Source organism: Onychomys torridus, chromosome 9, assembly GCF_903995425.1.
Source record: "Onychomys torridus chromosome 9, mOncTor1.1, whole genome shotgun sequence".
NCBI classification, from domain to species: domain Eukaryota; kingdom Metazoa; phylum Chordata; class Mammalia; order Rodentia; family Cricetidae; genus Onychomys; species Onychomys torridus.
In genome coordinates, this window is record NC_050451.1 from 51,927,322 (window position 1) to 51,998,859 (window position 71,538).

A 71,538-nucleotide genomic window follows, 5' to 3' on the forward strand; every position below is an offset into this window, starting at 1 on the left:
TACATAGTTGAAGTCTAGTTAAACAAATCCTGTAGTATTTATTAAGTGCCAACTATGTACCCAAGCAGGGCCATGCTGTGATGCCTGGCTGTCTGGATTTTGACAGCAAAGGGCCCCTGGAGGGTTTTCATCAGGATTTGGTGCGAGAAGAGTAACCTTTCACAGTCAAGACCCTGAAGAAGCCAAAGATAGCATGTTAGCAGGGCTGGAGAATAGAGCTGGACACAGAAGATGAGAGTATTATCTAGTTAGCAGGGATGTGGGTGGTACAGACAGGCTAAAGAAGCCTCACTCTTCAGATGGTACAGAATTCTTTTTGTTTTGTTTTTGAGACAGGGTCTTGCATATGAGGCCGGCCTCAAACTCATTACATAGCCTAGGATGACCCTGAACTTCTGACTTTGAACCTCTGATCTTGCCACCTCCACTCCCAAGTGCTGGGGTTACAGGTCTGCTCCTTGACACCCTGTTTTATACAGTGTTGGGAGTGAACTCAGGGCTCCCTGAATGTTACATGGCAATCTACTTGCTGAGCTGCATGCCCAGCCCTGAGAACTCTGCTCTTTGAAGGAACCAAAGGGCCCAGGAGCAGAAAGAATGGATGGACACTGGAATACAAGCCTTGGGAGAGGAGGGACTTTTCACACTAGTGACTGGGTTCAGCTGCTGGTATAAATGATGCTGTCGCTACTGTGGTAGTCACTGGAGAGACTGATATCTCACTCTCCTAGTCTCTTTTTCTCCTAAGTCACTGAAGTGGGGGAAAAAAAGAGGAGGGGCTCCAAACTACGGAAAGTTCCAAGAATATAAAACCCAGGCAACTGATTGTTACTGCAGAGGGAATTCCTGAAGAGCTAAGAGATACAGTGAGCTCTCCAATTACAACCTGCTTCCAAGCATAAAGCTTAATGTTTCCAAATACTGCGCTTGCTCCAGAATGACTGAGCTTTACCACTGAGCATGACCAGCCAAATAACTCAACGCGCTTCACCCCAGTGCCAAACATTGGCCGCATTTGTGGCTTCTTGTCTCTGCTGACTTGAGTTAGGAATCCTTCCAGCCTCAGGAGGACCAGCACTTCCCTTCTGTTTTCTGTGTAGCTGGACAACCTGATGAAGGAGGAAGTGCCAATGTAATACAAATAAAACATCAACAAGTGCTGATAAGTAGACAGAATGGCTAGAGAGAGGGCCACAGCTGAGGATGCAGTGTAGTGGTCCAGAATTTGGCCAGCATGCATAGGGCCCTGACTCCAGATGGAAAGACAATAAAAAAAAAATAGATAATTTCTAGGGAGTGGTAAAAGGAGGATGAATAGGATTCAAGCACACTGTACATGTCTGAAAATATTGTTATGCTGACAATAATTTTTTAAAAGTCCTATAAAAGGCAGTGTACAAAGAAATGAAGGGTAACAAAAATGGTGAGAAGCAGGGAAAAAGCATAAAAGTCTATAATTAATCAGTTTGTTTAGATAAGACATTGTCTTGATTAGCAACTCTGGAAAGTATGATAATGTACCACTCAGAAAAAGGAACTGTCATTAAAAATCAGAATTCAGTTGGGGAAAAAACAAAGAATTTGTAGTTAGAGTGTGAAGCTGGAGCTGAAGAAACTCCCAGAAAAACAGATCAAAGAAGAAAAGATTGAAGTACCAAGCCAAGCTTCTAATATCCTGGCTAGTCGAATGTCTAGAAAGGGAGCGGAGAAGCCATGGGCAGAGGCAGAAGCTAGCTAAGAAATAATAAACGTTTCTCACGGTTGAAGGGCATGTGTTTCTGTCTGGGATGAGGAAGGAGAAAGACAGGCTTTTAATGACGACAATGTGGATGCTCCCAACAAGAAGGATGGGAGACAGAGAGGTGCCAGGCTTCGCTTGGAGACACAGGCTAGGGAGCGACAACAGATTCAGTCCTGTGGACACACAAAGCAAAGAATTTCCAGCCTAGGATTCAGTACCTCAGCAAATAAAGAACCCCTTCCCTAGGGAGACACTGACGCTGTTCCAGAGCAGGAGAGTAAACGAAAATGAGGACAAAGAGGCAAGACACAGGCTCCCAGGAATATTTTTATGCTCAGAACAATCAGTGATATTTAGTTCACACACTGCAATTGTATTGAACAGATGTGGGGAGGAGGTGCAAGGGTTGAGTAAGGTTACTAACGTCTCACTTGCCGACTGTTGTCTGAAGTTTGTAGTTAGTCAGGGAAGGCACAATAGCTTGACTTACAATTCGGAAATGGAGCCTCGGGACTGGAGCAGCAGCTAGGAGCTAACACTGGTCTCCAGGGCACAGAGCCTGAGAGGAAGGGGTGGAGAGGGAGGTGAGAGGTAACAGGTAACCCATTATTTCTCTTCTGTTGTTAAATATTCTTTTATTATTGGCATAAAACACAACAACCATGTTTGTAATGTACTTTGATCAAAAACTTAAAATTCTGTGGAAACTGTTCTTGGGGATATAGTTCGGTTGGTAGAGTGCTTGCCTAGCACGCATGAGACGCTGGGCTTGATCCTCAGCTTTGCAAAACAAACAAACAAACAAACAAACAAACAAACAACAAACCACGTAGCACAAAGAACCAAGTACACCCATGCACGTGTCTTGAGAAGAGCATAGAAGTGGAGGGTCAAATTCCATTTCTGCCTGAGCCCAGAGTCTGTCTGCTTTGCTACAGAGCCAGGATGAAGGCTTGTGGGCACATCAGCAGGCTTCTGGGGAGGGATACACCAGGCACCAGGCAGCTCTAGTCTCCCACAGTTTGCAAGACTTGGTTCTGTGGCGCGTGTGGCCTCTCTGCTTTCTGGATCCCCTCCACCCTCCTCCTGTCCCCTCCCCCCCAGGCCTCACAAAGTCTCCTTGGCTCTGGAATCCCTGTCGCCCTGGGACTCAGCTGACACCCGACAGACAATGGTATTTCCCATCAGCCTGAGTATCAGGAGCCGGGCCTTATCCAGCGCTGTTTTCTATTAGTCTAACACCCCATTGTCCACCCCTTATCACTGAAATGTTGATGTCATGCCTGGCTTGGAAGTGGTTTCTGCACCGAGGCTGCGACAGCTTCACTTTAATTGAGGGAGGGGGAGGGGTGGAGGAGCCCATTTATCAGAATTCTCATGAGAATTCACCCTGTTCCTCCTAACAGCCTGGCCACTGTGGGCACCACAATGGGGTGGGCTCCTTGCCCCACCCCACCCCCGCCTGGGTAGGTCTCCTGGACCTCCATGGACTGGCATCCCTTAGAGCTGAGATGCTGAGGAATTCAGAAAGGACTTTGGAGCTTTTTGTGTATGTGTGTGTGTGGGGGGGGTGTCTTTGGGACTTAGCCCACCTATATGGTCTTGGTAGAAGGTGAGCCCTGGCCCACCCTGGGGTTCCCTTGTTTTTCATGTTCTGAAGCCCCTGAAGGGTCCACCAGGGCCAGGCTTGGCAGGAGCCAGATAAACACTCTGGGGCAAGCCTTTTGGCCCGGACTGAGCATCCACACCCGATCCCTAGAGTGGTCAGCTTCTAAGGAAAGCTTTGGAAGCATATGTGTACTCCCAGCGGCTGGTCCTCTTGTGATTGAATTTATTCATATATAGACAGCCTCTGTGTGTGTGTGTGTGTGTGTGTGTGTGTGTGTGTGTGTGTGTGTGTGTTTGACAGAGAAGCCCACTGGGGCTGAGTGGACCCTGTGAAGTTTCCCCAGAGGCATTCCTGAGATCCAGCAGGATTACTGAGGCAAGCAAGCATGGCAAGTCAGCAGCGTCTGAGGGCAGGTGAGCCGTGGAGATGACAAGGAGGGACAATTAAGGACTCAACTAGGTGTCTGGTCTTTCGGGTGTGCTCAGTAAATAGAAGCTATGAATAGTTGAGCTCTTGGAGGTTTTGTTCCAAAGCCTGGTGTGGGGAGCTAGTGAGCAGGACAGAATGGAAGGGAGGTTGAGGCCACTGTCCTGGCATCCCTTTTTGGACAACTGGGGCAGAGAGGAACCCCGTGGGCTGGGTTGAGCTACATTTGGAAAGGGAATCACTGGGCCTCAAGTGCTTGCCTTATCTTTCCAAAGAAAAAACAGGCATGCTGCCAGGCAGATCCAACCTACAGACCACTGGCCAAATGCAAGCCAAGGACAGCTGTGGCCTAACACAAAATGGTAAAGTGACTTCAGACATCATCAGGTTTGTTCTTGTGACTTGGTTGTGATGTTCTCCAGACTGAGCTTTGTAGATTCAACACTGTGTCCCAAAGTTGAAAGTTTGGACACGTGTGCAAAGCGTTTAGAGGTGATCACTGCCTCTAGAGTCAAGGTTTGTGTAGAACAAGTACATCCAAATGCTCCGGGCAAAGTGTCATCAGCAAGCTCCAATTTCCATCTCATTTGGTATTTGCTTATTTTGTAGCACAGGCTGCTCTCAAATGCACACACCCTTACTGCCTCAGCCTCCCAGGCTCTGGGATTACAGGCGAGTGCCACCACTGCCCGCTTTAAAAGCTCCATGTTAAGGTGAGTTTTACCTGTGCAGTGTGGCACCAGCAGGTGAGTCCTGCTACACACACGCATGTCAGCATGCTCCCCAAGAACCTGAGAGGTTTGGGGAAAGGTTGGACCACACAGGATCCAGTGAATTTCTTGGGTCCCCAGGTGTCTAGCTTCTCCCACTATGGCACAGCAGAGTTGAAGTTGATTCCCCAGAGCTAAACCAGCAAGTTCCAAGGACCAGGCATGTACATGGGAATCCTGTCTTCCAAGGTTCTTGGCAGGCTCTAGAAGGCCTTCCAGGAAAAGCACTGTGCCAGCTTGGTAGCCAAGCCCCTGTCTATTGCTGGAACTAAAACCTAGGTCTTTTAAGTCCAAATCCAGGCCTTTTTCCATGACATCAAGAGGCAGAAGATAAATCTCTTGGCTTTGTCTCTTAAACACACATTCCTGGGATGAAAGGAGGCTTAGAATAAGGGCGGGACTGCGTGCTCCACCACAGAGGCTACTTCCTCCCCAGGGTCCTCCAGGTGCTCGGGGAAACACCCACTGTCCTTGGGTTCTTGGCTCAGAGACCATCCAAGGTTTGAGAAGTCCAGGATGGGAAACCCACCATTTCAGTGCCAGATGCCATGGACTCACCCTCTCTTCCTGATGATACCACTCTCCTGGAAGCTCCAGAGACTCAGAATGTTGGCAGAAACTGGTGGCAAACACACCAGTGCCATGTGATGAAAGACGTCCCTTCTGTCTCCTGACTCCACCCTCCCATACTGGACACTGAACCCAGGGCACTCTACCATTAAGTCTATTTATTTGTTTGTTTGTTTGTTTATCTTATTTGGATGGGATCTCATGTAGACCAGACTGGCTTCAAATTTACTGTGCAGCTGGGGACCATCTTTAACTACTAATCATCCTGCCTCCACTTCCCAAGAACTTGGATTATAGGCATGCACCACATCTCCCCAGTTTATATGGTGTTGGGGATTGAACCCAGGGTGTTGTGAATACTAGGCAAGCACTCTACCAACCTAGCTACATCCCCAGTCTTGATTCTCCAAGGACTTTGCCTCCTTTTCTTTCTCCCTCCCTCTCTTCTTTCTGTCCTCTCTCTCTCTCTCTCTCTCTCTGTGTGTGTGTGTGTGTGTGTGTGTGTGTGTGTGATTGTGTGTGCATATATGTATGTATGTGTGTCTGTGTATATATACATGTGTGTATGTGTGAGAAAGTGTGTATCTGTATGTGTGTGTTTGTGAGACTGTATGTGTGTGTGTGAGACTGTATGTGTGTGTGAGACTGTGTGTGTGTGTGTGTGTGTGTGTGTGTGTGTGTGTGTGTGTGTAAGAGAGAGGGAAACAGAGAGAGAGGGAGAGAGAGACTATATGTGTGTGTCACGGGGATTGAACCCAGGGGATTGAACCCAGGGCCCTTTTGCACACTAGGCAAACTCTTTACCCCTAAGCTTTACCCTCAGCCCTTTATTTTTTTTTTTTTTTCACTTTGAAACAAGGTCTCAATAAGTTGCTCAGGTTGGCCTTGAACTCCTCCACCCTTCTTTCCTGGCCTTCCCAGTAGCTGGGCTCATGAATCTATGTGCCACCATGCCTGTCTGGAGCTGGTGTGTTTTAGGGACAGCTTTAAAAAAATTCTCTTGCCTGAAGTTCTGCATCCTCCTTCATGGACAGAGTAAACCTGTGTTAATGACCCCTCTATTTATCCTACTTAAAAAACAGTGTGTGTGTGGGTAAGCCTACAAAGTCCGCAACACTTTAACTTGGTGTCTTCAGAGAGTGCCAGGTGCCCAGGGAGAAAGGGCCTGTAACAAGTGAAAGGGTCCAGAAGCAGGAGAGACAGGGCTTCCGGATTGGGAACTTCCTGTGGTTTTGTTTGTTTTAGGAAGGAGTGTGCAATTTCCTTTCCTGTTGAGTCTAAGGTTTGGGGTGAATCTTACTGGTTGGTTCTTTGGGTTCAGGTGACATTTCCAAGGTGTCCCCTCTGCTCACCCATGTTTCTTAAAGCCTCTCCTACCCCAGTGACTAATTTCTGGGATGGTAGAGGGTTTAGCTGGATTTCTTGGAAAATTCTTACAGACGTTAAAGTCCTTTCTCCCCATTCCGGGAACAAACAGCCTTGTTTAGAGAGTTATCAGAGCCCCACGTGGCCTTTGAAACCCTGCCTCAGCATACAATGCCTGGGATGATCCCTTTCCCCTCGCCTCCACACAATGCCTGGAGGCATCCCTTTCTCCTCCGGTCTTGTCTTTTGTCTTTTACCTTGCCTCTCCTTGAGATTTGCAATTCTACACTTAGAATAATAGCTCACTTCGGAAGTCTGGTGACCTGTGGGGGGTGGGGGGAGGACCACACCCCTGACTTAGTACCCTCTCCTCATTCTTCTTCCCTACAAATCTCTTGATTGTGCTTGCCAGGCTTTGTAATTATTATTTGTTAGTTCCCCCCCCCCCCTTGTCAGATTTCAAACTCTGTGGGCAAGGAAGGCCTGTCAACCTTGTTCCCACCACATTCCCACATCTCCAGGGGGAGGCAAGCATGTGGTATGTGTGAAGTTTGGGGAGGTGAAAGCAGAGACCTATCACACAAAGGCCTGGGTTTCAGGGGAGTGTGGACAGCTCCATGAGAAGCTGTTTACATCCCAACAGGGAGGCCCTGGGACTGAGAAAGCAGTACACTGTCACAGCCTCCTGTGACTCCCGGAACCAGCTAAGAGACAGTGGAGCACATTGAGAAGGAAACAGAACACCAAGGCTCCTGAAGGGAGCCAAGCTGCCAGGTTCATAGATGGAGAAGGACCCTTACTCATGAGCACTCTTCTGAAAGTGCTCAGGTTGCCTCATTTACAGGCCTCACTCAGCGCCCAGCCCAGCCTGGCTCTTTAGGAAGCTGTGTAGGTGAGGGGGATCAGTCTCTCTACATGGTGACCAGTCAGAACCCATGCACAGGGTGGTTAGGCCCTGCAGAGAGGCAGCCTGGGGCTGTTGGTCGAGAAACACTGAGGAGCATCACCTGTGTGGAGGCAGAGCCATCTCAGCCTCAGGCCAGAGCTGCTGAGGCCAGTGTCCCAAGCAGGTGATGCCCAAGCCTGAGGGGGCCGAGATCCCCACACAGGAGGAAGTGGCTTCCAGAGACAAAGGGATTGAAAATCCAGTGGGGAAGCCATGCTTCTAACAATTCAAGCTCCACAGCAGTTTCCCTCAGGGAATGAGGGATGGGTTAAGCATTTGATGGAGAGAGGGGGATGCCTGGGCCTGAGCAAGCTCTGTCCGTGGACCTCTCATGCCATCTGGCAGCCAAATAGACCAACGTCAGCGTCACACTGAGGCCATTTTGAGACCTTTCCCTTCCTTCCCGCCTTCCTCATCCCTTGGCTGCTCCTCCCTGGCTCCGGGGTCTGTCTTTATCTTGTCCCCTGTTTCCACTGCTATCAGCCATTATCTAGGTGATGCCGCCGGACCGGCAGAGCAGGAAGCCAGCCCGAGCGTCCTCTCGCCATCCTCCACCCTCTTCCTCCTCCCGAGACAAAAGCCAAAGCAGCCGCGCGTTAACAGATGCGCGTTTCCCTTGACTCTTTTGACTCTCATTTCCCACTCTCATTTTTCCGCAGGCTCCAACTTTCCAACAGCCAGGCTGTCCTTAGGAGCCACCACGTCCCCGGAGGCACGAAGGCCCACAACTGTCACTTCCTCCCGGAGCCTGTCTGCAGAGGACCCAGCACAGCCCTCCAGAGCCAAAGCCGCCTGGTCCCTCTTATCCACAGTGAAATCAGCTGGACCCAGAAAACAGCTCTGCACATCCGGTTGTTGGAGCCTGTCTGGGCTGGACACAGCTCTGGCCTTCCTCAGGTCTCCCCGTGGTTTTTCCTCTCTGTGGTCTGGCTGGGGCTCCAGTGAGTGTTGCAGGAGGGGCGTTTTGGTCAAAGGGCACCAAGCCTCGTTTATTATTCCAGCCTTCCCCTGGGCATTTACCATGCCTGTCTTCCACTGCTACCCGAGACTTGGAGATGAGGAAAACAGACGCAAACAGCACATGGTCTTCGGAGAGCAGGGAGGAAGGCTGAATGACTCACAGTGCCCTAAAGACTGGTTCAAGGGACCCAGAGCAAGGAGAGGGTGAAAACCAAGCGCCTAGAGCAGGCACAGGGTGAGATGGGTGCTCCCAAGGAGAACTCATGGCTCCCAACACCCTCTGTGCCAGGTGCAGTGCCAAGGGCTTGGCACACTTGTCTCATTTAGTCCTTAAGCAAACCTGCAGGCCAGATGTGACTGCCACCCCCAGACTGCACACTGAGTCTGAGGTCTAGAGGAGTCAGGGCATGCTAGTTAGACTGGGACTAAGAGCTAGAGGTGAGCTCCAGGGCTGGGCAGCTGAGATGCCATCTCACGCATTGGCCCTCCGTTTGCTTCAGGTCCTGGTCTCTTTTGCCTGCTGAGCGACAGCAAGCTCCGATCCATCTCTGGCTCAAGACACTAGGTCATACAGGGTCTCAGTTCCCCTCTTCTGTAAACGGGGCTGAGAGACTCTTCCTCAGGTTCATGGAGAGTTTTCTGGAAACAAGGCGGTAGGTTGCTCCGCAGTGTCTGATCTAGGATGGTTCCTTAATTACTGTCCCCAGGGGCCTCTGCAGGAGAGTGTGGAGGAGGCCACTGTCTGAACGGTGCACCTTCTGCAGCTCTCCCTCTCCCTGGCTCTACCTCTCCCTTCTCCTCTCCAGCCTCCATAGGGCTCCAACAACCCTCTCACTTCAGTCAGCTGGAGCTGAGTCCCTCCCCAGGAGATCACCCTACTGCGGGTTTTCCTTTTTATTAAAACCATAAGAATATCCAAGTAGTGAACAACTTACCAATCATTTTAACCACTTTAAATAAAGGGTACAGCTCAGGGGCACTGAGAGCAGCCATAGCAGCCATAATTGTCACTGTCACCAGGCTTCCTAGTCTTCCCAGACCCCAATTTTGTCCCCACTAAGCACCGTCTCCCCAGCCACCCCATGCTGGCAACCTCTACCTCTCTGTCTGTCTCTACCTGTCTGACCATTCTTGACACCTTATGTCAGTGGATGATATCTTTGTTGATCTTTTGTAACTGGTTTGATTTCTGGAACTTGGTGTGCTTAAGGTTCATTGATGGTTTGATTTCTGAAACATGGTGTACTCAAGGTTCATTGATGTGGCACACATCACCGTGTCTTTCCTTTTTGAGACTATATAACATCCCTTTTGTGGAATTCACCCATCATAGAGTAACAGGAGTCATTTTCACCCTTTCTTTTTTTGATAAGTAATCATGATATATGAACATGAGCATATGTGCATTTTATCTGTTGGATTTTTTGATTCCTCATGTACATATAACCACTGTGCACCAAAATGCTTACAATGTATAATTGATGGATAAAGTGGAAATTCTGTGTAATTTGTGTGTGTGTGTGTGTGTGTGTGTGTGTGTGTGTGTACCCATGTGTGTGCAGGTTGATTTTGGGTGTCTTCCTCCACTTTGTTAGTTTGTTTATATTTGATACAAGGTCTTACTGTATCTCTGCCTGACCTGGAACTCACTATGTAGACCAAGCTAGCTTCAATTTTACTGAGTTCCTTCTGCTTTCTGCCTGATGGTTGGTTGGGATTAAAGGTTTGTGCCATGGGAGAGATGGTCTCACCCCTCACCATGGGTGTGGGAGAGCTGGCTTTGTCCCTCACCTGAGGGAGTGGTCCCAGTGGCCCTGACACTTTGTTCTTCATGGATGAATGTGTTCAAGTATTGGGGAGTCCTTCCTATCCTGACTCAAAGCCACACTGTGCTCTTCACTGACAGGCCTGGCTTTGTCCTGGAATCACCCCAAGACTATTACCTTGTCTTTGGCCCACAGGGACCCATAGACGCAGTATTCTGGTCTTTCTTTATGCTCATTGGCTCCTGACCTGTCTTGAAGATGGGGACTGACAGATCCGTGAAGTCTGCCCCTGACACACCCTTTATCTCCTATGGGCACAGGCAACCAACATGGCTGGGAGTTGCCATCCTTCTCCCAGGGAGGGTAAGTTATTGGCGGCAGACTCTGGCTCCTTGAGGAGTTAAATCATCCCTTGACTCAGCAGACAGAGCCCTTTGGCCCATGGGAGAGCATTATTCATCCCGGCACCCCCGGGACCAGGCTCTGTGTCATGGAGAGTGCAGCTCCCATTCTCTCTTTGCTCAGAAACTCATAAATCATGCTTATTAGCACTTGAGCTCTTCACACAGACATGAGTAGCTCACCAGTACTAGGTCTCCTAAGTGCTTCTGGGGGGAAGGAAGCAATGCCTTGGGGGCCCAGGGAACCTGCCCTTCATCCCCAGATGCTGTAACTCTATTTAAGTTCCCTTGGGTGCCAGCCAAGACTCCCATTGCTGGTTCATGCAAGACATAAGATGGCATGTCTGGTATCCCCAGAACAGGTATGGCTAAGGAAGAGGGATCAGGGCACTCAAATGAGGGTCGTCTCACCAATTCTACTTATGGTGACCACTTCCTTTGGTACTTCTCTGACAAGTGTTGTGAACCTATGCCCTAAGGTCATGGGGTTCTGTCTTGCTCCTTATCTTCTTCATCTGTAAAATGAAGGAATTCTCTTGCAATCACCAAGGCTCCACCCAGCTCCATCCACCTTTGGCTTGGCAGTAAAGTGCTCTAAGTAAATGGTCCACAATTCCAATTCCAGCTAGCACTGAGGTTCACATGGCCAGTTTACCTGGACCAATATGGACCATACTACAATATCTGAAAACAGAAAAAGGTCTGGAGAGTGAGGAACAGCTGGTCTGAAGAACTGACCTGTAGTGCTTTATCACAGAGGCACAGCCCACACACTGATAGGTAAGAGCACTTGCCCAACCCTATGAGGATATGTGGTGTCTATGTGGTGTCCAGGGAAGATGCTCCTTGGTTCTTGATGGAAGATAGAGTGTGGCATGGTACACTCATCTCTGCAGGGAGACTGAAGCCAGGGCTGCCTCTAGCATCCCTCACACGCATGTGGAACAGCTTTGATGAGGCAGTTATGGATGCGTGTTCAGTGTTTACCAAGGCTCCCAACCAAGGCTGAAGATTAGCTTCTCCACGGCTTGTGGTTGGCTGGTCCTTGAATGGCAGCAGTGAGCCTCCTAATTCAGTAAGGAATGGCATAGCACAAATCTATCCCAACCACTTGGTCAATAAGGCTTCTCAGTGGGCCTGGAAATGTCAGCTGACTGGGGAGGAAGTTCTGGATTAGGAGGCAGAGTACTTGTCTTTGTTACGTTTTCATTGCTGTGAAGAGACACCATGACCATGGCAACTCATATAAATAAAAACATTTAATTGAAGTGGCTTGCTTATAGTTTCAGAGGTTCAGTCCATTGTCATTAGGACAGAGAGCATGGCAACACGCAGGCAGATGTGGTGCTAGAGCTGAGAATCCTATATCTTGATTCAGAGGCAACAGGATGTCAACTATCACATTAAGTGAAACTTGAAAAAAAGAGACCTCAAAGCCTGCTCCTGCAGTGACACACTTCCTCCTACAAGACCATACTTGCTCCAAGAAAGCCACACCTACTCCAAGAAGGCCACACCTTCTCCAAGAAGGCCACACCTGCTCCAAGAAGGCCACACCTTCTCCAAGAAGGCCACACCTACTCCAAGAAGGCCACACCTACTCCAAGAAGGCCACACCCACTCCAAGAAGGCCACACCTACTCCAAGAAGGCCACGCCTCCAAATGGTGTCACTCCCTTTGGGGGCCATGTTCTTTCAAACCACCACAGGATGTGAGTGCTCCCTCCTCTCCCCAGCCATGCCTCTCACTAGCTGAGTGACCAAGCAGACTGTGACAGGTGTGCTGTCCATCTCTGTTCAGCCACCTCACCTTGAGGTCACGTGTCACCCCACTGCATCTCATGTCTGACCAGTCACCAAACTCAGCCTTGGGTCCATGAAGCCAATGGGAGGGCAGTGCTCTTCATGGTTTATGCATCGGCTGAATGCATGGAATGAGAAGATCTTACTGGGATGGCTATGTGACCAATGTCTATAGTTGCCACAAATTCCTCCTCTACAGGAGAAAGATTGCCAGGGCCGGAGTACAATGGACCAACACGCAAAGGGCAGAAGAGCCAAGGGATGGCTACAGGAGAAAGCCATGGGGGTTTTCTCTGCATCTCAGGATCTGGCATTGCCTGAGGTCCCAAACATATTCACTCTCACTCACTCTGACTGCTTTGGGTTTTGACCACTCAGGGAGCTGTGACCCAGAAGACCACTTTGCTGAGAGGGTCCCCTGAAAACAAAGATAACAGTATAGGTGAGGTCATCTTGTACCCATGAGGATGGAGAAATCGTGGTCCAGATCACTTCAAAAGCTTCCCATGAGGCCTGGAAGCTGGACTTTCTTCCTTTTGCAATCTTGATGCTCTCCGACAGGAGCAAGATAGGAGTTAGTAATCTTTGAGCATCTGCTCTTTGCTACAAGCTGCAGGCAAGCTTTCTGGTTTATCATTCTCACGACTCCTTGAAAGAGATGTCACCTCTCCATTTTGCAGGTGAGGAAACTGAGGCATGGGCAGGTTCCCCTAACTGGTTCCAGGTCAGAGTCAACAAAGTGAGTGTTAGAGATGGGGTTAGAATCTAGACCTAGATCTCATGATGGCACCCTAGAAGTGGCTTTAGGCACAGATAGTCTCAACAGGATCTTCTCTCTGTCTCTCTGGGGTGTGTGTGTGTGTGTGTGTGTGTGTGTGTGTGTGTGTGCGCGCGCACACGTGTGCGCGCGCTTGTGCATGTGGAGGCAAGAGGCATGCCGATATCTCCCTCAGTTGCTCTCCACTTCATTTTAGTTATCTTATATGTATAGATTTTTTTCCTGCTTGTGTCTATATGCACCCTGTGCATGTCTGGTGCCTGAGGAGTCCTGAAGAGGGCCACATGGGTGCTGAGAACTGACCCTGTGTCCTCTGCAAGAGCAACAAGTACTCTTAACCATTGAGCCATCCATCTGTTCCGTCTTTTCCTTGTTTGTTTCTTGAGATTGACCAGAACGCCTGGCCAGTGGTCTCTGGGGGTCACCCTGTCTCCCCCTTTTCACCCAAGCATTGAGATTTCAGGCACGTGCTGACACACCCGGCTTTTACACGGGTGCTAGTTATCTGAGCCCTGGTCTTCATGCTTGTGAGGTACTTTACTGACTGAGTCATCTCTGCATCATGTTTGTGCCGACAAGGAGTGAGCTCACTGGAGACGTGCTCTTTGATGTACTGGAAGCCAGAGAACCCAAGTAGACTGCATCATCACCAAGATCCTCTAGGGCAACGTGGCCCCCACTCTCTGCAAATGCTGTTCTTTTTTGCTCCATGAAGCATTTTCGGCAACTAAGCTTTTCGTCCACTGACCTTTAAAACTTCAACTCTAGCATTCATGTCTCTCTGCTCCCTGACTGTGGATATAACAAGACCAGTTACTTCATGATTCTGCTGCCATGACTGCCCTACCATGAATGGACAGTGGTACATTCAAACTGGGAGCCAGAGTAAGCCCTCCACCCTATGGCTGCCATTTTCATGTACTCTGTTCTGGCAGTGAAGAGAGTAACTAAGCCACCTGCCCTGACTTACATCTACATCCAGCCTGCTTTACTTTGACTCACAGCATCTATGACTCTGAGCAAGAAAGAGGACTCTTGTCTGTGCTGTGGAGAACTGGGCTGTGTGTTGACTGGTGGCCCTCAAGGAGATTGGCCTTTGTAGAAAGCCAGAGATTAGAGTCTTTAGATGGGATTATGTTGGATTTCCCACATGGATCGTGTCTGGTCACGTGGGTCCTCGTAATGGGATGGGAGAGGAGCAGACACTAGACATGCCGTGCTAAGTCAAGAGATGCTGGAGGCAGACACAAGACAAGAAACACCTGGAAGTTGGAAGAAGGCAGGAAGTGTCTGTCTGGAGCCTGCGTAGGGAACACTTCCCCGCTGACACCTCGTTTTCAGGCCTCTGCCTCCAGAACTGCTAGGAACAAATGCCTACTGTTTGAGGCGACAATTTGTTGTTATTCATTATGATCGTCATGGGGAACAAATACCACTCTGCATTGGCCACAGTCACTGTTGGGACAAACTCTGTGAAACCTGAGCCACGTTAGAGTTAGGACTAGCTAGGGCTGTCTGTGCATCAGCAGCCTCTCGCTGGACCTGTCTGTGGTGTTTACAGAAGTCAGACAACTAAGGAAGGAGGAGAGGACACAGAGTGTCCCTGGCTGCTCTGCACATACCCCAGGAGGGCAAGACTGTGACATCTCCCTTGATGTTCCTGGAATGAAGAGAGGTCACTTGGTCCAGTGAGGACACCAATGCCCATCCACATTGACTGCAAAATAAGAGAAAAACAAAGCAAAACAACAACAACAAAAAACCCAAACAAAACAACAACAACAAAATGAACTTCAAGATGACCTATCATTTTCAATGTGGAGGGGAAGCTGCTGTGGTTTGACTGCTCTGCCCCCCTGAATCTCGTGTTGACCTTTAGCCTTACACTGAAGCATCAAGGTGATGGACATTTAGCCTGATGTAGTGACAAGACAGTCTTTGGGAGCTTTATGATAGGTGAGGTCACTAGAGTAGCACAGGGCCCCATGGTTGAGGCCTGGCAGTTCTGTATGAGGGACAGAGACCCGAAGCAAGACACACCATCCCCTCTTCTGTCTCTTATTGGGTAATTCACCAAGTCTCTATAGCCCCTGAAAGCAAAAGGGCCATCACCAGACTTCATCTCTTGACCTTGGACATCTAGGACTATGAGCTAAAATATACCTTCCTCCATTTTTTTATAACGTGGCTCAGTCTACAGTATTCTCTCATTAGCCATAAAGAATGGACAGATACCAAACCCCAATTCCCCATTTTTTCAAAGCAATCCTTTATGTATCCCAGGCTGACCTCAAACTTGCTATGAAGGAGCAAAGGACCTTGGACATCTGATCCTCTTGCCTTTACCTCCCCAGTGCTGGGATTACAGGTGCATACCACCACTCCTGTTTTAAGTAGTATTGAAGATTGAATCTACAGCTTCATGTATGTTAGGCAAGTACTCTAGCAACTGAACTACATTCCTGGTCCTTAGCACCCAATTTCTGTAAGCAAATAGCTATATGAACCATATTCTGTCCTTACTTTAGATGTATATAAAGTATATATACATCTGTGTATAAATTCACACTCTATCTTAAATTCATACACATCACACAAATACATAGAAAGAGGTCTAGTAGGACCCCTCAGCTGATGGCATTGTGGAGATGGGGAAGTAGTCAAAGGTTATTTTCACTTCATCTATTTCTTTGAATTAGTGTGTGTGTGTGTGTGTGTGTGTGTGTGTGTGTGTGCGCGCGCACGTGTGCACATATGCACAATGACTTATCCATTCACTTTATTTAAGTAACAAAAGATAAAGGGCTGAGGAGATGGCTCAGTGGGAAAGAGCACTTGCTGTGTAAATAAGAAGGCCTGAGTTCAAAGCCCCACATCCGGGTAAAAGCTGAGCATGGCCATAACAGCCTGTAACCTCAGCGTTGGTGGAGCAGAAACAGAAACAGGTAGAGTCCAGGAAGTTACTGGTCAGCCAGTAACTGAATTGGCAGCCTTCAGGTTCGATGAGAGACCATTATCTCAAAAAAAAAAAAGGTAGAGAGCAATAGAGGAAGACACTTGACATCCTCTTCTACACACGCGCGCGCACACACACACACACACACACACACACACACACCCCATAACCACCACCACCAACAACAACAAGAAAAAGATGAGAATATACTGAGTTGTGGCTGGATGATGGCTGTGACTTTACCCCAAGGATGGGCAGGGAGTGGGGCAGGACTTGCCTTTTTCTATCTGATGCTCTAGGCTCACATATGTTGCTTCTGCTGCTTTGCATCCTCATGCTGATGCAAAACCAAATCCTAGAATTCAGTGTTCAGAAGAAAAACTAGAACCCAGTGTTCCAAACATGAAGTGCAGTTCTAATGAAGTGATGCAGGAAAACTAATCTTTTATAGCAACCCTTGAAGGCAGTCTGTGGGACTGACCCCTTCCCATCCCATTCTCACTCACCCTTCAGGCCACTCAACTAGCTTCAGTGGCAGTTTGGGGATGGGTGCTGAGCCAGGGTGGAAGTCCTAGGAGTTTGGGGATCGGTGCTGAGCCAGGGTGGAAGTCCTAGGAGTTTGGGGATGGACGCTGAGGCCAGGGTAGAAGTCCCAGGAATTTGAGGATGGACGCTGAGGCCAGGGTAGAAGTCCCAGGAATTTGAGGATGGACGCTGAGGCCAGGGTAGAAGTCCCAGGAGTTTGGGGATGGTCACTGAGGCCAGGGTGGAAGAAGACCTCAAAGGAAATGGATGTTATGGAGCACATACAGCCCTGTTCCATTCCTTACCCTGGTGCTTGAGAAAGGGAGGCAGACTCTTGTCTCTCCAATGGACAGTAGCCCACAAGGATGCCTGAGCCTAGAGAAAGACCATGGGAAAGGACTCAGGATTGTCACATGGGGGTGAACTGTAACACAGATTGCTAAACAGTCTTATCAAAAAACCAAATAACTCAGAGCCAGATATTGGGGTGAAAGCTAAATGATCAGAGAAACAGAACAAGCCAGCCATGTTCTTACCTCTATAAAATCCTCAGTCTAAAGAGCGAATGTTCCTGTTTCCTCACGCCTTATATACCTCTCTCTCTCTGCCCTGACATCACTTCTTGGGATTAAAGGCGTGTGTGTGCTTCCCAGTACTGGGATTAAAGGTGTGTGCCACCATTGTCTGGCCTCTATGTCTAATCTAGTGGCCGGCTCTGTCTTCTCATCCCCAGATAAGTTTACTAGGGTACACAATATATCCCCACAGTGAACCCTGAATAAATGGGTTCTCTCATACTTCTCTGATCCTGACTTGGCCGTGAGCTGCTTGGTGGACTCACCTTTGATCCACTCTGTCTCCTTTCCTTAGGAACCAGAAGCTGAGGGAAGAGAACTGACACCCAGGGCCTGACCTGGGGAGGTTTAGGGTGGGGGCAGGGTGAGAAGTGCTGGGATGGGCCACAGGGACTGAGTGAGACTTGCCCTAGATTTCTTTGGGACCCTTCCTTCCTTCCTTCCTTCCCTCCTTCCGATTCTATAGTTCAGGCTAGTCTGGGACTCATGACCCCCCTGCCTCAACCATCTCGATGCCCAGTATGTCTCCATACCCAGTTCCCGGGCTGATTTTCTGTTGCTGCACAGTAAAGGGTCACAGCCTTGGCAGCTCAAACAATAGACATTTATTTTCTCACAGTTCTGCAGACTGGGTGCTTGTGATCAAGGCTGTGGCTAGCTCCTCCAGGACCTCGCTGTTTGGTGTGCCATCCTCCCCCATGTTCTCACACAGTGTCCCTCTGTGTATGCCTGTGCCCTGATCTCTTTGTATAAGGACACCAGCCATACTGGATGAGAGCCCAGCCTAATGATTTTACCCCTTCGAAGATCCCCTGTCCAAATCCAGTGATGTTCAGGACTCTGACCTGAATTGGGAGGGCACAAAGCCCATGCATGTCAGTCAAACTGATTGTAGAGCTCAGAGAAGGCTAGGAGTTAGAAGGTGGTGAATAATCTCGGGGGTCCACTGCAGCAACACATGGGTGTGAAATCTCTGGGATGCACAGATGCGCACTAGGATGCTAGGGTGTGAGAGGAACTTGTGCTTGGGAAGTAGTTTGAGGTCCCAAGATGAGGGAACTAAAGAAATGTGTTTATTTCCATGAGGCTGCTGAAGCCTACTCCTGGCCTGTATCTCTGTTTTCTGGCCTTGACCCCCACCGTTGCTGAGCTCACGGTCTCCAGCTCCCATTTCTTGCCCACTGTCACATTGGCCCGGTCCAGCCCACACAGCATGCTACATCTTCAAGGTCGAGGGCTGCAGGACAAGGGGAGGCCCAGGATGGAATCAGGCTAAATTCACGCCCTTGAGCTGCCTTCTCAAGGGCACTGGGATGTCTCAGGCAGCAGCTGCAACTGCCCTGGGGGAGCCAGAAAGTTCTCGTTTGTTGTGTGTGGAAGGGGTTGGTGATGAGAAACAGCCCATTCTGGGAAAGGGCTTGTGAGCTCCTGTTCCCCTGGTGCTCAGCCGGTCTGTGACCCTGGGAAGGCACAAGGACATTTGCAGGGCCAAGGCAGCTGGCAACATTCTATAGATGCTTGTTTCTTGACAATGGCATTGCTATTTTGGAAGTATTCTGCAGGGGGGTGGTTAACATACAGGGTATCCCTCTACACAGTGCTAATGCCCCTGAAGACATTACCCACTCTATCTGCACAGTAAGGATGGGGTATGTGACTGTCATACCTTCCTTATGTATGAAAAACACCTGAGGCTTAAAGGGAACAGCTGGCTCCAGGTAGCTAAGCTGGGTTAGGGAGCACTGATCTCTGGCCTCCGAGTGAGCGCTCTGTGCTCGAAGTTTAACAGATCCCTTCCAAGCCTGGAAAGGGCAGCTGAGGCCTAGAGGAGAGAGGCAGGCCAAGGCCATGGCCCCAGGTCGGGGCAGACTTGCTTCTGGTTGCTTCTCCTGACCTCAGACCTAGGCATACTTTCCTCCACACCCCTGTGATTAGTGGGCTGAGCGACAGGTAAGGCCACTGTCTCCCCTCATTTTGCTAATGGTCCACTGCTCCAGGCTGGTGCCCCAGGTGGATGAGCACTTGGCTTGGGAATGGGACCACCAGTCTCTGACCTGAACTAGATTCTGTCGTCAGCAGCAGCCCTGGGACTCTAAGTATGGGAGGAGCTGGTCTCTCAGACCATCTGCTGGGGCTCCATCAGGAAGAAGGCTAGTGTCGTGGACAAAGAGCAGACCATAGGATTTAGATAGGTCCAAGTCAGGGGTGTAGGGCGGATGCCGAGTGCAGGAGCTATGCCTAGCTGCAGGGTGAGTCCCCTAAGCCTCCATCCCTCTACCTGGGAGGTGAAAGTAATGATGCCTGCTTGGTGAGACTACTCAGAGGATGACAATGATCCAAGTGTGTCAATCATCCAGCCCTGTCCCTGGCACACAGTAGATGCTCATAATCATTGTGGTAGGCATGGTGTGCTCAGTGCCTGGCCAAGGCAAGAGCTGCGCAACTCTGTCTCTGAGAGAGCTGGTGCCTCTATACAAGCCCTCAGGCTGGTGCCCTTGCCCTGTGCTCCCATGCTCTATACATGTCCTCTGAGGTCAAAGGCTGTGGGTGTGTGGGTTAGCTGTACCGCTTGGTTAAACCATCCTTCTAGCAGGGATGAAGGGACCAGGCTGACTGTGAATCCAGTGCCAAGGTGGTCAGTCACTATTGAGCATGCATGCATGCTATAAGCAAGCAAGGAGTGTCCAATCTACTCACCCTGCTGGGTTTCTGAGAGCCCATTGTCTACACTGTGTCCCTGCTCTATAGGGGGCTACCTGCCATCTCTGTGGGTGGTCGGGGCAGCTGATGGATCTCTGAACTCCTTTCAGCCCCACCATTATGGGACCCATGACTGAGCCTGCACTGAGCTGCACATCACCCACAGGAAGGAAGCGGGTTCCTGCAGGGCCCAGGCTGCCAGCCTAGGAAGCTGATTTAGTAGTTGTTGATCAGTAGAGGGGTGGTCAGTAGAGGGGTGGTCAGTAGAGGGGTGGTCAGTAGGGGACTGCTGCAATAGCTTAGGTCCAAGGAGCTGGGGATCTGTGAACCCCGAGTCATCTCAGAGGGAGAGGCGTTCGGTATGAAGTTGGGTGTTGGGGAGGATCAGTAATGCCTGCCCAGCCTATCTGGAGGCCACATATGAAGCTTAGCACAGGAAACTAAAGGAAGCTCTGTGTGTGTTGGGGGGGGGGCAGGGGGAAGGAGTCTAAAAGCCTCTGTTATTGTTAATTTGAGACACAGTTTCAAGTAGACCAGGCTTACCTTGAACTTAGTATGTAGCCAAGGATGGCCCTGAACTCCTTCCCTTCCTGCCCCTCCAGCCCCTCCTTCCTCTCCTGCCCCTCCCTCCTTCTCCTGCCCCTCCTGCCCCAGTGCCGGGTTTACGGATGTGCACCCCCATGGCTAGGATCTACTGTTTTAAGGATATTTCTATGTCTGTTATCTTCAACTTAAACACATGCCCAGAAGAGGGAACGATTTCTTTCCTCCTATTTACCTCAGCCATTCCCTGGGTCATCAGTGCCCGGCATGCAGCAGACATTCATGAAATATTCACAGAATCAATGGAACAATTATAGCCTCACAGAGTAAAGAGGGCAGGACACATAGAAAGGGGGAAATTGGACTGGGTTTTGAAGGATGAGAAGGAGTTCATCAGGGGGCCATAGTAGGAGCAAAGGGATGTTCTCCCATTTAGATCTCAAATAAACTTTTTGTTGATGATGATTGTGAGATCTTTAAATCAGCTAAACTTTGAGGTGGAAATATGAGCCGTAGGGAAGTTAGAATAATGTCTTGAGGAGGGTGTGCCAGGAAAGGCATTGCTGAACACTAATAACACGCCACCCATGTCTCCTGTCCCCACCTGCTATCCTCCTCTGTAGGCAGTCCTCCCCAGAAACGGGACTCTTTCTGCAGAAGGACTTTGCTGGTGGACAGGATTCCTGCAAAGACTTTCTTGGAGAGGGGCCTCCCTGGAGTTGGCCTACCCGAGAGATGGGTGTGCACGTGACCGTCTGTCCCCCCCAGCCCTCTGCTTCCAAGGAGCCTGCTCTCTTCTAGGCAGGATGTCTCTCTTTTCTGAAAGGCAAAGGTGGGGGATGGTCATCTTCACCATAATTTCACATCTTTTTGCTAGAACTCCAAGGCCCAAAGGCCAGAGCTTAAAATAAGCTCCAAGGATTTCTATATTAAAAAATTTAGGGCTGGAGAGGTGGCTCAGAGGTTAAGAGCACTGACTGCTCTTCCAGAGGTCCTGAGTTCAATGCCCAGCAACCACATGGTGGCTCACAACCATCTGTAATGAGATCTGGTGCCCTCTTCTGTATACATAATAAATAAATAAATCTTTAAAAAAAAAAAAAAAAACAACTGAGCAACATTCCTAACCCAATAAATTATTGAAAAAAAAAAAAAAGGAAAAAAATTTAAACAGTCTTTGGGAGCCAGAGATATGGCTTAGGCTGTAATGTGCAGAGTTTGAACCTCAAAACCCATGGTTAGGGTCTGGTGAGATAGCTCAGAGGTTAAGAGCACTGACTGCTCTTCCAGAGGTCCTGAGTTCAATTCCCAGCAACCACATGGTGGCTCACAACCATCTGTAATGAAATCTGCCACCCTCTTCTGTATACATAATAAATAAATAAATCTTTTAAAAAAAGAAAAGAAAGGGGGAAAAAACATGGTTAAAAAAGCCAGGTGCAATGGTGTATTACTGTCATCTTCATGCTGGGGAGGCCAAGAGGGGTATCCATCCATAGGCTACTCTACTGAACTGGAGAGCTGCTGAGCTCAGTGAGGGACCCTGTTTCAAAAAGTAAGGTGGATGGTGACTGGGGAGGACACCTGCCTCCCTCCTCTGCCCCATCCTTGTGTGCCAGTGGTCTTATTTTCTCCCTATCTTCTCTGCCTCCTCCTTGTCCTCCTAGGCTGAGCAAGGTCCCCAGAACACTAGTGGACTGGTAGGGAGGGAGAGGAGCAGCCAGGCCATCACCACCGACTCTGGAAGGTTCCCAGGCCTGGAGGAGTGAAGGTGTTCCCAGTCCATTTCCCTGGAAGGGAAGGTCCAAATGCAGAGTGGAGGCGGAGAGGGCAGAGGAGGCGAGCAAGATAAGCGTCAGTCATTTGTCATTTTAATTGGCTCAAATGCTCTGTGGAGAGCTGGGCCCTATCCTGACTCCACTCTGGATGGTGTCCAGGCTCAGACTGTGGGCTGCATAGTGTGGGATGCGGGGAGTCTAGGACTGTGGTGCCCAGGAGGGGCACTAAGGAGGACGGGGTCAGGGCTGGGATGGGAGGCACATGAGTAGTCAGAGGCAGGCTGGCTGCCCCGGCATCTCAGAAATTCAAGACAGTGATGCAGTGACTGAAACAGACATGTTGTAAAGAATTCATGGCATCTGAAGGGCCTTCCTAGTTCTCCTGACTCACTCCACTGCTGAGGAGGACCCTGTCAACCAGCCTGTCAACCAGCCTGTCAACCAGCCTGTCAACCAGCCTGTCAACCAGCTGAGCAAGTTCTGGGTACAGCAGAGACAGGGCAAAGAGGTCGCTGAAACTTAGATCCCTCTTCCAGGCAGTGACCAGGAATGGAAAGGGACTCTCAGACATAGACATGGACAGTGACCTCACATCTATCCTGTTGTGTTTATGTGTGTCCCCCCCCACCCTGTACCTGGTGGATAGGACAGCTCTCCCTTCCCAAACTGCAGGTGAGACCACCACAGCCCCTTAAGGATGCTTGATGTGGTCAAGGACTGTGACCTGGCAGCTGACGCATGCCAGTCTTGTGGTCTGTGACAGGATCCGGCCCCACAGGGCTGGACACTCCACAGGAGGACATTCAGGCTGGCTAAGAATGGTGATTCCCAATGTTGGCTCTGCACATGGCTTCAAAAGGGACCGTTGGATTCATGCAAATCCCCACTCAGCACCATCCTGGCCAGGCTGTGGAAGGAGAAGGATGCTGCAAGTATAAGGATACAGGGTGGAGTTCCTTAGCAGGTCTTGTCCAGAAAGTGAGCCACGAGGGTAGGGAAGAAAATTGGGTGTGTGTGTGACCCCAATGAGTGTTGAAGTTTTCAGACAGTAGGAAAGTAAGAAAAGCTGGGCTTCATCATAGGGGCATTACAGCCTACGTCCACCAGGTGGCAGTAGTGTGGCTTGGGAAAGGCATCTTTCTAATGCATGGGAAGGCGATCTAAGATTTGTGATGGCCTGAGCAGAGTGGAATAGACAATACCTGAAGTCACCCCACCATTTGATAGGTGTAGAGCAAGACCTGTCACGAACTAGCAGTGACTCCACACAAGAGCCCTGGAGACGGGCTGTGCTTGTTCTGCTTAGCCAGGAAGACAAGCCGAGAACCCAATACTCTGGGCCAACGGGTATTAGCCCAACACAGAAAGAACTCAGAGCTGCCAATGTGTCAAAGATGTGAGGATGTGAGGAACCCATCAGCAGAAACATCCAGGAGGGGGCAGGTGAGGATTTCCCCGAGACAACGTGCAGAAATGCAAGACGGGGGGCGAGCTAGATGGCCTCGCAAGCCCTTCCAGACCCCATAGGAACAAGAGATGCTACCGGGTTAATGGAGGAAGAAAGCATATTGTCGGGATGTGTCCACCTGGCACCACACACCTGTCCCAGTGACACCCAGGATGAGAGCCTGACAGGCAATGGAGGGAGCTGAACAGACGGGTCAGGGCTGTGGGATCAGAACTGCTGCTTGCTCTCCTAATCAGCTCATGGGACCTTTGTCCACCTCACTGATGGGATCCCAGACTCAGGTGCCATTTGATCATTTGGGTTCACTCGAAGGAGCTCCATCCCCAAATGCTGGCTCCTACCAGTCCCATATAGACTTCAGCAAGGACAGCAGTCCTCTTTCCCTCTCATGGTCCCTCCAAAGATGAAGCAAGATGGGAGAAGATGTATAGGTTTACAACCATGTGGAGAACTCTCCCTAAGGTGGCTATGCCTCCACAGGCCCTAAAAGTATCTGTCCCCAGCCAGCCCCCAACTCCAGAAACCATAGACAGTAACTATATGGGACCCTACCTTGACAAGCATCAGCCACTGTTGACCATAATCTTAATGGGGGAAGGCGGTGCCAGAGGGATGAGCCACATCCCACAGCTATAAACCACTAACAAGGAGTAATGGCAGGGAGACCCCTCAAAGCCAGCCTCCCTGACTCACTTCTGTGTAGAGTCCCCTAAAGCCCCGGCCCTAATGGCCAGGGATGGCAGCTCATTATTCTTATCTTCTGCAGGCCGAAGCACCTCTGCCCAGACATTCCAAGTGCCTCGTTCTGGATGTCTCAGTAGTCCTCTCATTTGTGTGTGTAGACAAGGAGATCAAAGGCCCCGGGGATGCATGAAGTATGTCAGGGCTGGGGCTCTCCATCCATTAGAGTTGACAAATGCCTCGTTCAGCCGATGGGCCGCAGATAGCCACCCTGCCAGAGGAGAGAGCTGTGAGGAAGGAGGTGGAGGCGGTGGCCACAAGGCCAAAGGGACAGGAGAGGGGTTAGAGTAGCAGGAGTGGAGGGAAGACCAGAGTTAGGGCTCCCCAACCTGCACCGGCACCCTCATTCTTTTCTGTGTGAGTATGTATGTGTGCATGCAGGTACGTGCGTGTGTGTGTGTGTGTGTGTGTGTGTGTGTGTGTGTGTGTGTGTAGGCTGGAGGACAACCTTGGACAATCTTGCTGTTATTTCTCATCTACTTTTAAAATTTAGTTAACCAATTAATTAACTGATTAATAAATTAATTATTTTTATTATTTTTTTTTGAGATAAGGTTTCTCTGTGTATTAACCTTGGCTGCCCTGGAATTTACCTTGTAGCCCAGGCTGGCCTCGAACTCACAGAGATCCGCCTGTCTCTGCCTCCCGAGTGCTGGGATTGAAGGCGTGCACCACCGTGTCCAGCAAGGCTATTTTACCTGCATGTATGTCTGTGTACCACTTGTGTGCCTGGTGCCCGAGGAGGCCACAAGAGGACCTCAGATCACCCAAGAATGGAATGTCCCTGGTGATAGGACAGCTTTCCCTTCCCAAACTACAGGTGGCTTTTAAAAGCACACGAGGCTGGACACTATTCGTAATAGCCGTGATACTGTGAAGGCCCCTGCCGGGTGAGTGGCTGAAGATGTGACACTCATACACTGGAAGGCTATGCAGTCATAAAAAGCATGGACTCCCTACCTTAGCAGAAACATGGCTTGAAGCAGAGGACTCCGTGTTTAGTGAAACTAGCCAGGCACAGAGAAACAGACACAACACCTACTCGCTCACTCTCTTGTAGTCTAAAATCCTTGATCTTGCAGTAGTCAGAGTAGAGCAGAGGTCCCAGGTGTTCTGGTTCTAGAACTTGCCCAGGCTGGGCAAGCGCTCTACCCTTGAGCTCCATTCCCAGTCTCCTCTTGTTACTTTTTGTGTTCAGTTGGCCTTGAACACTCACTCACTGTATAATCCTTTTACTCTTTCTAACGCAGCCTTCTGAGTAGCGAGGACTGTAGATCGGCACTAAGCCCAGCTTGCTTGTGTCTGGAAGACGGGCTCTGCCAACTTCTGGAGCATTAACGTCTGGCCCGCTTGCCGCCTTCCTTTGCCTGGCCACCGTCGACACAAATCTCTTAATCCCAGTTCTGTTAGCTAATGTTTCTGACCCCAAGCATGGGCCTTTCTTCTGTGGGATATCCTTCTCTGGCACTGGCTGCTTAGCTTATCTGTCTGGTAGGGAGCTCAGCCCTGGCCAGGAGACTTGCAAGGGGTCCCTACCACAGACCCAAGAAGTAGATAAATCCTCCATTTAGATGTCAGGGAAATTACCTCACTTCCACCACACCAGACGCCTGTGACTAGCTCTCACCATACTCATTTCTGGTGCCCACAGACTAAGTCTCCTTCCCCTAGAAGATGTACTCATTCCTAAGCATGAATAACAACCATCTGTGAACCCTGGGGAAATTCAAGGGGTCTGAGAGGTTGACATGAGCAGCTTCTTAAATATAGTTCATGAACTACCATCCCATATGATGGCAGAGCCTGGACAAAGATTTTTATAGAAAAAATTGGGGTTGGGTGGTGGCGCACGCCTTTAATCCCAGCACTCAGGAGGCAGACGCAGTCGGAGTTCAAGGCTAGCCTGGGCTACAGAGTGAGTTCCAGAACAGGCTCCAAAGCTACACAGAGAAACCCTGTATCGAAAAACAAACAAACAAAACAAAACAAAAAAGAAAGAAAGAAAGAGAAAGAAAAAAATTGGGGAAATTCTGGGTAAGAAGAATTTTTACATCTTATAATATGCTGACCTGTAGTCCTGAGAGGCAAATACAATTTGAAACATTTCCCAGACTTTCCTGATCATTACTTGCTTTTCCCAATGAGCTGGTCACCTAAGGGATTCTAGGGCACACAGTTTGGAAACTGGTGATTCAAACCCTCCATTCACGGCACCCTTGCTGGGAGACACAGAGAATGTTCTTGGGATGATGCCACTAAGGATTTAGTATTACAGCTTTTGTCATTTGCTTAATAACTGTGATACTATGTAATACATTTATATTCTGCTCCCTCTTTTCTGGACAGAAGGTTTCCCTACATATCCCAGGTTTGCCTCAAACCCCATCCTCCTGCCTCTGCCTCCCCAGAACTGAGTTTACAGAAGCGCACCATTACACTACATCTAGCTTTAATATTGCCATCATGTCCTTTGAGAACCCATTATCCATCACCTTGGAGCAGAGTGAAAACTCACTGGACATTCAATGAGATGGCAGAATGCAGGCCAATGGGGCTCTCTTCACTTTTGGTGAGGCTGTCCTCTTAATCAGGGCCTCCTCCCTTCTTGTTTATGTGCATAACTTGTGAGTTTTTTTTCCTCTGTCCTTTTGCGGTCAAACTCCTGGCTTTCAGTGAGATTCAGCCATCTTGAACCTGCTTTATTCTTAGAAATACAACCATAGAGAGTGGTTCCAGTATGCTGGCTCACACAGATGCCCAGTGGGGCCATCCTCACTTCCCAGGGCCTCACAGAGATCATGGATTCTAAGATGTGGTCAGAGACGTTAACTCTGGCCTTCAGAAGAGGACACAGATTCTCAACACATTCTGTGTAGTCGTTTTCTTTTCTTTTCTTTTTCTTTTTTTCCTCTTTCCTCTTTTGCTCTTTGGGGGGCCCGCCACCCAGCTCCCAAATACATACACACGGAGTCTTATTCTTTCTTATAAATGCCCAGCCTTAGCTTTGGCTTGTTTCTATACAGCTTTTCTTAATTTTGTCTCTGGACTTTTACCTTTCTCTATTTCTGAATATCTCTTCTTTCCTTCCTGTTCTGTGTCTGGCTGTGTAGCTGTGTGGTTGGCCCTTTCTTCTCTCACTCCTTGATCTCTCTTCCCAGATTTCTCCCATTTATTCTCTCTGTCTGCCAGCCCTAACCATTCTTTCTCCTGCCTTGCTATTGGCCACGAAACTCTTTAAGAATCTGGTGTTTTAGACAGGCAAAGTAACACAGCTTCACAGAGTTAAACAAATGCAACATAAAAGAATGCAACACATCTTTGTATCATTAAACAAATGTTCCACAGTATAAACAAATGCAACACATCTTTAATATTCTACAACAATTCTGTCTGGGCCGATAGCAGCTCTAAGGTGACTGAGCCCAATTTTAGCCCTGACTCTCATCCAGTACCTTTATTCTTGGCCCTCAGCCCCAGCCCTGGGTGTCCTATCTGTCTCCTTCATACATTGCTTAGGGGGAAGAATTCTTCATTGGACTTTAAGAACGCAAACACAGAGGGCCTTCTGAGTTTGTTCCTAGGGGAAGGAAGATGCACGAACCCTTTTTGAGGGGTTTGCTTTCCAGACTAGGAACTTACCTTAGTTTTGTTTACATTTTACTTTATTGTGACAAAATACACTCAATATCAAAGTTACCATCTGAATGGTTTTAAAGTGCTCGGCCGGGTGCCAAGAGCACATTCGCTGAGGGCAACCATCAGCTACTCCTAGGGCTACTTCCACACTGAAGCTGGGCACCCCACCGACACTCACCCTGCACCCCCCCCCCCCACTCCTCCAGACCCAGCCACAATTCTGTTTTCTATGTCTACGCATGTCACTGCCCAGGACCCTGGGAGGCGGGTAGGGTGGAGTGCAGGCCACTCACTCAGCAGAGAAAGAGAAGGTTGGGAAGCCGTTAGTGTGAGCTGTTAGAGTGAATTATGCTTCTCCACAGCACCACCCTCCCTTCCCCTCATCACTGGTCTCAGATGATCCTGGGCTGAGTACCATGCCTTCTGTGCGTCTGGAGACGGCCCCGGTGAGTCTGATTCCAGGCTAAACTGGGGAATGCTGACTGGACCCTTTACTGCCAATGAAAACAGCAACCCCCACTACTCTCCACCCTCAAAACCCTCCAAAAAAGAACGGAATCAGGGGCTTACAAGGCATTTTTTGATCCTTCGGCTACTGCAGAGGATGTGGTATACTCCTCAGCACACTCAGACCAGGGCCCAGGGGCCCAGAGCAGTGAGTTCCTGTCTCAGGTCCTTTTGGCCAATATGTGGCCATCACCACATGTGGGTCTTGTCCAGAGTCTCATCATGGTGGACAGAATGTCTACGGACCCTCTATGGGTGTTGAACTAATGTGGGTGTCTTCGGGAAGCAATTAGGCCTTGAGTGTGGAACCCTCATAAATGGGGTTAATTCCCTTATAAAAGGGGTCTAGAGAGCACTCTAGTCCTCTTCCCAACATGTGAGGACACAGAATATGCCCAGGAGAGGACCCTGGACAGACTCCAGGATACTGGCATCCTGACATCCACAGTTTGACGTGATAAGCTTTGGTTGCATGGAAGCCACCCTGTGGGACTTGTTATAACAACCGCAAGGGCTGAGGTGTCAAAGGACTTTTTCAAGATGTCAGCAAGCAAGTGCTAGCACAATAGTTCGGATTCCCAGAAACCCAAGTAATGTCAGGTGGGCATGGTAGTCCACCTGCAACACCAGCCTCAGAAGTGGAGGCAGAGGATCCTCAGAGATCTCTAGCTAGCAAAAGCAGCTGTACCAGGGAGCTCAGGCCTTGACTGAGAGGTTCCCACCTTATTGAAAAGGGTAGAAAGCAGTCCAGGATGGCTCCTGACATCAACCTTGGGTCTCCACATGCACATGTATACAAGTGCAAGAGAGCATGCACATGCACACCCCAAGATGTAAGAATGGGACTGGGTTAACCCAGCCTTAAATGACCTATCAGCTTCCATGTTCTCTTCCCCAGCCGATGCTCTATAAGCTGCCTCTCTGGTCCATCTTGGAAAAGGGCGTCTGGAGAGGCAGAATTCACAGAGTGTCCACATTCCAAGGCCCTGTGATGGACACTGTGCTTCCTAGTGCCCACAGTTACTCAAGCTAGGCAGGAAGGAGGTATGATTCTCTGCTGGCAGAATAATAGGCGAAGGTTCACAGCAGTCCTGTGGAGTCCATAGGGAATATGGGAAATGCTATGAGAAAACAGAAAAGCTTATGGGGACAGGGTTTGGGAGAGGAAACGTTGAATGTCTCTAATGCACCACACACACAGGTTCCTGTGGGCATGTTCGTTTCCTAGCAGACCTGGTTCCTGGGGCATGCATCTCCATGCTAGGATGCTGCAGACAGGCTTGAGGCTCCCAGCTGAGTGCTTCTGGGTCCATGCAAATAGCTGTGGATGCTTAGTGTTTACACAGTCTCCTGTGAGATGAGAGACCCGAGCCTCTCAGCAGCAGGGAGAGTGGACAGCTGCCAGCCCCAATTGACCCTATGTGACCCAGAGCTATCACAGGGAGACAGTCCTGCAGTGGCCTAGGACCACCCATGGTGCAGCCAGCACAGGGGGGGGGGGGGGGGGGGGGGGTGGGTTTGGGGAGAGCAAAGAAGGAAACAGCAAGAATATTCCTCAAGCCTTGGCTTGGAGTGCTGGCTCCATGGTAGGCGCAAAGTAGCAGGAATCTTAGAATGTCTTATTAATAAAATCAAACCTGAGGTAGGTATTGGGGTGAACGCTGGAAGATCAGAGAAGCAGAACAAGCCACAGCTTCCTCACCTCACCAATTCCCCAGCTGATCTTGTTTTCTCAGACTGCAAGCTTCTGTGTCCTCATCCCATTGGCTCTCAGCTGAACTGCGGCTTGAAAGACTGAACGCTAAACCAGCCAAATGCTTCTAGTTTCTGGTCTTCACGCCTTATATATCTTTTCTGGTTTCTGCCATCACTCCCTGGGATTAAAGGCTCACTTTCTGGAATTAAAGGTGTGAGTCACCATGCCTGGCTATTTCCAATGTGACCTTGAACTCACAGAGATCCGCTGGGCTCTGCCTCCCGAGTGCTGGGATTAAAGGCATGTACTACCACTGCCTAACCTCTATGTTTAATATTGTGGCCGTCCTGTTCTCTGACCCCAGTTATGCTTATTAGCGTGCACAATATTTCGGGGAACACAATACCACCACAGGTGCAAAACACACAGCTGATGCTTTCATGCTCTAGTAGACCCTAACTCACATCTCCTGAGCCCTTCCATACACCATTCCATTCCCCTGGAGGAAGCACTATTAGGATCCACATTGTACAGCTAAGGAAACCAAGGCACCTGCCTGAAGTCACCAACCCCCTGGAAGCAGCAGAAGCAGGATTTCCAGGCAAGTGTGTCTACCTCACACCTCTCTCCACTGGCCCCTGACAAAGCCCATAGGAATTTCTGTTAGGACTTTATACCCAAGCTTTGGCCAAGAACCTTTGGCTAACACGAGTACTTTCAGAGAGAAGTGGGGAGGCTGAGCATCCTTGGGGTTGGTGGACAGAGTGCCATGAACTCTCCACAGACCCGCTCTCTAGACAAAGGAACACAGCCGGGCGTTCTAGCACTCACCCAGCCTCCGGTGGGTGATAGCCTCTTAAGATAGAGCCATTGTTTCAGGAAGATTGGTCTCAGCTGCAATGAAACTCCAGAAATGAAGTCACAGCATCATTAAGGTGATCAAGGTCATCTCCTGCAGCCCCTGCCGAAGTGCTTACGTCTGGCCTTTGTGTTGATGATGTCTCAGACTATAGAGAAGAGCCCAGCACAGGTTTCTGGGCTCTTTGTCTCAATCAAGTTAGATTAAACCACTCAATGTTGATACACTCAGTTATTAGCACAGTCAAAGCTAGAGATCAAGCTCAGGACCACAAACATGCAAGATCAATGCTCTTCCACTGAGCAGCACCCCCAAGTCCTTCAATTCCTTTTAATAACACCCATGGCAGTTCCATATGGTCTAGCCCAACCTTTGAGAACATCATAGGAACCTAAGAGAATCTGATGGAAAATCCCAACTGGAACCCTCATATCACACTGACCTGAGTCCCTCCCCACCCAGCTGACTCAGCTCTTGGCAGAATGATTTCCCCAGCAGTGGTACTGGGGGAATAAGACCCCCCAGTCTGTCACTCTACCTTACCAACCGAGCTGGAGAGGAAAAGATACAAAACCGGAAATCAAAGTCATGTCAGCCTGGCAGTTAATACACACACTCCCTGCCTCAGTTTCCTCTTCAGAGCCCTCTCAAGGGGGTGTAAGTCAGAATGGCATGTGTAAGGTCTCCAGTTTCAGACAGGCCCTTAGCCAGTGGCTGCTAGGTAGGGCTGGGGTGAGGTGGAAAGGGACTATGTTCAGCCTAGGCAGAGCTGCTGGCAAGATCCCTGGGTGGAAGCTGACAATTCATTCCAGCTTTTCTCCCCAACCACGGTGCCAGAGGAGAGCCAGCAGACACTCACAGCCACTGATGACCATAGTTGTGTGGACTGTGGCCTCTCTATATCCATTTTCTTGGTCTGTTCTATCCTTTCTACCAGCCTGCCTGGAGATTATGACTGTAGGCTTCATAAACATGGTCAGATTTGTTGGTGGGAGACCCTGGGTAAAGGAGATGGTTGCCCTGCCCTCTGCTCTGGTCCTATCCCTCTAAGATAGATCCTTGTCACCCACACATCCCTCCTTTAGACCTGTTCCTTATGCCATGCATACCCTGACCTCTTCATGACATATTTTTCTCTCCCATGACACACCCACCCTTCCACATTTATGGCCTCCAAATAAATCCACCCCTTCATGGTACCTCACTTCCCATAACCCATCCACACTTGTGATACGCCCCTCCTCAGTAGCATGCCCACCTTACCCTCTGACTCTTCTTGGGCACTGGCTGGGGTCCCTGTATTGTCAGCTGCTCAGGAACTGATTTAGAAAAGATATAGCCATCATCACTGGCGTCTGAGAGAATGAAGGTGGTAGTAGATTTCCCCAATTAGCCTTTCCAAGCCTCCATCATGTTCTCCCACAGTGAGGAACACAGAGTAGGAGCTTTCTGAGAGGTAGTCCCTGCCTCAGGAGATAAGAGGAGTAAAACAGTCTGCAAAGTAAGAACCAAAAGTGTTTGGATGACAGCTAGAAAGCCCAGAGCTTGAATGTCCACAGATGTGACCAGGGGACCTTGTAGTCCTCCAGCACTGAGGCTCTAAGCATCTATGCTGAGGTCTGGGATGTCATCTTCCCTGCAGAGATGGCGGCAGAACTCAGAGGGAGCTGTGATTCCAAAACCAAGTGGGGACAAACTAAATCTCCAAGACTCAGGTGCCGTCTGCATACAGAGAATCGGGCTGTTTGGACTCTTTTGGTTTCTTCCATGGATTTTTTTCCCCAGATCCTCGACCTCTGCACACTTCTCTGAGAGGCTGCCCCACAGGGTCCTCCTCCTAGAAGCCACACTAGCCCTTGGGGTTGGGGTTGGGTAGAACCTGAACTCACACTCTAGACTATGCTGTCAAACAGGAGATCTTAAAAGTAGGGCTGTACTCTTGCTTTCCAGGAGATAAAATGCCTGGAGAAGGGCTAGCAGCCTTGCCAGGGGCTGGCTTTCAAGGAGTAGGCAGCTCCTGGACATCTTTGGCAGGTCTCTGGAAGCTTTATAAATTCTCACCACAGAGTGAAAACCTTCTCTGGCTGCTGACTCTTTTACACCAACTTGGCACATCCTATTTCCCCAAGAACACTAAGCGACTAAGAAACTCCACCTTGGCTTGTCAGAATTACAGAGCTGGAAGAGACATGCACGATGATGCATTCCTTTCCATTTTAATACGAGGAAGCAGAGGTGCAGAGATTAGCTGATGATAGGAAGGTGATGATGAAGGTGATGGTGGTGATAATGGTGGGGGTGAGGGTGATAATGATGGCCTCAGTGGTGATAATGGTGATGGTAGTGATGGTGATGATAACGGGGATGACAGTGATGATAATGGCGGAGATGAAGGGCTAGAGATGCTCAATTCCCGACACTATGATCTCTGAGTATGAGAATTCCTGGGGTCCTGTGAGCTAGCTGGAACACACGGGACACTTTCCTTATTCCCATGGGGGCTTTTACTTCACTTGTCTTTTGGTGGGGACCATGAGACTGGCAGGTGGCCTGGCTTAGTTCCGAGAAACCTGGGTACCGGGAGGCCCTGCCAGAGCCTCATCCCGTAAAGCGCTCTCTGCCCCTCCCACTGCCTCCGAACTCAGGAGAAACATTTGCAGTTGGCTTGTTAATGACAGGTGGGTGAGTTCCACTTCCTGAGACCAACTTCCCTTCCAAGGAAAGGGAGACAGAGTACGTCACCAGTGAGAGGCACAAGAGGGGACCCAGGGCTGGCATTGCTGGGGTCCACTGGGACTGAACAGAAGTCCTGGTCTGCCCATGTGTACACAGCCACAGCTGGTCCTGATGCTGCCACATGTTTTCTGGTCACCCAGTCCCTTGCTGTCTCTGAGCATTTCTTCATCTGTGGAAGAGGAACTCTGGGACTTACCCCATAGGACTATTTCAAGATGTCCCTGCCTCATTCACGGATGGTACACAGTAAGGACACATTTAATGGCTGGCGCATAGGAAAGGAGAGAGACTAAAAGACAAGTGTCTTTGAGATGTGCGAGGTCTGGTGGGTCCCTCCACACACAGGGACACTGACCTCAGCCACCACACCCCTTTGCCTGGGGCTGGTGGCAGCTTCTCGGGCCTTCCACTACATCCCCCTTTCCTGGAGGAATGAAAGAGCTGATAACCCAGAAAGAGCAGATGCAGCGGGAAATGGGCTGGTGTGGGGTGGAGCTGGGCTGGTACACAAGGCCTGGTATTGAGCTCCAGGGTGCGACCCAACCCCCTGTGGGGGTCACATCATCCATTCTCTGCCACCAGGCAAGATTGTACAGATCCATCCATCATTGCCCACAGGCCTGGCCTTTCCCTTCTCCAAACCCATTAGTGCATCCACAGGGTAAAGAACTCTGGGATGTAGGAGGGAGCGAGCTGACAGTACTCTCTCTCTCCCGGGGTAGCCACCCACAAGCTTCCCAGAGGTCAGGAGATTCTCTTGGGTGGGTATCATGTGGTCATCACATAAACCTGCGGCTAACAAGGATATAATTTGTGTGTATAATCAGAGCAGGTATGATTTCTGCTTCCCATCCTGTGGTTCACGCCTTCCTGTCTCCACATGTTGAAGAGCCCACTCACGAGAAAGCAGTCATTTAACAGTCCTGTTGCCTTTCCATGTCTGAACATTAAGGCACCGTAGGCAAGTCCCGCTTGGAGAAATGCTTCGCTGGGGGGTAGCTTTCCAGACGCGCAACAACACCACAAATGTGTGTGTGTGTGTGTGTGTGTGTGTGTGTGTGTGTGTGTGTGTGTTTCTGAGCCTGATCTCAGAGCACTCCCGTCAACCTTATGACAGTGACGGCTTCCTACATCCTTTGCAGTGTGTAATGGAGGCACACATGCCACCTTGCTGTCTCTTGGCAGATGGCAGTGCACCGGTGTTGAGCTTGCCTTATCCCGTATGCTGGAGCACCGAGCACTTTTTCCGTTTCCAGGCTATTAGGGGCTCTCCCAGGCACCGCTCCATTCTTATCACCTTCTTGTCTCCAGGGTGTTTAGGAACAGGAAGCCCCCCCCCCCAACCCCCCACTCTTGGGTTTTCTTTGCAGTAATCCTTTGTTATACAGGCACTGCAAATATTTTCTTCCCCGATGACACATACTTTAACTTTGATCAGAGGTCACTCAGAGAGTCTCAGCAGGACTCATGGCCAGGGCAATCTGCTCCAGGCTGTTTGACTCCCAGTTTCCCCTGGTAAAACTCAACCTGTAAAATCTTAACAGCCACCTTTCAGTATTACAGCATGCCTTGGTCCCGAGGATCACAGAGTCACTGTCATACCCAGCCCCTATTTGGCCTCTGCTTAGAAAATGCGTATGCCAGAGGGAAGCTGAACTTGGGATTGCCTTGTAGAAGGCCACATGGCAAGCAGGCTGGAGCCTGGACTGGTCTTCCCAGATTTGCAAGCAGTGAGATTCTTCTCTGTCTCAGCTCTTCCTGAACTCCAGCCTGGAATGAGCCCTGCTCCAATGGGCTATTCAGATTCCATGTGTCACTATCTATGGGCTGTAGAAATAAAGTAGAATATTGGCTCCCCCACTGTTCAACCGTACAGCGCAAACACAAGGGAGCCCTTCCTGTGCCATAGGCTGGGACACCGTGAGAGACAGACATTGCATAGCTCACCCAAGGGCAGAGCCTGGCCAGTGACACCTTCTGCTGCTCCCGACTTACTTATTCAGACACATCCAAGCACTGTGTGGTATGTGGGAGTGGAGGGTGGGGGTGGGGTTACTGTGCAACACTGGGGCCAGCAATATGCTGAGGAACCTCATCAGCTGTCACGTGGAAACCTGGGAGATGGGTGAGAAACAGCATAATAAAATGAACAATGCCAATAGGCTTACAGTATTCCACAGTCACCCCCTGTCTGGGGTCTCTGGGTTGGCTGGATGGTTTTGCGTGCAGCATGCAGCCCGTGCACACACCTACCTGTGCCTTGCCATTCTCACCTCCAGAACAGGATTATATGTCATCTCCTGCTCTCTGGGGAGCAGAGGGCACAGAGTCCAGCTGGATCTCTGAGAGACCAGGCCCTAGAGGTTCATGGGAAAAGGCCATTTACAGTCCAGGGCAATGACCAGGAGGCTAATTTTAACTGCGAGAGCAGTCTGACCTTGGTGCTGGCAAGGGCTTCAACAGAGATGGCCCTAGATGGTACCCTGGACCTTCCAGAAGGCAGCAGTCTGAGATAATGCACTCCCCTGGCTCTCCTCCCTCCTCCCTCCCTGTCAGCTGCTGGGCAGCATTCCCTCCACCTCATCAGTCCTCAGGAATCTTCCTCCAGCCCCGAGACTAGCTCCTGTCAGCCTCCCTCAGCCTGTGCTGCCCACACAGACCTGGTGGTCCAGGGGCCAAGGTGCAAGGTGGACATGAGGGAGAGCAGGCTGGGGGTTTGGGGGAGCTAGAATCTGGCAGGCTAGATCCCCAGGTGACTCCAGGGAAGGTGTTACATGGCCTGGTTTTTTTTTTTTTTTTCCTTTCAAGTGTGTCCAAAGGAGGGGAATGTGCATGTATTTATGATGTCCTGCTGTATGCAGAACCCTGGGCCCAGAGCTTCCCAAACATCACACAGATTCTCTGCGAGATGGAGAAGAGAAGTAACTGACCAGGGTCCCAGAGTCCAGCTGAGGCAGAGCCAAGGGGTGACTCCTTTATAGCTGCTTCTTGCATGGCTTGACCCACACACGGCTAGAGAGGGAGCCACAGTAAGGTGAGGGCTGAGTTCAGGCCCTGGGAATTCTGAGAACCCAGGTTCTTTCGGTGTTATCTGGTTCTACTTCTCCCAGGACACTAGCTGAAGAAGAAGGCTCTGCAGAGTCGGGGAGAGGCTCGGCCCACCCGTCGGGGCCCTAGCAAAGAAGACTGGCAGGAACCTCACCTTCAGATCTTGGTTTGTCCATCCCAAAGTGAGAGGGAATGGCAGCCGACCCCTGAGGGCTGAGAAGCGACCTGAGAACATGTGTGAAGCCTAGACACAGTAACACACAGGTGACACTGTTGGCCCAGGGAATGTCTTAACATCCTTGTTTGGGAACACAGTATCCTTGCTTCATGGAGGGGCGAAGACAGAAGCTCTCCTTGGGGGGGATCCTGTCTTGTTCCTGGATGCTTCTCTTCAGGGTTAAGTGTGACCTCAGAAAGTAATAAAGTCACCACCTTCCATGACTGCCAGATATGTGCCTCGTGCACCTACAAATTTAACTCAACAGTGTGCTGGACACTCTCCAGTGATGTCAGGCAGAGTTGTGATTCTATGGATCCTGGGATGGTGACCTCGTGAAGAGGGACTCTTCAGCACAGTGACAGCTGGGACACCATCCAGCAGCTGAGTCCGCCAGGCTAGAGGCCTCAGCAGTGCTTGCTTCCTGTCATTTTCCATGACCCCCTCAGTTCCCTTGCTGACCTGGAGTTTGCTTAACCTCTGTAAAAATATTTCCCAAGACCTCATTAGTCCTGGGGTATGTCCCCTGCTCCCCATTTGTCACTCGAATGTTATCCTCGGTGCCTATGGCTGAGTCCTACAGTACTAGGCATTTGGCTGGTGCTGAGAGTCAAGGTCCCGACCCCACTTCCTAGGGGTACAGTGGTGAATCATAGTCTGGGTGTCTTTCTGTATGCTGTCTGGATAAGTGAAGATGTCAAAGGCCAGACAGACAGCACAGGAAGGCCCTACAGATGGCAGTGCTGGCCCAAATGCAGCTCGTTTGTAGGATGATTGCTCTAAAGACACTAGCCTGTGCTCAAAAAGTGTCTCGTGGCTGGCTAGGGAACAGGACTTCTCAGAGAGCAGCCAGTCTGGTTGGGAGAGTTCATAAGAGTATATTTCATCACGTATTTCCACCTCCTGAAGATCCCAGAGCAAGCCACCATCCGGTGCCAAGAAGATGAGGTAACTGGCCGAACAGATCTCACCATGCCACCCCAGGTCCTCGGAAAACACTTCATTTGGCCTCAGTTTACCGCCTGTGAGAAGTGCTGGGATAGACGAGAGGTTTCCAGAAAGCATTTCTGACTGTGTTCCGATATCTTCTACAAGGCAACCACGGAAGACCCACAAGCCAAGGACTGCCTGGGATTGGAGGAAGCTCAACTTCTCTCTTGATCCAGCATCCTGTGGGCATCCTAACCATGGCACGGTCACATTCTCTCTCCAAAGATGGTTGCCTCTCACCAGCTGTGTGGTAAGTTAAGTTAGGCTCCCTGTGCCTGCTTCCTCTTCTGTAGCGTGAGGACCTCCCCGGGTTTCAGAAACTGGCACTTCATACTCAATGTTGCTTATAGAGGCCCCGTTTGCATGGTCTGAAGATTCTACACGGTGTGGGGCGTCAGCCTTTCTTTAGTGGTGCTCCAGACTCAGCTGGGTTGAGGCCTATGCCCATGAGCCTGTGGGAGGTCTGGGTGTCCCGCTGGTTTCCTGCTCTGCCTTCTGCACTGTGTCTCTCTGTCTCTTTATCTCTTTGAGACAAAGCCTCAGAACAAGACACACGTCTTGACTGATAGTGACAGTTCTGAGTGGGGATGTGAGCATGCGTGCATCAGATCTACCTGGGGACATCTGGTGAGAGACATCTGGAGGTTCATGAATGGATCCCAGGACAGTGTGGGGCCAGCCCATCAAGCAAGGTCTGAAGAAGTCTAGTCAGGACTTGCACAGTTGGGCCTCCCAGCCAGGCCCACAGCACTCCCATGTCTGGTGACTGGTGTCCAGTGGGACAGAAGAGTGCAGAGGCCCCAGGCACCGGGAGACTACCAGGAGCGTATGATATACTCTACAACATCAAAACACCTCTGGACTGAGGCTTCCAGGGACCAAAACTAAGACAACTTGGGTTATTACAAGCAACGTGGGACTGCCCCCTTGGGCCATTAGCACAAGTCCTGTAAAGACAAACCGAACCAAAAAGACAGAAAGATGTGGCCATGAAGATGTGGAGGAACTGGAACCTGGGACATAGATGTTGAAAGAAATTGATGTGACAATATATTGGCTTCTCAGAATCAAGCCTCAAATGGCTATTTACTCCAGCAGTGGGTCCAGAGGACACACTTGTTCACAGTTGGGTTATCACGAAATGTCTACCAGCAGACAAGGGGATGAAGATAAAGTGTTATGACTGCTAGCTGGAACAGTACTCAGCCTCATAGAGGAGTGGGATTCTGACACATTCTGACCTTGGATTTGCAGTCGGCAGAACAGTGAGAAATGAATGCCTGGGTGCAGCCACTGGGCCACAGGAGCCCTGGCGAGCCCCACTGTATCTTCAGAGTGTTCTTGAGTTCTTCAAACAGCCCCTTGACAAAGGTGTGTCCCCACCATCGACACTCAAGGAACTGCAGGCTTGGAGGAAGGAGGAACCGGGTCACTTCCTCAGTCACACCCCTGGAAAGTGCCACCCATGCCCCCAGGCTCTGGATAGATGTAAAAGCAAGCCAGAGGAAGTTCAGTGGCAGAGGGTGAAGCCCGGAAGGGGATTGCATGTCCAAGAAGGAGATCCCAGAAAGTGATGGCATGCAGTCACCCTGGGGGGCCTGCAAATCAGAGCTCCCAGGCTGCTCTGTGACTACGATGCTCATATGAGCAGGCATTCCTGCAATTTCCTCTAAGACAGGCTCTGAAATAGGTGCTGCACACAGGTGAACTGTCACCTCAAAACCTCACAGCGCACCTGGTGTGTTCCCAATTCACAGATGAGGAAACTGAGGCTCAGAAGTGTGACACACTGAACCATATACCCTGTGAGAGAAAGTGTTTGGACTGTATCTTATCCCAGACATCCATTGTCTCTCATTTTGTAGGTTGATGTGTCCTGGTTCTAGGAAAATACTTATCTCAGGTAATAATGGTCCTGGGCTTCCCAGGCTCAGTCTGTATCTTTCATCAGAGCTCTGGGCAAGGGGGCAACCATCATATGACCAGATGTCTCAGGTCTTCATGGCCACCACCATAGTTGGGAGAACACAGCACTCCACAGCTACCTCCCCTCCCCACAACTGATATTTTTCCTGTTCTTATTTTCTCTGCTTCTCCCTCTCTCTTTACATTCCCCACTCTCCTGTGTCACTTTCTGCTTGGAAGGCCCTTTGTCCTGTATAAATTTGTGAAGAACACACAAGGGGACCTTCTTTCAATGCGGGGAAAGTGCGCCCCCTTGTGGAGACAACTCTCCCTGGTCTATAATGGGCTCCAGCCTCACCTGGCCCAGGATGAAGGGCCAAGCAAGGCCTCTGCTTTGCCAGAGTGAGCCAGCCTTTGACGTCGTCGTCACCTCTATGCCAGAAGTGGGAAGAGCCACGGGGTGTTCACATGGAGCCTGAACTCTTGGGAAATAATATGTCCCAACAGCCTACTCAGCTCAGCTGCCCAGATCTGAATCCTGGGCAGTCATTAGTGCCCCCCTGGAGATATTTAAATATGAAGCCAGTGAAGAGGGCTTAATGAGAACACTTTGCTCTGCACACATGAGGACTCAAGTTTGAATCCCTGCTGACCATGTAAAATGCCAAACATTATTGTGGGTGCCTGTAACCTCAGCATGCAGGGAGGCTTAGGGCAGAGATACCGGGAGATCCCTAGGTCAGGAAGACTATTCCGGAAAAATTGTGCTTGATGGATTGGTGCCCTTAAGCTTCTGTAGAACAGAGAGTATAGCGTGTGAACCCCGATGTAAAGTGTGTCAATATCAGCCTCCCACCCCCGGAGGAGTAAGCATGCTTACTGTTGCAAGATGTTAATAACTAAAAGGACTGAGGGTTTGTGGTTTATGGAAGCTGGACTCTTTCTGCTTATTTTTCTATAAACTTAAATTGTCCCCCCTGCCCCCCCCACCAAAGAACCCTATATAAATAAAACAGGATGCACGAGAGACAAAAAAACAGGAGAGAGCCGCCGCACTTGAGGGGATCCCCACCCCATCTCATGGTTTTCTGTCCGTGTTCTGGGGTAACTCGGAGCTGGCTTCCTTGAAGCCAGGAGGTCCAGACACAGGGTTCGTGGGGTGAGATCGCCACCTGCTGGCCAGGACACACATTGCCAGTTGTGCCCAGTGTCCTTTGCTGGGTGTTGGATGGGGGTGGCACTCAGGGTGCTCTCCACCTTCTACACGTACCTTGTGTGTCGCATTTGATTGTGTTAGCAGTAAAGACCTGGAGAAAGGTAAAACTCTCAAGAGTTTATTATAGAAAAGTCCCAAAGTGCGGGGGCACAGCCAGGCCAGGCCTACCTGGAGGATTGGCCCGTGGTTCTGGAGCAGCAGACCCGGAGACACTTGCTGTTGAGGCTCTGAAGGTCAGAGAAGTAGGCGCTCTGGTCACCTGCCATCAGTCACCCTCTGGGTAACGGCAGCCTTACACACTGCCCATCACTAACAGTTCAGACTCAGCTCTCAGCGCCCTCCCAGGTCTGAACACAATTGGAAGTAAGTTCTAATACAAGCCTTCCTTGTTTTACATGCAAGGAATAGGAGACACAGAGCAGCTAGGTAACTTGCCCAAAGGCACACAGTCAGTGAAGGGTGAACCAAGGCTCTGCCTCGAGAGTCTATGCCCTACAGTGAAGCCACCTTTGTCTCTAGGTTCCCTCAACTGAGAAGTAGGCATGACATCCCACCCTGACTTCACAACCTGTCTGGGCTGGAAGAAGAGCCAGGTGTGAACATATTAACTTGAGGTAAGCATCCAGCAGGAGGCTCACGGGGGAGCCCTGCAGAGCCCACGGGTGGCTAGGGCTGCAGCTCATACTGGCCCTCCGTGGCAGTGTAGAAGTCCTCCAGCACCGACTGCAGAAACTCAAAGGTGGGTCGCTCCTCCGGCCGGCTTCGCCAGCACTCAGTGATGATGTCACGGTACAACTCTGGTGGACATGCCTCCGGGCATGGCATGCGATAGCCATGCTCTAGGCTTCGGATGACTTCCGGGTTGCTCATTCCTGCAGGAGGGTGGACAGGGTGCATCAGGGCAGGTGCTGCTCCAGGAGTGCCGGGACTGGCCCTGGGGGTGGTAGACCAGCACTAGATGGGAGACAGCAGGCTCTGACACACTATGGCCAGTCTAACCCTGGAAGGTCACATAGGTGTCGGGGTCATACCGCTTTGGTTTTGTTAGACAGGGTTTTCTTGTATAGCCCAGGCTAGCCTTGAACTCAAGATCTATCTGTCCCAGCCTCCTAAGTGTTGGGATCATAAGCCTGAGCCATTATGTCTGGTTCTGGGGCCATCTAATTTTTTTTCTAATTTGTGTGTGTGTGTGTGTGTGTGTGTGTGTGTGTGTGAAAGTGAGAGCAGAACAATGGGCAGAGGGCCGAGGGCAGAGGACAGAGGACAGAGGATAACCTCCAGTGTCACCTTCATTCATGTTTGAGACAAGGTCTCTCTATGTTATTTGCCATTGCATACTCCAGGCTAGGTGGCCTTTGAGCTTCTGGGGTCTCTCCTATTTCTCCCCCATCTCACTGTAGGAGTGCCAGGATTACTGGCCTGCTCTGCTGTGCCCAGAGTTACCCCTGGGTTCTGGAGAACCAGGATCAGGTCCTCTATGCTTGCCTATCAAGTGCTTCACACACTCACACACAGACACACACACCTGAGCCATCTCCCCAGCCTTGGTGATATATTTAAGGATGTCTTTTGCTTTACAATGTTTGGAGAAGAGCTGGGAAGGAATTATGGGGTTTTCAGCAATCATAGGCAGCTTCTCCTTGATGTGTATTTGCTATGTTACTATTCATTGGAGGGGGATGCTGTGGAAAATAACCACCCATAGCTGCTGCCTGGGCCCTCCTGACTTGGGCAGGAGTCCAGGTCCTCATCTCAGGACAGAACTTGGGAGATCCCACCCTGAAGGGTGAGGTTAAGGTGAAAATCTTGTCCTCAACCTACAAGCTGTCTCATAGCATTCACTGTGCTGGCTCCTGGGGATCCAAATGAGCTCTTTGGGAGGAAAGATGAAGCCCTGTGGCCCTGAGCAATGCTAGCAAGGAGACAGAAGCCCACAATCAAAATGCAGGTCTGGGCCTCAGTCCTTGTGACAGGACACTGCCCTGACCAGTATATGCTCCCTGTGACAGGACCTGCTCTGACCAGTATGTGGTTCCTGTGATGGGACCGTGCCCTGACCAGTGTGTGGTCCCTGTGATGGGACCGTGCCCTGACCAGTGTGTGGTCCCTGTGATGGGACCGTGCCCTGACCAGTGTGTGGTCCCTATAGTCACTGAGCCTGGGGAGTCACCATCAGGATGCTCCAGGAGGATGGTGAGAAGTCCAGGGGCAGGTACTTACCTGGGTAGGGAACACGTCCGTATGTGATGATCTCCATCAGAAGGACTCCGAAGGACCATACATCAGCCTTGATGGTGAACACCCCGAATTGGATGGCTTCCGGGGCAGTCCACTTGATGGGGAACTTGGCCCCTGCCAGGAAAGTGCATTAGCTCCAGGGACCGACAACTCTCCACCCCCATCCCACAGGCTTAGCACTGTTTTCTCAGTCTCAGGAGCCAGCCTGAAGTCGCCTGAGGAGAGGTATGGATCCCCAGGCCTTGGCTATCCTCCCGACTCTACCACTTAGGATGCATTCAACTGATACTGCTTGCTTGCTCAACGCACTGAAGTCTTCCTGCAAAGTCAATTCTCCTCGCTCGTATTAACAGAGCAGAGAGGTCCATGGCAACCCTCCCTCCGGTAGAGAGTGGGGTGCTTATGAACTAGTTAGGGCCACATCTTCCAAGGTGTGCTCCATGACACCCTCCTTCCACAGGAGGCTGATAGGAACTGGATGGGGAAAATATTTTCTCAACTTAGTCTGGGGATCAGCAGGCGAGACAAGTGGGAATGGGGTGCCCTTACAGGGCTCCTCAGTTCCTTTGCTAGATTCGTGTGCACAGGAACCTCCAGGTTGGGGAGGGAGATAGTTCAGCATTCCAAGGCCATTTGGAACAAAGGGTCCCAAGGTGCTCCTTTGCATGAGGTGCTTCACTGCTCAGCCTCCCTCCATCCAGGGAAAGGAAGCGCTGAACTAGCCGGGAAAGAGCCCAGCATCATGGCAAATACAGGCCCATGGTCTCCCTACCCATCTCCAACACCAAGGAGACATTCAAGGGGGCTTCAGGGAACTGAGAAGTGCAAAGGCCTCCCCATGGGTCAGGGGAGAGTCAGCTCACCCTCTTGGGCAGTGTATTCACTGTCAATGATCCTGGCCAAGCCGAAGTCAGCAATTTTGCAGCACAAGGTCTCAGACACCAGGATGTTGGCTGCCCGCAGGTCACGGTGGATGGAATTCATGCGTTCAATGTAAGCCATCCCTTCTGCGATCTGAGGGGACAGGCCACATGGTGAAAGGCAGCAGGAATGGAGCCCACCAGCCTCTATGTGGGGCCAGCCTCGCATGTGCTACTAGGTGATGAGGAACAAGGCTGGGTGAGGAGCGGGGAGGAGAGAAAGCATCTGCCCCTTCTCGTGAGACCAGCGCAGAGCCCAGAGCAGCAGAGAAGCTGCCGTCAAACAACTAGCCTTACATCCACACCCTGTCCTCCCTTTTCGGGCAACTATCTCCCAGGTTCTGCAGGCCAGGGTTAGCAAAAGAAGGCTAGGGCTGAGTGAGGGAGAAGAAGGGATGAACCGGGTGCACAGGGACAGCAGGGAAGGACAGGGATGCTCCCTCAGTGGACACTTCTCTCAGAAGAGCCAACCATGCCTCGGAGTCACTAATGTCCAATAGGGCTGTGCCACTTCCTGGGCAGCAGGGAGGTCACAGTTCTGACCTAGAACATGAGAAGTCATCTCTAGCACACAGAGTTAGTTAGGGTCAATGTTGAGGGAGCTGACTGTGGCTGAGGTCCTGAGCTTGCACCTGCCCCAGGTGAGCACTTGGGGCATGAGAGTGGAATCTAGGGAAACAGAGGTTCTCATAGAAGAGGAGCCTCGTCTGTCCCAAGCACCTGAGCCAGGTCATTAAGGCTTTGGTCACTCACTGGTAGATGGATAAAGTGACCTCAGCTCTCTTCTGTTCCTGCAGGCTGCCGGCCTCTGATCGGACCCTACTTGCCCAGGAACTCAGGTACATACACTCACAACTTCTCTCCTACCGAGCCACACCCCAGCCCCTGGTCCCACATCTTCTGTTTCTACTGCCCTGCCATATGCATGAGTCTCCTCGCTTACTCCCTTTTCCCTCCCTTATGAAACCGCTCAGCTTGGATTTGCAGTCAGTATGGATTTGCTAGTGTGAGGCTGTGAGGGGTGGGAAGGCAGAGACCAAACAGCTTCTGTCCAGACAGCTCTGGTGGTGCTCACATTGTTAACTAACACTTATCGATCAGCTTTAGAAAAGACAAAAACTGCATGAACATGGAAGAGAGCAGGCCGACCTGCTTCTGTGGAAAAGATGTTACAGGGGAGAGGGGAGCCAGGGCTCTCTAGCAGCTCTCTTCCCTGGTGTTTTATAACCAAGGACACTAACGGCTTGTTCATCCATTGATGAGCAACAAACAGCCCAAGAGCAGAGCCAATAACCCCCTTGTCCAGGAAATCATTGGTAGACATGACCTCTGATGGGGGTGTTGAGGGGGGGAGGCGCAGTCCTGGGCACTGGCTGGAAATCTGTGGACAGGACGAGTCCGAGTCAGTCTGCACAGAATAGACGGGTAAGACAGGGCACTGAACAGGCACTGTCCTTGTGGCTGCAGAGGTCACATGGGGAGAACCCAGGTTTTCCTTGGGGGAGGGTCTTTGTGCAGTGGGGTTAGAAGAGAATGGGCAGAGAGATAAGAAAAAGGAATGACCTGACCTGAGATAAGGAAAGGCTCCTGACCAGCAAGTGACTACCTCCAAGCCAGTGGCCAGGGTTAACTTCCGGCACCCAGCCTACCAGCCGCCTCAGTAGGTCTCTGTTACCCCAGTGGAAAAAGACTCTGTGACCTCAGTTCCTGAGTTGGATGCCAGCTGCAGATAATATGGGACAGCGTAGGAAGTTACAGTGGGCAAGCGGGCATGTGGGTTAAAGTGTGGGCAAGGAGGCTTCCCTTCACAGCCCTGTATGTGTTGACAGCGTGTCTCACGGGCTGACCACAGACCACAGCTTTCTTGCTGAGAGTTCCAGTTTTAACAGCTGCACTCGGAGCCGCCAGATGTGTCTTCCTGCCAGTTAGACCCCTCAGCTAGAATCCCCAGGGGAGAAAGACACCTCCCCATCTTGATTCTGTTCTCTCCTCACAGAAGCTGGGGACTTCTATACATGGACCCAGAGGGAACCAAAGGCCAGTCCAGGCGACGTCTGGAATTCACTGATGGTAGATGTGTGTGAGTGCGTGCATACGTGTGTGTGCATGAGTGTGTGTGTGTGTGTGTGTGTGTGTGTGTGTGTGTGTGTGTAGGAGGTGTCTCTAGAATGTTATGTCCCTTGTACTCTACATGGCTCATGCCTGCCAATCAGGCTAGGGCCAATTCCAGGGCTGCATCAAGACTTGGGAGTTCTGGGACAGGATGGATGCGTTGAAGAACAAAGTCATAGCAAAGCATGCCTGCCTACCTACTAAACAGAACTCTTGCCTACACCCTGGCTTTCCAACACCCGTCTCTATCTCTACCTTTCTAATATCCCATCATGGCTGCCCAGAGTTGGAACTACATTTCCCAGGCTCCCTTGCGGCCAAGTGGGTCATTGAGGCAAGTGGAGTGAGGAGGACATGTAAGAGCAAATGTAATGGGAATGTCCCTAGAGTGAAGAAGGTAGAATTTTATCCCCATCCCCTTCTTGCTGGCTAAGAAAGGGCAGGGGTGGGTGGTAAAGCCAGCAGTCATCTGACATAGTAAAATGTCATTCCATGCTAAGATTCTGTGCCCAGCAGAAGACATCAGTGGGCAGAGCCTCTCATCTGACCACCTCTCGGTGCTTATACATTTAGTACTTCAGGCTTTCTGTCCTTCACAGCCCAGCCCACATCTGACCAACACAGCTTCTCACCAGGGGATTCAGTATAGTCACAAAGCACAGAGGGGGTATCATCACTCCAGGATTCCTCTGCCTCATAGTTCACTAACCTGGGCTGACATGTCAATCAGCCTTGGAAGGGACAATCGGCTACCTTCATCGGTCTTCAGAAAATCCAGCAAGCATCCTAGGAAAAGAGAGACAGTGACTGCAAAGTGGCTAGCCCCCAGGATCTGTGGTCCTGGTCGGTGGAGGGTCTGCCTATGTCTGAGGAGCCTCATACTTCATGGAAACACTAGCCCCTAGACTTCCACAAGTTAGTTCTCAGCCAAGTTCAGGGACCTGTCTGGGGTCTCTTAGGTCAGCAGAGCTGGGTTTAAATGCCAGTTCTGGGCCTGAGGTTAGTGTTCTTTCCAAGCATGATATTCCCGTGTGTCTTCCTAGGTCCATTTCCCTCCTTGATGGAGACTTTCCCCAGGGAAGCATTAACAAGAAGACTGCCAGGTGCTCTTGAATATTCAGCCAGGAGGCTGGCACCCAGCACAGTCTGTGATGACAATTATTCCTTGGTGACAATTATTATAATTAGCATGGTCACACTGAGGACCTGCAGGAAGCAAGGTGACATCAGGGCCACAAGAGGGGTAAAAGGTAGAGCCAGGTCTGATCTCTGGTCAACTGTCCCCTGTGGAGACACTGCAGAGGCTGCCAAACCTCATACAGAGGCTGCTGGGCCTCATTTCCCTTGACACCCGTACTGTGAAATGTTTACAGGCTTGGCAACTGGGAAGAGGTGGAACTGGGTTCCACCTTTGGATGCCCAGTCTACGGCTCTTCCTGCTCTGCAAGACTCTGTCCATCACAGTGGGGATCAAAGTATGATGTGTGTGCTGCAGGAACAAAAATGAGGTTCTGGAAACATAGGGCATGCTCTGGAAGTGGAAAACATATTCCAGAAGCAAACTCCATGCTCTGGAAGGCTGCGCTTCCCGAGCTGAGAGCAAAACTCTGTGAAGATGATTCTCCCTTGTTTCTCAGCCTCCCCTGTCATAAAATAAAGCTTACTGATCCCCCATAGGAACCCCCAGGCCAGGCAAACTCACCACCATGCTCCACTCTCATTTTTACCCTCTAAGCCCTGTCCTGTAGAGAGAGGAAGGGCCCCACCTCTGGCCATGTACTCCGTGACAATGTAGATGGGCTCTCTGGTGACCACGGCATAGAGACGGACCAGCCTCTCGTGTTGCAAGGTTTTCATCATATTAGCCTCGCCCAGGAAAGCTTCTGGAGACATGGTTCCCTCCTTCAGGGTCTTGACAGCCACCTTCAAATTGTTTTTGTAATAACCTGACAGGGCAAGGGAATGGAGGAGCCACTCAGACATGGAAGAAAACCCTTTAACCACGGAGTCAAGCCCTACTCTAGGTGGGCCCGAGGTCCAAGCTGGAACATGCAGTTCCTAAGGGAAATAGATGGTAAGAGTGCATGTCTTGTGTAAGATGCCAGCCTGTCTCTACAGACCCCACAATGGAGCCTCAGGCTCTGGTGGGATTCGTGCAGTCTGAGGGAAATAGGATGGCATCCACCAAAGGGCATAGGCAATAGCTGAGGCTTGCCCTTCCCAGGGCATTGAGCCTTGTGAGGACCAGGTCTCTGGCTCCAGCTAGAGGTGCCTCAGTTCTGGGTGTGAGACTCTGAGTCCAGAATGGGACTTTGAAATTGTGCTCCAGAGACATGGATCAGAGCAGAATAAGACAAAGGGCCTTATGTTATGTTTGGGGAAGTGTCGTAAATACACAGCAGCAGCAGCAGCAGCAGCAGCAGCTGTGATGGAATGGTGTGGGCACTGGGGTCTGAGCTCCCACAGTCACACACCAGCAAGTGTGGCTTCTGTTTGCACAGACCCTGGAGCTCCTGCTTCCTGGCTCTTGGCTCCCAATGCCGGATGGATGGCTTCTGAGGACCTAATAAAATGGTCAAGTATACACAAGTCAGCCACCAAGCTAGCATCCCAGAATGAGAGGAACTGGTTTGAAATTAGGGAGACTGGATTCGATTCTCTTCTTCTACAAGGAGAACAGAACAACAGTGTGGGTCTCTTGGCATCTGAGCCCTATTAGCTCATCTGTAAAGGTACAGAGCTACGCCTCTGTCCCTCACAGGCATCTCAGGGAAGGGGATGTGCTGTCCATACGGAGGTGTCTGACTCCATGTCCACTTCAGGCTCAGAACACAGAGCAGAGTGAGGGAACCCGGGATGCCACAACTCACCCATCCAGACTTCTCCAAACTGCCCAGACCCAAGTTTCCGGACCAGCTTAAGAGACTGCCGGGGGATTTCCCATTCATCCTGAGCCCAGGGGTTCTTCGGGGCTGGGCTCACACAGGGCAGGGTCAATCTCTGGCACAAACCATCCCCCTTCTCTGTATCAGGGAAGAAAAGAGAAGCTGGAGGCCACCAGAGCAGACTTCCCTTAGGAACCACACTGTCCCCAACTGTGTCCCTTCTCTCCTCCCTCCTCCTGTGGCAGGCGGGACATGATGTCTGGAACCTGCACTCTCTGAGACTGCAGACCCTTGCTACTTCCCAAGTAGCCTCACGTCAAGCATTAGGCTACTGATCTTAAATCATTAAACTGAAACTTGGCAATTCCTTAAGTCTGGCTTGACGGACACAGTTCCCCTCCCCAGTTGATTCATAAAATTTGGGATCATCAATAGAGAACCCAAGAGTTCTCTGGGACCCTTGTGCCCCAACACCTCTTACTGGAATAGTGCTCCACCAGGGCCTGGAGGGTGGGGAAGGTGATCCGTGGGGAGATGTAATAACCACCGTCATCCAGTGAGCGTATTTTATAGTGCTTGACCATCTCCCCCTGGGTGGTGACATCCTTCACAGACAGGGAAAAGGCACCTGGAGGGTTGATGGACACATGAGAAGTGAGGCGGGAATCCAAGACAGGGCTCCTGTGATCTGAAAAAGGTACCGCCCAATTCTGTATTCTGCCCTCAGCCATTTCAACACAAATTCGCTTCCCTTTTGTCTTAACTCTCTACTCTCCCATTGGCTATCTGATCCAGACTTCCCCTCAAGTCCCCAAACTGCCAGGGAATCAGGAACTCTGGGACAGACAGGACCATTTCTCAGCTATACGTGGGTCCTCTATCGGGGTGCCTGAGATACTGAGAAATGGAAAGTTGCCAGGGGACTTGGAACTTTAGTATCTTTGACTTGAGGCCTGATGACTTCCCCAGAGAAATGGCCAGTCAGGGCCTCCAGTTCCACGCCCCTCCCAGAAGCATAGCAAACTATTCCCCAGAGGTCTTTCCAAATTCACACTGTGTTTTATAGCCTGGGTTGACATTTTCATACAGACAAGGAAGCAGATGGCAAGGGGTTAGTACACAGGAAGGAAGAATTTTCAGCTAAGAAACCTCTTTCCTTGAACCTTTATAAAACACCTCTGTCCAGCCCCGTGGCTGCCACAGAATCTCCCATCTTCAAACTCTTTATTTTCGAGACAGGGTCATTGAATGGAGGCCACTTGGAGAGTTAGCCGCAGGCTTGGGGTGAAGGGGCATCCACCCTCCCCGCAGATACACCTTGGAGGAGCAGTCCCACCCTCTGCCACAAGGGGTCAGGCCTGGACACCGCTCTGCATGAGGATGTTGATACTGTGCGGTACTAATTGTTTTGGGTGCTTTCATATCTCAAGCCTCTTCCCTGCTTGTGTCTTTGTCTTGGCCAAGGTGTCCCTCACAACCTAGTTGCAAAAGAATGCCAAGAGGCTGCACTGCTGTCCTACACACCTTGAGGCTGCCACAGCCCTTGCCCCTGGATCCTAGATTGGATACTGCAGACCTCCCCACTCCACCTTGCTCATTGCCACCGTGCCTGGGTCTCTAAGGGCCCAGAGTGGGTACTATGGAGTTTATCATCTCTCACCAGCACATGAAATCAAGAGCTTTTCTCCCCAGGATGCTGGACCTGTGTAGGTTTCTGGCTCTATGCCAAAGCATCCCTTTCTTTCCCTCACTAGATACAGCTTCTGAAGCTTGAAGTCTGCCAAGATCCTGTCTACCTTATGGCAACTGAGTATTCTTAAAGAGCAACCCCAATACTGCCAGCTCCATATCCATGGGACCTCCTGCTTTTGGGAGGTCTCTAGGCTGCCTGAGGCATATGGAGAAGTATGGATTTGTTTTTGTTTTTTTCCGAAGCAGGGTTTCTCTGTTGCCCTGGCTGTCCTGAAACTCATTCTATAGACCAGGGTGGCCTTGAACTCACAAAGATTCACCTGCCTCTGCTTCCCAAGTGCTGGGATTCAAGGTATGTACCACCATGTCTGGCCTAGTATGGGCATTTAAACATTTATTTTTATTGTATGTGTATGAGTAATTTTCTTTTTTTTTTTTTTTTTTTCTTGTATTTCTGTGTACTGTGTGTGTGCAGGGCCCAGAGGCCAGAAGAAGCTGTCAGATTCCCTGGATTGGAGTGATAGACATTTGTAAACTGCCATGTGGGTGCTGGGAATTGAACCCAGGTCCTCTGGAAGAGCAGCAAGTGCTCTTAACCACTGAGCCATCTCTATAGCCTCACCATTTGTTTTGTTTTGTTTGATTTTTTTTAAGAAAAAAAAAAACGTACTTTTTTATTCTTTTGACAGTTTTGTTTGTTTGTTTGTTTTTTGTTTTTTTGAGACAGGGTTTCTCTGTGTAGTTTTGGTGCCTGTCCTGGATCTCTCTCTGTAGACCAGGCTAGCCCAGAACTCACAGAGATCTGCCTGGCTCTGCCTCGAAAGTTCTGGGGTTAAAGGCGTGCGCCACTGCTGCCTGGCTAGTTTTGACCCCGTATAAGGAATCATAGTCACTTTCACTCACCGTCACCCTCTCTCAATGCCTACTCACCCCTACTAAACCCTTTCTTCACAGATTCCTAAACACTGAATAGCCCATCTACCTTTCAGCTAGGACATTAGTGGTTCCTCACACAGAAACCAATAATCAGCCAAGGGGCATCCCAAGGGTCACATGGGGCATCTGTGGCAGCTTCTTGCTTGGCTTGCAAATAAAGACTATGGCTTTGCAATGCAGGATGGGATTCTGCTTCAGAATTACGAGGAGCATTCGTGTACACGTGGAGAATCCCACAGTGTTGAATGAAAAGCCACACTAGAGAGACATCACTATGGAAGGCTAAAAGGGAGTGAGAGTTAACCCAAGAAAAGAGGAAAGGACTCTCAACCAACCAATCACCTCTCAAGGAAGAGCCAGTGGAGGAGTGAGGGACTCCTCTTCTTCTAGAATGTTCTGCCTTCTGGCTGTGGTTACACGGAGATCTACCTATTGCTCTATATAATTTATATTTACTCATGGTCTTTTGAATGCATTGTACATGCTTCCTGTTTTATAATAAAAAGGATGTTAAGAAGCTAGGGTGTAGTTCAGCGGTAGAGGGTTCAGAGCTGGGGTAGATGGCTGGGTAGATGGCTTGACCAGTGTTTAAGGTCCTGAGTTTGATTCCGAGAACCACAAAAACAAGTGAGGTGTTGTCTCCAAAACAAAATCAAAGCCATTAGAAAAGAGTGCCCATTGGATGTGGCAGCACGGGCTTGTGATGCCAGCTCCCAGCAGAGGCAAGAGGAGCAATACAAGGTTAAGGTCAGCCTGGTCTACATAGCAAGACTTTCTCAAAAAATAATAAATAAACAAAGAGAGGGATGGGGAGAGTATTATTTAGAAAATGTCAGAGGGAAGGGGAAACAGTTACCCGAGGCTGGAGGCAGTAACTGATTCAGTCCCAGACAGATTTAAATCCCTGAGTCGTGGGTGCTGGCTCTGACTTTGTTGTTGTTGTTTGTTTTGGTTTTCAAGACTGGGTTTCTCTGTGTAACAACCCTGGCTGTCCTGGAATTTGTTTTGTAGACCAGGTTGGCCTCGAGCTCACAAAGATCCACCTGCCTCTGCTTCTCATGCGCTGGGATTAAAGGCATGCGCCACCACACCTGGCAGCTTCTAATTCCCCAGGCATTGGCCCATCTACCCCTGGACACAGGCCACTTCCCAACCTCCCGAGACCTGCCAACCTCTGCCCAAGATGCCTTTTAAAGATTCTCTGAGCTTCTTGACTCTTTGATTCCAAAATGTGGCTGGGGACTGAGAGCTATATGGTACCTTTCCTTTCTCAGCCCCTGTCTGCCTCACTTCACTAGTTTATGACCACCGCGGCATAGAGCTTTCTATTACCCCTGCCATCCAGATCCCAGTGGTACCAGTCTTGAGGCCAGGAGAACAGTGGGTGTGGACAGCCTCAATGCCAGCTCCCAGGCAGTGACACAGGACAGAAGCCATCAGGAATCCCTCCCACTCCAGACTGAGGCCTCAGCGGGGGCTCCCCAGGACCACGCACAGCAAGTGAGATGGTGAGGTTACCAGACCTTTATTGCTCTCACTCTCTCTGATGAGGAAGGCGCCAGCCTTGTTCATAGGAGCCAGCAGCTGCCTCTCAGCATCCTTCCGGCTGATGGTCCTGAAGAACCATCTGGAAAACAGCAAGAGTGGGTGAGCCTCAGCGTTGGTGACACCCCCCCAAGTCAGTCCTGAGGTGTTCCTCACATCTCGTTCAGCTAGATGCCCATAAGTCCCTGCAACCCCATTCCATCCCATCTCCCATCATCCTCCAGGCTCATGTTTTCCCTGAATGAAATGAGAACATGGGTTAGGTGACCTCTATTAGAGTCGGACTGCAAAAATCACACCTGATGCACTATCCTCCCTCTGCACAAGATGTAGTCATGAGGTTGACGTTTTCCTGCCGTTTGAGTGAATAACGGTATTGTCAGGGGCTTTCTGGGACTGGATTCCTCCCAAGTCCCCTCTTCAGTGTGAGCCTTTTGTCATTTGTGGTCAGATGTAAAATGCTCCCTCCAGGCTTGTATGTTTGAGTATGTGGTCCCAGGTAGTGGTGCCGTTTTGGAAGTTTATGGAACCTTTGAGACATGAGGTCTAATTGGAGGCCATGGGGGGTGGCACTTGAGGTGACAAGCCAGCTCAGCTTCCCTGCTGGAGCTGATTTCTGGTCCACTGAGATGTGAGAGGTCCCCAGCTGTATATTCCTACCACCATGAACTCTACTATGTTTCCCACCGTGATGGACTGTACTCTCTTAAAACCATGAGCCAAAATAAATCCTTCCTTCAACTGTGTTTTCTTTTTTTAATAGTGACCAATGACATAACTAGTCTTTTGTCATACAACATGGTTCTGGAGAGAGACCCAGGACCCACGGTGTGTGGGAAGGGAAGGGAAGGAGGTGAGTGTCACCACCGTGAGATGGTGTGTGCCCATGTCTCTGCACCATGTGAGGGAGTAGGTGCGTGGTCCAGGTGGACGTGGGAAGCTGGTGATAAGAATGCTGAAGAAGCCCTCTGGGGACTGTCCTTGGAGGTGGTGGGGGAGTGATTGCAGGAAATAGAGCCTCGCTGTGGATTCTGGAGGGGACCAGACATTGGGATAGCCTCATCCAGAGAAGCCAGGAAGCAGGTGGCTCTTCTTTCAGATGGCAAGACAGACTCTCTTGGCATCCCTCAGAGTGTTAGAAGAAATTCAGAACCTATGATTCCCAGCCCCTCATCAACAGCCACCATTAGCTCACTTCCTGGCCCTGCCATACTCAGAGTGGCTGGAGCAGCCCCACCACCTCTGGCTTGAGGCCATTTATCCACACCTACTTTTCTACTTCCAGAGTTTCCACTGGGGCCACAAAGTTGCTGGGCACATAGCCTTCTCTTCCGGTGATGAGCGACCTGGCCAGCCACCAGTCTCCAGTGCTAGTGGGAAGAGGGGGAGACGGAAACATGACAGAGGCTCCCCCAAGATGTTTTGGGCAGCTCCCAGCACCCCCCCCCCAACAGATCCCATTCCGGTAGGAGACAGGATGGCAGAGACGGACGGACGGACAGTCTGGTGATGAGGGGGTGCTGTGTGAGTGGCCCGTCCACTGTGCTGAGCATGTGACAGACAGGAGGGGTCCTGGTGCGGAGCAGGAAGGGAGATTTGTCTGGACAGTGTGACTGGACCATGTCCTCGACTAAGCAGACCCCATCTTCATGGGTGGGGCGTGTCCAAAACTATGGAATGAGTTGGGACTGAGAAAGCAAAACCAGGAGAGCTGCTGACAAGGGAGGAACTGGAAACCTATGCAGGGTCAAGGGTCAAAGGTCAGGCACTTATGGGTTCAGCTCAAACCCACTTTAGAACTTTAGGAACACCTCATGGACCTTGGGGTTCCATGATGTAGGCTTAAGGGTAGAGGAAGGGAGAGGGAGAGGGGAGTACACGGGCAGACACTGGAGGGTGTCCTGAGAAAGAACACAGGAAATAAGCCAAAATGGAGTTCCTATGTGGGGTCCAGAGGGGCTTCGTGTTAGATTTTAATAGCAGAGCAGAAGGCTGGAAGTAGAAACCACCCGGCCAGGAAGACCTGGAGGGGAGGACATGGCTCAAGCTAGAGAATATACTGGGTAACAGGAGGGGGCACAGCAATGGAGAAGACCCTCAAGGGAGCCCCAGGGATGTGGTGGTGAATGCGGGAGGCGGACAGTGGGGGGGTTCCTGTGCTGACAGAGGGCAGTATTCTAGAAATTTACCTCTTCAAGACCTGGAGCTTCTCCCCCTTCAGCACCTGCAGGTCCCTGTCACTCACAGCAGTGTAGTCAAACAGGGCCACCACAAAATGCTCCTCTGAAAAGAACAAGGAGAAGATGGCTACCACTGTGGCCCTCAACAGAGGTGGAGGTCTGGGGGACTGTGTGGTGCAAGCCATCTTCCAACTCCCAAGAGGATTAGTGGCAGGAAGCCACGTGAAGCTACTCTTTCAACAATAGAGGGGGAATTCTCAGGAACTGATCCTGGACCCATCCATGTCCAATCTAGGAGTAGGCTGGCTCGCATTGCCTAGCTCATCTTCCTTTCAGACCTCAGGTCTGGACAAAGATTTGGGAGGGCAGCTACATGGAGATAGCCATTGCCAGTCCTCAGAGCCCAAGTCCAGGATCCTGATCCACCTGCCTCTGGTGCATCCCCTCAGTGCTGTGGGATGTTTTGTATGTCAAATGTGTTGCTCTGATTAGTTAAAATAAATAAAGTGCTGATTGGCCAGTAGCCAGGCAGGAAGGATAGGGTAGGTGGGACAAAGAGGAGGAGAATTCTGGGAAGTGAAGGCTGGGGCAGGGAGATACTGCCAGCCATGGCCATGACAAGGAAGATGTAAGGTACTGCTAAGCCATGAGCCACATGGCAACTTATAGATGAATAAAAATGGGTTAATTTAAGATAGAAGAAGCAGATAACAAGAAGCCTGCCATGGCCATACAGTTTGTAAACAATATAAGTCTCTGTGTGTTTACTTGGCTGGGTCTGAGCGACTGTGGGACTGGCAGGTAAGAGAGATTTGTCCTGACTGTGGGCCAGGCAGGAAAACTCTAGCTACACCTCAGCATCCTTTCCCAGCCTCTATCCCAGAGGTGTGCATGTAACCACTCTATTCCTGCTCTCTCCATGGCATTTGTGCCCAGAGCTTCCCAGTGGCTCTCAGCACATGTCCTTCCTGGCTCTGTGGAGGGCTGTTGACATGCTGGAGGCCCTGAAGTGGCAGAAGGCTCGGGAGCATGGTGGACTACCCTTCAAATGATCACGGTTTGGTACCAGGGACCCCTGAACACCTGGCAGAATCTCTTGGAGACTTGTAGCTTGCAGATGACCTAACATGGTCATGGATGAGTGGTATGGCCTCAGGCTGGGACCTTCCCTTGGGTGGGAGGAGGTTTGACATGAATGACAGGGGTCCCTAGCAGTGTTGAGACTCAAACTTGTACCAAAGGCTCAGTTACTTCCTTCCCCCAAGCTTCCATTCTGAACGTGAGACACCACTCCCTGCTAGAAAGTGAGGGATCACCTGTCTGATGTGAAAGATGGTGACCTTAGCCAGGTAAGGGACACCAGACAACAACACTGACCAGTTTTAGCACTGTGCTCATAAAGGTAACAAGCTGGGCTCTCTCAGGACAGGAGAGGTGTGTTACCCACTGTGACATCTTCCTCTGTCCTGGAACACAGTGGTCTGCATGCTGCATGTTATGGAGGCCAGTTCTGAATGAGGCCTCATCCAGGGAGCCCTCAAAGCTTGAGTCCTGGCCCAAGAGGAGGCTCATTCATTATGTAACCACCATAGAGCAGGATCTGGGATGAAGGAAGAAGCACATGTGGCCAGAGGGTTTCCAGTGGAGACTGGACATGGAAAAAGGCAGGCAAGACATTGTCCAGACCTTGTGCTGAGAGGGAAGGACACAGCAGTCCTGCTGCCCTTTGAGTCCGGGGGCCAGAGTCTGCAAGCCAGGCTTCAACAGTGCAGATACACTGCCGTAACTCTTTCCTGGGTCTCCTTTACGGCTCACAGAGAGGTTCCTAAGCTCCCAACCTCCCTACACCTTTCCAGCCCTACAGGGCCCACCCCAGCTGCCCTAACACAAGCTGTGGCCTGGAGAGATGCCCCAGCGCCCCATTCTTACCTTGATCTGGGTGCTGGTTAGGAGACGGAGGGGCGAGGTGGTTGAAAACAATCTTGGGCAGAAATACAGAGTTAGTGAGCAGTGCGCAGCAAAGGTAGACTAAGGAACCGGAGAACCAGTTGGCAGGATTACCTGTGGGGACCCACCCCAAGGAAGGACAGTGGCCACTGTATGGGGATACTTAGATAAATTCTGTATACACTGTCACCCTAGGCCACCTGCCATCCTTGCCTTGACCATGTATGGAGTTACCCCAGCTTCAAAGGGGAAAAAAAACACTGTCACCTTCTTTAAAATTCTGGCTCTACCATTAAAGAAGACATTGCAGACAGTTATTTATTGACAAAGAAAAATATCTTAAAATTGTGTTTCCCAAAAACTCAATCAATAGTCACTAGTGTCTACCCCAAGGGTTGACTTTTGTTCATTTGTACCAGGACACAGCACGAGGATATGCCTAGTATAATTGTAGTCACACATAAAGCATTTTTTTTGTCATAGAAATAGCCCTTACAATCCATGACAGAACAGTGAAATAGTTAACTATATATATCATACACCAGTGTGGTTAAATCTCACAAACACTGTGCTGGACTCATGGACTCCTATCACCCTGGAACCGAGGCCCAAACAAACTCTTCCTTGAGTTGCTTCAGTCACAACGTTTTATTACGGCAACCGGGAATGTAGCTAAGGGGCTCAGGAGAGACGATTCTATATCTCTGGCGAGTGTAATGGTAAGGAATCATCATCTTTCTAAAGTTAGTTTTCATTGCACAGCTTTTGAAAGTTAGGTTCTAGGTTTCTACTGGTTAGTATGTCACTTCAGGGAAACAGCTTGACCTGTCTAAGTTTGAATTTGCCCATATTCTCCTTCATTCATTTGCTCAATGAACATCTCACTGTGTACATTCAGTCAATAAACATCTCACTGTGTGCACTTGGACACAGTGACACTTGGACACAGCCAGAAGAGAGGCCAGGGCTCATCTATGAAAGGGAACCAGCAGTCTCTGCTCCTATCAGGTCTCTTCTGGAATCTTGGTAATGCTCACAGACAGGGCAGGACATTGGTCCAGGCATGATTACAATTGTCCCAAACTAATAAATTTGTGACCAAGCAGGATATGAAATGAAACAGCCAAAGGGGCTGGTTTAGGGGGTGCCTGTGCCTTAGACTCTCTCCTGGAAGGGGCTGATGACTTACCAGGGGTGGCAAGGGTGGGGGAGCCTTGCTCTGGGCATGGACCTTCACAGGGCTCCAGGCCTTGCCCTTTTCTCCGACCTGCCTCTTGCTGCTCAGCAGCCCCATCCTGTAGGAGAGTATGCGGCAGACAGTGACAAGAGATCACAAACCCTGGGTCTCTGCACCCAACCTCCTTCTGGTTAGGAATATGTGACAGTGCAGCTCTCCACATCAGAGTGTGGGAGAAGAGGCTGAAAGAGCTAAGCTGGTATCCATCTTTTTCTCAGTGACCCAGAAAAGGAAAATGATTATGTTCAGGACATAGACATCACCTGGCATGGGTCCTAGTTTCTTAGGGACAGGAGCCTGGGTAGAGGAGCCATCTTGATCTTACAGGAGCCTGATCCCATGTCTGGTGGTCTGGGTTTTAGTCTTCCTTTGTCAGTGGGCCACTATGTCACTGGGAAGTCCCCCTCCTTCCTGGGCCCATGGGTTCCTCTGTCAATGGTGAAATTTTATTTGATCATGTCTAGTAGGGTGCTCTGCAGCTAGAATTTTTGGGTAAGATACCATATACAGAGGACAAACTGACAGGTAGTATGGTGGGCATTGAAGGCCAATCATAGTTGCCCAGAAACACTGGAAATTTTGTGTAGACGTGAGATCATGGTCAAGTTTGTTCTTTGGTGAAGAATCTTAGCAGATGTGGGAAAGTCCCAAATTCAGGCAGCAAAATGAATACATAATGTTTTCCTTGTTATTTTGATTATTGATGGGGTAAGGATGCAGATTTTTTTTTTAAACAGAACAAAATAAAGATGTGAAAAAAAAAAAACCCAGAAAATTTTAAGACTGTGTACATGTGGCTGTTCATGCAAAACACTGTCCCAAAGATATTTCTAGAATGGTAATATCATTTAGACAAGTAGGACTTCATAGGACTTTTATTTTCTTTCATATAATTTCCTATATTCCATGAGCACTTCAATAGTAAGTGTATACTCTTGTACAAAGAGACAAGTTATGAGACCATCTTAACAATTTGCCTAGCAACATCAGTACTTAGGGCCTGGCAAGAATACTTCCTGAACAGACAAGATACCAAGTGGCTGGGACGCAAGCCCTTCCTGTGCCCCCATCTCCAGGCTCAATGACAAGTCAGTGGGCAGCAGGTTCTAGAACCTTCTCTACACTTGGACATCTTCTGCCCGGTTCAGATGACCACATTGTTGTTTTCCTCCATCTAGTCAGCCACCAAATTTGAACTTTCTGGGAAAACAGGTCCATTTAACCAGCAAAATTGAATATTTAAGGACCCCAACAGAAAGTCCAGCTCATGACCCAGTACTTACATTCCATGACCAACTGACTTTCCAGGGCTTTAGGGAACGCACAGCTTCTCAGTGAAGACCAACTACATGCTAGTCATTCAGGAGGTGTGGTTGTGTGACAACTTTTTTGTGTGTGTGACTGGGCTTAGGCTAACCCTGTAGTTTCAGGGTGACTGGAGACAGGAAGTGCCGAAGTCCACCAGCGCAGATGGAGCACACATGTAGTCTTGGTGTTTCAGGAGGCTTGGCTTCATCCAGAAGGCAGCAACCTCCTTTCCAAGAAAAGATGGGAAAAAGGTGTGAGTCTGCCTGTGTGAGTGAGTGAGTGAGTGAGTGAGTGTGTGAGTGTGTGTGTGTGTGTGCGCACGCGCTTGCTTTGTAGATTACCCAAAAGAGAACAGGAGACTTTTGTTGCTTAGAAACATACTTGACCCCCATGCAGACTCTCACAAGAGCCAGGAGGTCCCTGTTTGCCCCTGGGGAGGTGCTCAAAGCCTGAAACCCAACCTCGGCCAAACGGGATGTGGTGAAGGCAACAGTTAAAATCAGAGAGCAGAAGGCCTCGATTGACACCTGGTGTGTGTGTGTGTGTCATGGTTGAAAAGCACTCGGCATCTCCAGTTTTGATGTTTGTGATAGCATCAGTGGCCTGGCTACCATAGTCCTCACATCTGAAGCAAGAGAGCCCAGGAGGCTTTAAGATGGCGTGGAAGGTGGCAGAGCAGCAGCTCTGAGGCTGTGTCCAGCTCACACAGGAAAAGGTGGACAGCTGACCCTGGCAGGACAGTTCAAGTTCAGATCCCCGCTTCCCTCCTGCAAGGGATGCCACCTGCCTACAAAGCTTTCAAGGACACTTCTTTCTCCCCATTGTCCCAGAAACGGTGGTCAGGGCTTGGGTGAGCAGAGCTCAGAACAGCCTGACCACTGGCTTTGTGAACATGAGCAGATCATTTCACTTCTCTGAGTCTATCTCCTTGTCGATGGGAAGGTATGAGTCCATTCCTGGTACCACAGACAAAGCTTTCTGAAGAAGGTATCCTCGCATGTGGCTGAGAAAGTTGAATAATGGCCCTCTCATCTGGGATGGGGTCCAAGAGCTCTCTTTCTGCAGAGTTAAACCAAAGTACGAAATTCTCAATTCCATCTTGTCCATTTGGCTTGTCTCTGCAGTCCATTTCCAGCTGGTCATAAATGTATTTTAATCATGTTTTTCTGTGACAGTTGGCTATGGACGTTTGCATAAAATAAGGGCAACGTGCACCAAAATATGAAAACAATTGTGTGAACACTGCTGCCTGGGCAAAAGCAGGTGCCCTGACTCCGAGGGCTGTTGGCTAAGCAGTTCAAAGGTGGTTGTGACCGTTCAGTCACTCCCTGGCATGCTCCAGTCTTAGTGTGCAGAAGATGTCTGGGCAAGTCAATGTGTAAAGAGCAGACATGTAGGCTTAAAATGAAAGGCCAAAAGCTTACACGTAACTAACAAACATTGCCAAGTGGCCCTCGCAAGATGAAGACAAGAAAGAAACAAGGAAGAAACAGGACACCAAATAAACATTTTGTTCTGTGTTTGTTTCTTTTATATTTTGAATTAACACAGATTAACACTGTTTCCGATGCACACAAGCTAGTGAGAAGAGGGCTGTGGGTATCACGATTCTTTCTTTCCCCAGGGCTTTGCAATTTCCAAGGTGGTCCTGAGATGTATTGGGGTTCTCTGTCTTTTCTTTGGGGGCCAAGGCTTGGTATAAGAAATCTAAAGGTTTGGTAGTAGATTGAAAGATGGTGGCCAGTGAGAGCCCCTTGGATCCAGCAAAGCATTGAGCCATTTATGTACCTACACTGGCATCACTAATCCAGAAACCCATGCTTGTTATTCTAGAGAGAGGGGACACCTGGTTGAAACAAATATCATGAGTGAAGTCATTTTTAGGGTACATGGCTTCAGGTCTGTCTGACTCCAATTCATATTTTGAGTGGCAGGGGCTGTCTGGTATTAGGTGCTTTACACAGTTATCCTAACACTCTACCCACAGTGCACTGTTTGGGGGAGAGGGGTCACACAGTACAGTAAGCAAGAACACAGAGTGTAATTGTTTGTCCTTCAGTAAGGATTGTTTAGGATTTCAGTGTGTTTAATTAAAGTAATGATTGTTTCTATCCCCCGAATTTCTAAAACATTTCCTATATTTCTATAAGGACTGAATTAGTATTACTCATTATTAGTACATCTTAGAACAGTGCCTAATTCATCTAAATGTCTAATAGGCACCACACTGTTATGCTAGAATCATGAACAGCCAATGGTTACAGTTCCTTCAGTAACCATGAGAGGTGACTGTTACTAGTTCCTTTCTGTAGATAGCAGTTAGGGACAGCAGAAATCTGTCTGCCATCATGCCGTCAGGGAACACCAAGCCCAGCCTTCAACACAGTCACAACTCAGCATCGTTCCCTCCACACCTGAACTTGAAGCAGCTCCAGCCAAGGCTCTCAGGAATCTATAATCTTTTGTTCATTTTGTCTTAAACATTCCACCCCTGCTAACAACGTGTCATGCCTCACACAGCAGAAGGCACAGAGCTAATCCAACCCTCATCCAATACTTATCTCATGCTGGCTTCTTGCTTGGTTTGCCCTTGAGAGTCCAACACACTCATACACAGCTTGTGATTACTGTTCCCCTGCCCGACTTTGACTAGTTCCATGTCCTTGATTTGTAAAATACAAGTCCTACAGAACGTTCTATATTTTTGACTTTGCTTCTGTGTTATGGTTCATAGCATGCTTGCTTCTCTCTTTCTCTCTCTCTCTTTCTTTTCTTTCTTTTCTTTCTTTCTTTCTTTCTTTCTTTCTTTCTTTCTTTCTTTTTGGCTTTTTTAGAGACAGGGTTGCTCTGTGTAATTTTGGTGCCTGTCCTGGATCTCGAGCTGTAGACCAGGCTGGCCTTGAACTCACAGAGATCTGCCTGGCTCTGCCTCCCGAGTACTGGGATTAAAGGCGTGCACCATAGACAAAAGCCACACGCTCCATTGGATTCAGATGAATCTTTTCCTGGTTGGGATGTTCCCTAAGGGTGATGTACGTTGTATAGGAGGTACACAATGTAGTTCAGGTGGTCTGCCCCCATATGTCCATCAATAATGTTCTCACCAACACTTCAGCTGATTTTTTGTTCATATTTACAAATGCTAGTATTCTGATTTCATCATGGGTTTCACATTTATTTGTTAGTTGAGAGTTGAGAGAAGAAATGGCCAGAAAATGGGAACCCCAGAAAGACTGCCAATCATAAATCTACCACAGGCAGGTATTCTCCCAAGGACATTTGAGGCAGGAAATGTGTCCAGAAAATGAAGATTTTTCCATTAGCTGGATTATAGAGTGTGTATCAGAATTATTTAAGGGAACACAGTCCAAGTTGTGTGCAATACTTTTTAAAGACTGATAATTTGGGGTTGGAGAGATCGCTCAACAGTTAAGAGCACTGGCTGCACCTTCTAGAGGACTCTGGTTCGATTCCCAGTACCAAAATGACAGCTCACAACAACCTATAACTTTAGTCCCAGGGGATCTGGTGCACAGTCATACATGCAGGCAGGCCACAGACAAACAAGTATTTTTTTTAGATAGTGGAACACTTCTGATAGTTCCCCAGTCATCTCCCATCAAGAGACTGACCATGTGTACTGGTAAATTTTGTGTCAACTTGACACAAGCTAAGGTCATCTGAAAGGAGGAAACCTCAATTGAGAAGATGCCTCCATAAGATCAGGCAAGGCTGTAAGGCATTTTCTTAATTAGTGATTGAATAGGCAAGGGCTCAGCCCAATGTGGGTGCTGCCACCTCTAGGCGAGTGGTCCTGGGATCTATAAGAAAGCAGGCAGAGCAAGCCACAGGGAGCAAGCCAGTAAGCAGCACTCCTTGGAGGCCTCTGCAGTAGGATCTGCCCAGTTTTAGATCTTGTCCTGATTTCCTTTGATGACAAACAGTGATGGGGAAGTATAAGCAGAAGAAACCCTGTCCTCCCCAACTTGCTTTTTGGTCATGGTGTTTCATCACAGCAATAGAAACACTAACTAAGACAGCATGCCTGATCCTACCTAGCTCCTAAGTAGTTTATTTTCCAACATGAGCAATGGGCTCCATAGCCACATGTGGCTTTGTAGCATCTGGCTGAGTGAGGTCCTCTGGGCATGTGTGACTCTGTGTCAAGGGACAAGCTAACAGTGAGGACTAAGGCACAGTGAGGGAGAGGCACTCCTGTTGCTATTTCAACTTTATAAAACCCAAATAATTTCTGCTGTGTGTGTGGAAATCCTCCCACCCCCAACTGCGGTAACTCTGTTAGCGAAGATTTTCTGATGATAAAGAGTTTGAGGGTTCCGAGCAGAACTTGGGAGGCGGGGAGCTGACCTTCTTGTGAGGTTGCTTGGCATACAAGACGTGCAACATCCACGTGTTGCTCTGAAGCCTTGGAGAAGCCCAACACACACTGCGTGATTACATGCATGAATAAAACTCCTTTATATGAATCAAAATTCTTCTTGAAGGGAAATCGCATGCAAATTTGTATTTTAAAAATCCCCCATCAGTGATCACGGCAACATGTTAGTGATCTGCTCTGGTGTCAACATAGCTACCCTCATATCTTGCACTAACGGCACAAGGGTTATAATCTACTCTTCATTGTTTAGTCTTTTGTGACTTTTAACAATTCAATGAAACACTAAATCTCAGGCTTATTACTCCTTAATGGAGTCCATTCTTTGTATATCGAAGGATTCTGGAACATGGTTTTGTAAGCAGCTGGTGCCAGCCCCACCCTAACAGTTCTGCCTCGAAGGTGGGGTGGGGCTCCAGGATCTGCATTTTAAAGTCAGTGATAGACTGATGATACTCACATAGATGTTTTGATTTGCCTTTGCTTTTGGAGTATGCATTGTAATAGCGACCCGTAGTCCTGCGACCCTTTCTTTGAGTTTGCCATAAATGACGCTAATCCTCTTGTCTATAAGTGAAATGCTTCTTTTCTGTCCTCCATACAAATATCTCTTACACGGCTCCAGGTTTCTTGCATAGTGTGTTGACGGGGAAACAATTTCCCTTTCAGTACTAGCTCGTGAAGTACTTTCCAGCTCACAGAATGTTTTCCCTCCCACTTCTCGTCTCATACCTTCTCAGCTGCTCACCTCTCTCTGAAATAACCATGAGAAGGACAGTCTCGAAAACAGAAAATAAATGACTGAAAAATAAGATAGATGTGGATGGTACAGATGGAGTTTGAATTGGTGGTCTGAAACACAAATAAAAAAATCAAGCACAAGCGAATCTAGAAGTGCAGACAGGCAGCAAGGATGTCTCCACTCAGCACTCGGATTCCACATCATTCTGAGAGTCCTAGCAATCAGACAAGAAAGGAAAACAAACAGCCCACGGTCAGAAAGGATGAAAGGAAGATCGTCTTTATTCATGGACAGCTTGGTTCTCTGCATAAAGAAATCCCAAAGAATTACCCAAAACTCTAAGCTCTGGAGAGATGATGGTTCAGTGGATGGAAGCACTTACCAAGCCTAACGGACTGATTCAGTCCTCAGAACATGGTAGAAGGAGAGAACCGACTCCTGCAATTGTCCTCCGACCCCAACATGAGTGCTAAGGTACCTGTGTGTGTGCACATGTGTGCACTTGTGTGTGTGCGTGCCCACACACACATACACACACACACACACACACACGCACACACACACATACAAAATAAACACATGTCAATAAACATAAATAAATAAATGTAAAATTCTAAAAAGTTCTGAATCTAATACGTACATATTTTCTTATGTACTTGCAATGAACAATTGAAACTGAAATTAAAGAAGAACACTCTCTACATTAACACCAAAATATCTATATGTGGGTCTAAATCTAATGAAGTGTATACTGAGTGTATATGAAGGAATCCACACATCTCTGGCAGCAGATCAAAGGTCTGGAGCTCTATTTGGTTCATGACTAACAAGGATCAATCTCCAACTATGGTTTCTTGAGCACAGATGAAGTCCCAAGGATTTCAGCTAGCAAGTTACTTTGTGGTTGTTAACAAGACCATTCTCAGATTTCTCGGGAGAGACAGGACCAGAAGAGCCAACATTACTCTACAGGAAAAGAACAGAGTTGAGGGCCCATCCTATCTGTGTGTGAGCCTTACTTCAAGACACAGTGGCAATATGAGAGAATGGACATGTGGGCCTGTGAACACCACACAGAGCCTAGAAATACGTTCTTACAAGTAAAGTCCACAGCTCCTTGACAATGACCAAGGCAATTCACCAGACCAAAGGGTAGTCTTTTTAATAGATGGGCGGGAGCATTGAACACCACATGACAACGGGAAAAGCTTACTGCACATAGACAGGGAACATGGCTCACAAAAATAACTTAAACCACAGCATGAAACTATAAAATGCAAAACTATAAAACTTATAGAGGACAACACGTCAGAAATCAGGTGAAATTGTGTTTGGTATTGTCTTTAACATTTTTTAAAATTACATTTATTATTTGTGTTGCCTGTATGTATGTGTGTGCATGTACCTATGTATGTGTATATGTACCTATGTGCATGTGTACACATGCACATCTCTGTGTATGTGTGTATGAATGCACGCGCATGTGCCTGTGTGTGTGTCAATGTGCATGTGTGTATATATATGAATGCATGTACGTGTGTGTGTGTGTGTGTGTGTGTGTGTGTGTGTGTGTGTGTGTCTGTGTACCCATGTCATCTGTGTGGAGGTCAGAGGACAACCTGTGGGAGTCAGTTCTCTCCTTCCACCATGTAGGTGCCAGGGACAGAGCTCAGGTCATCAGCAAGCACCTTTACCACTGAGTCATCTATCCTGACTTGTTAATGTCTTTTTAAAAGCAAGGTTTTTTTGTTTATTTGTTTGTTTTTAGAAATTTTATGCCGGGCAGTGGTGGCGCATGCCTTTAATCCCAGCACTTGGGAGTCAGAGCCAAGTGGATCTCTGTGAGTTTGAGGCCAGCCTGGGCTACAAAGTGAGTTCCAGGACAGGCACCAAAACTACATAGAGAAACTCTGTCTCGAAAAACAAAACAAAACAAAACAAAAAAACAAAAAAAGAAAGAAAGAAAAAAAGAAATTTTACTGTACAAAATATCGAGTTTTACTGTGACGTCTTCATTCATGAATATCATGTTCTCATATTTACCTCCCATGGGTATTATCCATTTATTTGTTTATCTTATTCATGGTGGGACAGGCTCTCATGAGACCCAGTCAGGCTGAGAACTCCTGACTATCTTGCCTCTGCTTCCCAAGTTCTGGGATTGACAGTTGTGTGCTACCACATCTGTCTTGGTAATGTCTTTTTAGATGGAACACTGACAGCATGATCCATGAAATAAAAATGTGGTGTTGGACTTCCAGTTACCAAAGAGAAACGAAAGGCATGAATACAGAGGGCTCTGCACATGTATGGTTGTAGCAGCAGTATTCAAGTTAGCTTTCAATAAAAACAGAAAATAATCCATTAACTATAAATGGATAAAAATTATGGACCTAATGAGCCACTGAGATCTCCAACAACCTGAGTGAGCCTTAAGAGCACTGTACTGTGAGACAAAACAAATCTCTCTCCCAACCCCACCTCTTGTACGAAGTGCTGGGTGTAGGAGATTCGTGATTGCCCAGGAGAGGGGATGGTAAAGGGACTGGATAGAAAAGAGCGAAGGGAAACTCCTGGGGGTGATGGAAGTGTTTATGTGGGGAACGTTGCACAGTGTGTTCATCTTAACACTTTTATTTTATCCCAGGCTGGCCTAGGTAGCAATTCTCCTGCCTCGGCCTTTTAAATCCTGGGATTACAGGTGCGAGCTCACATGCCTGACCAAGTGAGTTTATTTTTCACTAAGTCATAACTGTACACTGAAGTGTGTTCATGTATCTCTACTGAGACATCCCAAATCATACCAAAAAGCCAGGGAAGTTTTCCTTATACACATATGCGTTCACAGGGAGAGAAATCTGCCAAGGATGTAGCAAGAAAGACTGGGAGTGCCGTGTTCAGGACCCAGCCAGTGTGAGATAGCAGAGATACTGGCAGTGGAGCGAATCTCTGAATACAGAAAGGGAAACAGAAGATGCTCCATCAGAGCTCATCACTTGGGCAGTGGTCCATCGGATGACAAGTGTTACTGATACTGTACCATAAAGCATGTGTGTGTGTCTATTCTACTTGATAGTATCAAAACATTGTCTAGTTATATTATTGTAATGGCTGTTTTTCAGTTAATTTATTTTAGTAATAACTTACTGATGAGTCACAGTAAAGCTAATAAGAGCACAGAACAGAATATACGTGTTATGAGACTTAATATTTTACATATATTTTATGTATTAATATAATAAATTATATTATAAACATTATAATAAACATATAATAACAGCATAGTGAAAAATAGGCTGTGCAGCTCAAAGCAAAGACAGATAAGAATGGAAGCAGATAACTGAAGGTATCAGCATTTAAATGTGTTACTGTGAACCATAAAATCAATCACTGGGTGTAAATGGTAACAGATGAGACTGGGAAGAGCTAGGGAGGGGAGAGCCTGGAAGTCAGGCAAGAAAAGAGGCAGCAGGGCAGGGACTTTCCATGCCTTTGTGAAGTCACCACTCAGGTGCTGGAATTCACACTGGTTTGTTTATTCAGTGTGTGTCTATGTGCACGAGTATAGAGGCCAGAGGGTTTACCCTAGCTGTTATTCCTCAGGAGCTATCCACTTCGGGTGGCCTGCATATACTCCCCAATCAGGCGAGGTTGACTGGCCAGCAGTCCCAGGGACCCAGGCCTAGGATTAAAGCGTTTGTCGCTGCCCCTAACTGATTTATGTGGTTCTGGGGACTGAACACGGGTGCTCATGCTCGTACAACACTTTATGGAATAAGCAATCTCCTCAGCTCCACAGCCTCACCACAGTTCTAATTGTAGCAAAAGCAGGTTTAAAAACACATTTATCATCAGTTGCTTCTGGGAAGGAGCCCGAAGCAGTGGCTGGGAGGCAAATTTTTAGTTTTCAGCTGACATCTTTTGGGGCTATCCAAAATGTTTTTTAAAAAAGTGTATTTATGGATAACATATATAATCACAACATGTAGCCAAGTAACAAATGCATGGGTAAAAATTAACAAGTAAGAGATCTATGAACTAGAAAGGTAAAACATCCAGGATAAATTACTGTTAAGCAGAGGAAATTCCCAGGTTTATTACACAATCGAGATGTGTAAAAGGAAATAAGAGGGCGGTCTGTACATATCTGAAGATGTTAAAGAAAATATACAGAAATCTGTGGAGTCATATCAAACTGCTAACATTGGAAGGGTTCAGGCCTCTGCCAGGGCTGTTAACACCTGCCTAGACACTTTTTACAGAGAGAAGCAAAACAAAGAAAAACAATCACTCAATTAAAAAACAAAACAAAACAAAACAAAAAAACAGTGTGTGTCCTGAAGCCCATCTGAGAAAGGCGAGGGACAAGAGGGAGGTGACACCCTGCCCCCGGCCAGTTGCATCCACTCTTGCAGAATGAGACCTATTACGAATCAAATCAATGTCCTTTTTCTTTTTACACAGTGATTTGTTTTTACCGCAGGAAATTCAGAAAATAACATGGGAGATAAAAATTATCCCCAGCACCATCATTCAGAGATGGCCATTGTGAACACGCTGGTATGTAATTTTCCAAGACCATTTTATTTTTAAAAAGCAAAAATGGGATCATTATCTACATCCTGTTTTGTGACCTGCTTTTGAAAGAGCACATCACAGTGGTCCTCTCCACCGCTATCTGCCTTGCTCGTCGGTCTATGAAGCTTCCTATTAGAGCTTCAGATCTTCCGTCCCTTCTGTTACACACCAGTTTACTTCCAGCCCCGTGTGAAAATGTCCTGGCTCGCAGTCATGATTCTAACTAAACCCTTGCACTAATTTTTGTCGACGTTAAATTCCTGTGAGTGGAATCTCAGGGCATAAGCATCGAGCGTCCTCCAACAAGTCATCAGCCGGCCCCTCACAGCAGCACAGGGGCTTGCATCCCCCTGCAGGAATGCTTCTCATCCTATGTCCTTTCCGAGTTTGTTTATTAAAAAGTGTTCTTTACCTTTCAGTTTCAGTTTTTTGTTAAACTGGTAATATATGCAGAAAATCTGAACATCTGGGGATTACACACATTCAAAAAGGAAAATCCCCTAAAACCCCAGCAGCTGTCTGTGGATGTGGCTCCTTTTGTAGTTCCCGCCTAGTGTGTACAAAGACCTGAGTTCCACCGCCAGCACCACACAAAGCCAGTATAGTGGTTCAGGCTCATGACGCTGCCAGTTGGGAGATGAAGTCAGGACAATCAGAAGTTCAAAGTCATCCTCTGCTCCATTAGGAGAGTAAGGCCAACCTGAGCAACCTGAGCTACAAGAAATCTTGTCTCAAAAAAAAAAAAAAAAAAAAAAGACAAAAACCAAAACACCAAAACCCAAACAAACTAAAACTGAAATCACAGTAAACAAAAATATCTACACCAACGGAAAACCAGGGCTGTTACATATACAGCATACTTAAAATATCCGGACCACTTATCCTGTTTAGTAATTTGATTATTTCCATGAACACTACATTGTGAATTACACTTATAAGTAAATATAACTTACTTATATTTACTAAACAATTAAATTAAGTAATTAAATAAAATATGATTTATAAGTAAATATGGTTTTGACAGATTATTAACTGCCATTCTACATTATTTACTATTAATTTATATAACGACTATCAGTCAAATAACTTATTTTCAATGTTTAGTAATTATAACTTATAAATAAAATTCTATATTATATATAATATCACATATTATATATATGTTAAAATGAAAACTGATAGACTTGTAAACTATATATTGAGTTGTTTGTGAATTTAGAAGAATTGCAATTACATTTATTGACTGATTGTGTGTGTGTGTGTCACACACACCATGGTGTGCCCGTGGAGGTCAGAGGACAACTTGGAGGAGCTGGATCCCTCCTTGCACCACGTGGGTTCCAGGATCAAACTCAGATGGCCATGCTTGGCAGCAAGCTCCTTTACCCATCCCTCATCTCAAATGCCCTTGTACATTTTTAAAGCTGTGATTTTAAAGCTGTGATTCTATAAGTTGAATTCCATGCAAAAATGAGGCACATTTATTAGGCTTCTGACCTGTGATGGTAGGACTGATTTACACTCTCAGTATTGAAGAAAAAGTTAGTTTTTACTCCCTTGTCAATGGAAAAACAAGAGTGGAGGAAGCCAA

The 71,538-nt window shown here is 49.0% G+C and overlaps 1 protein-coding gene across 1 annotated transcript; it reads right to left on the reverse strand.

Annotated features, from left to right (window-relative positions):
* Positions 1–41,897: 41,897 nt before the first annotated feature.
* On the reverse strand, positions 41,898–58,980 carry Blk (BLK proto-oncogene, Src family tyrosine kinase). The gene is made up of 12 exons (XM_036199594.1): positions 58,876–58,980; positions 57,669–57,720; positions 55,749–55,842; positions 54,831–54,929; positions 53,538–53,641; positions 49,868–50,014; positions 49,372–49,524; positions 48,268–48,447; positions 47,211–47,287; positions 44,333–44,483; positions 43,452–43,583; positions 41,898–42,103 (listed from the first exon to the last, which is right to left on the reverse strand). Exons 1-12 carry the CDS (start codon positions 58,978–58,980, stop codon positions 41,898–41,900), a joined length of 1,500 nt encoding a protein of 499 aa, XP_036055487.1.
* Between the last annotated feature and the right edge of the window lie 12,558 nt (positions 58,981–71,538).

Bases quoted from the DNA above. Each gene is read 5' to 3' on its own strand.
- Blk (XM_036199594.1), bottom strand. From the start codon at position 58,980: ATGGGGCTGCTGAGCAGCAAGAGGCAGGTCGGAGAAAAGGGCAAGGCC. The intron at 49,525-49,867 runs GTAAGAGGTGTT...TCCCTGATACAG, and splicing joins CCTGGTGGAGCACTATTCCA to AGAAGGGGGATGGTTTGTGC. The intron at 42,104-43,451 runs GTAAGTACCTGC...ACCCTCCTGCAG, and splicing joins CGGACGTGTTCCCTACCCAG to GAATGAGCAACCCGGAAGTC.